At 44.8% G+C, this 72,089-nt stretch overlaps 2 protein-coding genes and 1 long non-coding RNA gene across 3 annotated transcripts; 2 read left to right on the top strand and 1 right to left on the bottom strand.

Moving 5' to 3' along the window:
• Positions 1–15,999: 15,999 nt before the first annotated feature.
• Positions 16,000–18,886, top strand: LOC146500004 (uncharacterized). The gene is made up of 3 exons (XM_085136599.1): positions 16,000–16,458; positions 17,152–18,216; positions 18,284–18,886. The coding sequence occupies exons 1-3, from the start codon at positions 16,000–16,002 to the stop codon at positions 18,884–18,886; spliced, it is 2,127 nt and encodes a 708-aa protein (XP_084992725.1).
• A 21,492-nt stretch (positions 18,887–40,378) lies between these two features.
• On the bottom strand, positions 40,379–49,731 carry LOC146500003 (uncharacterized). Its single transcript, XR_014869927.1, has 2 exons — positions 49,108–49,731; positions 40,379–42,993 (listed from the first exon to the last, which is right to left on the bottom strand). It is a non-coding gene; the product is annotated as an uncharacterized LOC146500003 (long non-coding RNA).
• A 15,088-nt stretch (positions 49,732–64,819) lies between these two features.
• LOC146500002 (trace amine-associated receptor 13c-like) lies at positions 64,820–68,206 on the top strand. The gene is made up of 2 exons (XM_085136188.1): positions 64,820–66,089; positions 67,305–68,206. The coding sequence occupies exons 1-2, from the start codon at positions 65,926–65,928 to the stop codon at positions 68,116–68,118; spliced, it is 978 nt and encodes a 325-aa protein (XP_084992314.1). The 5' UTR covers positions 64,820–65,925; the 3' UTR covers positions 68,119–68,206.
• The last annotated feature ends 3,883 nt before the right edge of the window (positions 68,207–72,089 follow it).

Genomic DNA, 72,089 nt, shown 5'->3' with positions numbered 1-72,089 from the left:
GAAGCCATTTAATATTGATTGAAAACTAAAACTTTACAACTGTTTTCTGTTGAAAAATTATTAAATAACCAATGAAAACGTGTGTGAAGTGAAAAGTGTAGTGCATATAGCTTAGGATAAGCTATATAAGCTTTATGCATATACCTTAGGATAAACTATTTGCACTACATGCAGTGTTATATGTGAGCTAAAGGTTATAGCTTAAGAATGAGGTAAGAATCCATAGAGGTTCAGTTTCTCTTTTTTTGCTGCCTGTCCCATTTGGTTCTTTAGCCATCAGAATTATTGTCTGAAGGCCAAGTGGATCATTATGGCTTTGGTGTATTGGTCCATTTGATTGACTTTTCTTATTTTAATGCATTTAGTTATTTGATTTGATTTGAAGTTATTAGAGATAAGACAGACATGACTTGGGGTCAGTGTTGGGGAGTAATGGAATACATGTACCGCCGTTACGTATTTAAAATACAAAATATGAGTAACTGTATTCCGTTACAGTTACCGTTTAAAAAGGTGGTATTTAGAATACAGTTACTTTGTTGAAATAAATGGATTACACGGCGGTACTTCCCTGTTTCATATTGTGGCGGGTCAGGACTGTTTGGGTTTTGTTTGACAGCTACGTTCTGCTGTTCCAGGCGGCAGCGTTACGGTTGCCATGGTTACAGGGTGACGCTCTCTCTCTGCGTGTTTCCTGGGTGAGAGAGGCCTTGTTGTTGTTGTTGTGCTAAGCTAATAGGCAGAATGCTACAGGTATAGCTCTAAAGAATGTAGCACCATAGGCAGTGTAGTCCGTGCTGCAGGGAGAATGGACTGCCGTACCCATTACGTGTCTGTGAGTGAGGGAGGGAGAAAAAGGAAAAGTATGAGCTGTCATCGAGCAAAAACGGGAGCTGGAAGCATGTAAATATAATAATAACCACTGCAGCCAAGAAGAGTGCCTGACGAGCCCAGTTGTAAGTAAGCTATTAAGACTCGACTGTACACCGTGTTCGTGTTTTCCACCAAAAACAATAAGTTCCGTTGGAGCAGCCTTTCAACGCCTCTCTCTGTCTCTCGCTAGCAAAGTTGACCCAGACAACAAAGTAAAGCTAGTTTTCGGCTACGAGCCCAACACAGAACCCACTGTATTAGTCAGAGGTCCCTTTCCTACGGCTCGGAGCCGCGGACCTTCAGTAACAGTAATAAATCACAGCAATAGTACATTCATGCAGTAGTAAACAGCATGATAATATATTAAGTAATCCAAAGTATTCAGAATACGTTACTCTCATTGAGTAACGTAACGGAATACGTTACAGAATACATTTTGGGGCATGTATTGTGTAATGGAATACATTTTAAAAGTAACCTTCCCAACACTGCTTGGGGTTAGGAAAGGGAGAGACAAAGAAAGGGAGGGAAAGAAAAAAAGGGGAAGAGGAACAGTGAGAGAAGACACTAAATAATTCAGCTGGATCACCTGTTGAAAGAGAAAAAAAGAAAACAAGCTCAAAGAGAGAAACACAATATGGAGATCACAGCAATAATGTAGATAAGTTTAAGTAAAAGTAAATACTAAATATCGAATGTTTTTGTGCAGCACACGAGACCAACAGCGCACAATGTGCTTTGAAGTAGCAACCAAGAAAGATATAGTTTGTGTCTCTAAGCACCTGTGTATACACCTGTCTATACACCTGTGTGCACACAGGTGTGGATGGGCGTGCTTGTATTCAAAAGGCTTCTCCATGTAATAATCTGATAAAGTTTGGGGAGAGAGAGCTATAGCCCAGTCCCCCAGGTCATGAAGCAGGCATGGAGGAGATCCAGGCCACAGACATTCAGAGGCCCCAGAGTATGAGAGCCCAAGGGTGGACCATCGGAGGGGCTACCGTGCCACCCTCCTGGAGCTGAGGAGAGCCCCAGACGAGGGGTCCCATGGAGTAGAAGCCAGAGGGGGCTGCAGTGGCGTGCCCGCGAGCTCTGCCAGCAGCCTGCTGTCCAGAGTGAACAGGAGAGAAAGAAGAGAGCTTAGATTTAAAGAGGAGTGCTCAGTGGGATTTGATAAAGTAAAAATTTAAAACTTTGTCAACATTAAAATGAATAAATAAATCATCATCATCATTTCTGTGAATGATAAAAGCCTCACTGCTTTATGATTACAGGACAGTTGAAACTGACATGTAGTGCTGAAATCGCACTTCTTTTTCTTATATTGAGACATTTCAGAGGTAAATGTGCAGGTAAACTACTTTTCACTGACAGAAACCAGGAACTGGTCTGGCCCATTTAAGATCAAAGTGGCATGTATGAGGCCAGCGATGTAAGACACAGAAGGGGAGCACAGCTGGGAGAAATCAGACATGACGAGACCCAGGGGAAGTAAAACTGAATTCACTGACATAAGACAAGGACCTTCACAATAAAACATTGTGAAGGTCCTTGGAGAGATGCAGACTGGGGAGAGAGCGAGAGAATACATGAAGGAATACATGAAGAACTAACACTACAATATACGCACAGACACACAGAGGGCGACTATACGAGGGAAACCTATATACTCAGGGAACTATACAGAATACAGGAAACCTAAACTAGCACACTATGGAATAAACTAAGATAACAAAGAGAACCTTAAACATCAGATAACAATCTCATCCAGTAGCTCAATTGTTGCCATATCATTGTGTGAGCCAGGTAATGTGCTCAGTCTCAGTCTTTTCTGGCCATCTATTTATTTTGCCTTGGATTCACAAGTTTCTGTTCAGATGTAATCAGAACCAGTAAATCTCTAGGAAACTGAGTGTTTTGTTTGTGTTTGCATCCACTGACCACCTTCAGTACTGCACTACTTTGTCTGGAAACATCACAAACACCACACTTCTGTTTTATCTACTATTTCTAAATTAACCTGTTAAACTTTTCCTGTGTTCAGTATGTGGGTTCATGACATCCACCCAACAGTATATGAGCTAGTGAAGAGCTGCTTAGTCAGAGAGTGGTCAAGCTATGGGTAGTGACTTCTAATTGTATTAGAAAAAGCTACTAGTGAGCTACTCACTAGTAGCTCAAAGACTTGGTGTTGTATTTGAACTACTAGTGAGTAGCTGGTATTCAGCCGGCAACAGAGCTGACTATTTAACTTGGTTAATCATCTGCTTTCCTTTTCTGAGGATATTTTAGGACAGGGGTGTCAAACTCCATGCCTCAAGGGCCGGTGTCCTGCAGGTTTTAGATCTCACCCTGGGTCAACACACCTGAATCAAATGATTAGTTCATTACCAGGCCTCTGGAGAACTTCATGACACGTTGAGGAGGTAATTTAGCCATTTAAATCAGCTGTCTTGTATCAAGGTTACGTCTAAAACCTGCAGGACACCGGCCCTCGAGGCCTGGAGTTCAACACCTGTGTTTTAGGGTGTGGATGATGTTTGTTTGTGTATAGGAATTTCTTTTACTTATGTATTAATCACATTATTTTATTGTATAATGTCTTGGTGCCACTGGATTTTAACAAGTCTGACACTCATACAGTAAGACAAATTGTGGGGGTCTAGTAAGGAAGTTGGGGGGAAGCAGACCACTCCACAGGATGAATCTTTTGTCTCTTTGAGGACTCTGGGAGGTGTTCGTTCCTTGGTCCGTAGAAGGCAAGGAACCTCATGGGGACGCCTCGTGTAGTAATGGGAAACTGGATCCAGTAAATGGACTGGTTCTTATATGGTAAATGGACTGGTTCTTATATAGCGCTTTTCTACTCATCTGAGCACTCAAAGCGCTTTACACAAGTTGTGCATTCACCCATTCAGACCCATTCGCACAAGCACATCTTTCTAAGTGCTTTTATAGCTAACATTCACACACATTCATACTCCGATGGATGCATCGGAGAGCAATTTGGGGTTAGTATCTTGCCCAAGGATATTTGGCATGCAGACTAGGGGAAGCCAGGAATCGAACCACCAACCTTCCAATCAGTAGATGACCTGCTCTACCACCTGAGCTACAGCCACCCCAGTGAGCCACCCAGTAAAGCGGCAGGCCTTCCACCAGGCGGCCAGAGACAAAACTCAATGCGTGACTGTATGGTAAGAACTGACTAAATGTGTGGTGTGTAAGATTGCAGAGAATGGCTGTGTGGGAAAAGTTGATGTGTGTGTAAAAACATAAAAAATAGGGTTAAAAAATATTGAAAATGGGGAACAAAAACAAGTAAGAAAAAAAAGAGAGGAGTGTAGAAATGTGTGTAAAAGTTGTTTCCAACTAGAGGGAGAGGGTGGTACTGCAGGCCACCAGCTCCCCTAGGGTGGACACACAAAAATTTATTTTTAACAGAATTGTTGATAAAAATAAACAAAAAAAATAGGAGGAGGGTTTGGTGTTTTTCAACATAGGGCAACTACAATCTCTCTGGGTTTTTAAGAAAGGGGAGTTCAGAACCAGAGAGGGGAGATGTGTTGTTTTAAGCAATGAGAAGAATGATCAAAATGTCTCAGTGTGTCACTTGCAGGTGAAGAGCAGACCGTGATCAATTTTTCACGTGCAGCAGTCGGAAGAAAATTATAGGTTAACATCATTAGAAACACTCAAGCAAAGGTTTAGCTGAATTGTTTTACAGCTTAACTTCCATGTGTTTGTCACCCTGAGAAAACAAGCTCCAAGAATCTCTCCCTGAAGACAAGAACTGCAGTTCCAGAACAACGATGGATATCGTTGGAGGGATGTTTCCCTGGAGGGCCTAACCCGGGGGATGTGGCCATGACCTGTTTAAGGGCTCTGGGGGCTCTTAGATGGTGTTTTCCTTGTGGCTGCGTACAGCGGAGATGGGGGAGGGTCTGTGCTGGCGGACGTTGGTTACTGGCCTGGTAGCCTGGCTGCCCCTGGGTGGGTCCAGGACGGGCGTGGAGGCTTGGGGGTCTGGGGGTGCTCCGCCCCCCAGTCTGGGGTGCTGGCTGGGCCTTGGGGGCTTGGGTCCTGGCTGTTGTGTCGCCGGAGCATTGGGCGGGTGGGTGCAGGGGGGCTCCTGGCTGTTTGCCCCTCCCTTTCTTCCCTCCCCATCCTCAGCTGCCTCCCTATTCCCGCTCTACCACACCCACCCATACACGCAGGGCTTGGGGTGCAGGTATGTCACCAGGGTGCAGGGGAAGCACTCCCCCTCTGTCCCCTTCTGGCCACCTGTGCCTCAATTTTATTCCGCAACCTATACATCCACATTACTCACACTCTCACATAACACATACATAAAGGGCCTTGGGGGTGGGCACGTTTTACAGCATCCAGAGGATGGTCGGTGTAATCCAACCAACCTCTGGCGCTGGTGCCCTACCCTCAATTTTAAATGCATATAGACACTAAGGGTTTACGGGAGGAGCCGGGCTGCTCTCTGAGAGGAAGCAGGAACCATGCTCTCCTGTGTTTTAAATGCACTTTAGAACAGCACACAGCAACACTACATATGAGCGGGCATAGGGAGGTTTGGGGTCTTCACTCACCCCGGTTCTGTTAGCCGTCAGGGCTGGGGGGCTGGGAGGAGGTGCTGGCCGTCAGATTTGGGTCTGGGATGCGGGGCCTCCCTGCTACTGCAGATAAGGAGGTGGTCCACTGGCCTCCACCCCAGAGAGAAGGGTTACATCTTCTGGGTTTAGGTGCGGCTTGCCCCTCTGGGGGCGGGGGTACCTGGACCTGGGATATAGAGTATGTTTGGGGAGTGCGACTGTCTGTGCAGTGTCTGTTTGTGTCTGTCTACACGTTGGGTGAGTGCCGAGTATTTGGTTGTGCATATGGGGGTGGGAATGCACGTTTGTGTCCGCGTGCGCCTGTTCGTCTGTGTCTATATGTCAGGTTGGGTCTTAGACTCAACCTCTCTGGGAACATCTCAGGCCCTCCAAAGTACGGAGGCCTATCTCCCCTCACCACACTCCCTGCCGGTGGCTGATGCCCTCAGACGTTGGTGTGTTGGTGGACCTTGTCGACTGGGGCTGGGCGCTCATGCATGTACCGGCTCACTCCTGGTGGCCGATTGGCGGGGCCTGGCGCCTGTGGCCCAGCTGGGCCCCTTCCGGGGGGTGGGGTGCCCTCAGGCCTCTGGCCTCGGGGCCTGAAGCTCGGTCCTCTCAGGCACAGCTGGCTGCCGGCAGAGCCCGCGGGCACGCCACTGCAACCCCCTCTGGCCTCTGCTCCGTAGCTGCTGGGTGACCTCTCGTTTGGGGCTCTAATCAGCTCTTCCCAGGAGGGTGGCACGGTTCCCCCCCTTTTGGTGGTCCTCCTCGGGTCCTCGTACTCTGGGGCCTCTGGATATCTGGGGCCTGGATCTCCTCCATACCTGCTTCATACCCTGGGGGACGGGGCTATGGCTCCCCACACTCCCTAGCAGATCGTTACATGGAGAAACCTTTGGAATACAAGCGTGCTGATCCACACAGGTGTGCACACAGGTGTACACACGGGTGTTCACAGACGCAGACTACACCTTTCTTGGCTGCTGCCTCAAAGCACATTGTGCGCTGTCTATCTTGCGTGCTGCACAATATCGTTTAATATTTAGTATCTACTGTTATCTACTGTTAGCTAGTTTATTGTGATGGTGCTGTATTTATTATGTTGCTCTTTTTTGTTTGCTTTCTCTTCTGTTTTTTTATCTCCATACAGGTGATCCAGGTGTTTTGTTTGTTTTTCTTTCTTCCCCCCTTTCTCATGTCTCTTCTCCCCTCTGGTTTTCTTTCTCTCCCTCTCTTTCTTTCATTCTTTCTCCCTGTCCTATCCCCCAGTCATGTCTGTCCTGTTTGTAGCAACCAAAAATAAAATAAATTCATAATTATAATAAAGGTCAATCAAATGGACCAATATGGCAAGGCCATGATGATCCACTTGGTAAAATAAATCCGCTTGGCATCTTTCTTGGCCTTAAGACAACAATTCTGATAACTAAAGATCCAAACGGGACACACAAAAAAAAAGAAAAAAGGATTCAGCGAGGTAATCCAGTCTAAATTCTTTTTCTTTTTTGAAATGGCGTCAATGCTGGCAGTAGAAACTTATTGCGTCACGAGAGGTTCTACTGTCAGCAAATAAAAAATGGGGACTGACTGGACTGACAAAAGCTTTGACTGAGTTGACACCAGTATGCAAGATTGCACCTCCACCCAGAGTGACAAAAGGGTGGATGTATGTATGTTTCTTTTTACAGGAGCAGAAAGATGACAGCAGCAGGTTGCATGAGGTTTTGGGCCGTGCTGACTTAACCTTTTATTTGCCACTTTCTGTGTCTGTGAATTTACCAGCAGTGTGTTATTCATGACCTTTTATTGTTTACAATGCAGATGTCACTGTGAGAAAGTGTGCATACAGATGCGCTGCGCTAACATCTACATCACTTTTTCCACAGCAAAGGGTTAATCGTGGGATCTAATCACATGAGTTACAGCAGGACACGTCACTGGCTAATGTTTTTTCTTACAAAAGATAGAAAAAAGTGTGCTCCTTGCAGCTGCAAGGAGCACATGGTGGATAGCATGGTCCATATCCCTTGCCTGTCTAAGAATGCTGCTGATCTTATGTTGTAGATATGAGTTGAAGATCTCCTGTACCTCTCAGTCCACCTCCACTATACATTTTGGTGTGCCAGTTCTGTCTGGCATCCCCCCCCACCATCTAATCCGACAGTCTTGTGGAGGGTATACTGGAGCCTTGATCTTTATTTCTTTTACTCAACTTTTTTGTTCAGGTTGTCTGAATCACTGTTTGTCCAGCACCGCACATATTCTTTCTCTAGTTCCAAAATCACAGTACAATTCCTTCTGACCCTTTCTACACTTCTTCAACACATTCTCAAAGCAAACACTGCATCTGTAGTGCTCTTTAATAGAATCATTATGGTTATGTCTAATATGGAAAAGCACTAGTTTAATGTTAGTTAAAATTAGTACTTATTAAATAATAAAAAAAAAGGTTTAAGGGTTTTGTGTTTTGCTTAGCAATAGATAAATGAAAAGCTGGTCCAATCACAGCAATTTGGTGTGGGGTTTTAGGTTGTTTTTTTCACTCTACTGTCCATGTCAGTATAGATGACTAATCTGAACTGACTTCATTTAGTCACATTCCTACGCGCTGTTAGCACTAACAATAAAAGTAATTCTAATTTAAGTAAGAGCAATGTGTGTTTTGAGTATGCTGTACTGGTTTCTCGCTCGTCAGGCAACACAATGTAAACACACTGTGAACATATGAAAAGAAAACAAACATTGCAAATAATATACAGTCCAATCCAGACGTATTGATAAAGCACATTTAAAAACAACAAAGCTGATCGCGTTGCTGTACGTGATACTACATGTATTTCTTGCTTCCTGTAGTATCATAGCATTATACTGTTGTATACGTTTAAGAATATAATCCACCCACTGTTATCATCTTCAATGCCCTGTACCAACACAGAGCAGAGCAGCTATCTGAACGCTACCCCAACAGAGGTCGATCATCTTCTTAATAATTTCACCTCCTCACTACGTACAACTCTGGATACTGTAGCTCCTGTGAAAACTAAGGCCTCTAATCAGAAGTACCTGACCCCGTGGTATAATTCTCAAACACGTAGCCTAAAGCAGATGACTCGTAATCTGGAGAGGAAATGGCATGTCACAAATTTAGAGGATCATCATTTAGCCTGGAGAAATAGTTTGTTGCTTTATAAGAAAGCCCTCCGCAAAGCCAGAACAGCTTACTACTCATCACTGATTGAAGAAAATAAGAACAACCCCAGGTTTCTCTTCAGCACTGTAGCCAGGCTGACAAACAGTCAAAGCTCTGTTGAGCCAACCATCCCTTTAACGTTAACTAGTAATGACTTTATGAACTTCTTCACAAATAAAATTTTAATTATTAGAGAAAAAATTACCAATAATCATCCCAGAGATGTAATATTATCTACAGCTACTCTTAGTACCATTGATGTTAAGTTAGACTCTTTTTCTCCAATTGATCTTTCTGAGTTAACTTCAATAATTACTTCCTCCAAACCATCAATGTGTCTTTTAGACCCCATTCCTACAAAACTGCTCAAAGAAGTCCTGCCATTAATTAATTATTCGATCTTAAATATGATCAACCTATCTCTAATAATCAGCTATGTACCACAGGCCTTCAAGCTGGCTGTAGTTAAACCTTTACTCAAAAAGCATCTCTAGACCCAGCAGTCTTAGCTAATTATAGGCCAATCTCCAACCTTCCTTTCATATCAAACATCCTTGAAAGAGTAGTTGTCAAACAGCTAACAGATCATCTGCAGAGGAATGGCTTATTTGAGGTTTCTTCCTGTCTAAAGGGAGTTTTTCCTTCCCACTGTCGCCAAAGTGCTGCTCATAGGAGGTCATATGATTGCTGGGTTTTTCTCTGTATTCCTTATTGTATGATCTACTGTACATTATAAAGCACCTTGAGGCGACTGTTATTGTGATTTGGCGCTATGGACCAATATTCATGAATATTGGTTTTCAGAAGTGCCACTGAATCAAGATACATACAGAGTGAGGATGTGACACTATTAATAAGATAATAAACCTCTGTGAGAGTAGAGTTTAGGTAGCTGTTCTGCACTGTGTTAGTACATGTCACTGAAGAAGATAACAGTGGACATATCCTGAAACTTAGTTATATCACTTTCAGAAAGACTTCTACTAAATGCATTTTTTCTTTCTAGAAAGAATATATACTAGAAAATATGGTGAAGCATATCTTGCTTTTGGCTTCACCTGCACAAGTGCCGAGGTAGGTCTCCCCTGCAGAATTGGATTTCCCTGCGTTGGGAACACGCACTAGGCTGTCCAAATTATGGACAAGCAGTATTAAACATTCTTGATTTTTAGTTCACAAACACTTCTTATAATGACTAACTACTTCTGAAATTTTGGAGATATTAGCTCTTTATACAATAAAGTTACCATGGGATACAAATAATATCAGGGTGATCCTGCCACAACTTGTTCCCCCGGTTCAAATCACAGACAAACGGTATCCCACAGTTGTTTCATGTTTTTGAACCCATTTTGCAAAGAGAGGCTTTTGTTGAATTGATAGCAATGTTGAATATTATTACACAGGAAAAAACAACTACATGTTAAATAATAACACTCTGATACCTCTGCCTTTCTAAATGGAGGGACAGTAACTGTGTGTAAGCGTGTAAAAACTGCAGATAGTAAGATTAACAGTAGCAGTATTTTGTCTCTGTCCGCCATTGTAGAAATTAATCTCATGTAAACAATAACATGGCGCACAGCGTGACATGAAAAAAGGCACTTTGATGTTGCGGGACGAACTCCGTATTCCCACACATAAACGCAAAACCAGAGTTTTTGAAAATCTCCAAGAGATTTTAATTCAGGTAAGATCTAAATAAGTTCATATTACTCTTTATAGCCTATAAGTTTTTTTTTTCAATGCACTCTGAGGTCATAGCAAATTAGAACAAACATCCTAATGAGTGATTTTGTAGAACTATGTTCTATTTATAGAGTTGCTAATTGTTTTTCATTATTGCAGCAAACCAGCCTATGAAATGAATAAAATAAATTCTGGCTGGGTTCCAACGCTACACATGGGGCACTACGAAATCCCTACTTCAAACCACATGCTACAATCAGATTACTTCTTCCATGTGAGGGTGAAGAGGTGACCCTTCTGGATAAGATGGTGAAGGTTTGCTGCGTCTTGGTGAACATGTGCCACAGTGTGGTAGCAAAACCAGGGAAAATGCTCTTGTTAAATACTCTTAAAAGTCTTGTGCTATATATGTAGTGATACGTTTTAAAAAGAGACAGTAAATTACAGAATGCTAGTAGAGGGTGATATTATATAAATGCTGTCATGATTTTATGTGAACATTTTGTCATTTGTAAAATATAAACCTTTACTCAAAGAGCATCTCTAGACCCAGCAGTCTTAGTTAATTATAGGCCAATCTCCAACCTTCCTTTATATCAAACATCCTTGAAAGAGTAGTTGTCAAACAGCTAACAGATCATCTGCAGAGGAATGGTTTATTTGAAGAGTTTCAGTCAGGTTTCAGAGTTCATCACAGCACAGAAACAGCTTTAGTGAAGGTTACAAATGATCTTCTTATGGCCTCTGACAATGGACTCATCTCTGTGCTTGTCCTGCTAGACCTTAGTGCAGCATTCGATACTGTTGACCATAATATTCTATTAGAGCGATTAGAGCATGCTGTAGGTGTTACAGGTACTGCACTGCAGTGGTTTGTATCATATCTATCTAATAGACTCCAATTTGTGCATGTAAATGGAGAGTCCTCTTCACACACTGAGGTTAATTATGGAGTTCCACAGGGTTCAGTGCTAGGACCAAATCTGTTTACATTATACATGCTTCCCCTAGGCAGCATCATTAGAAGACATAGCATACATTTACACTGCTATGCAGATGACACCCAGCTCTATCTGTCCATGAAGCCAGATAACACACACCAATTAGTTAAACTGCAGGAATGTCTTAAAGACATAAAGACCTGGATGGCCGCTAACTTTCTGCTTCTTAATTCAGATAAAACTGAGGTTATTGTACTCGGCCCTGAAAATCTTAGAAATATGGTATCTAAGCAGATTCTTACTCTGGATGGCATTACCTTGGCCTCCAGTAACACTGTGAGGAACCTTGGAGCCATTTTTGACCAGGACATGTCCTTCAATGCACATATTAAACAAATATGTAAGACTGCGTTCTTCCATTTGCGCAACATCTCTAAAATTAGAAATATCCTGTCTCAGAGTGACGCTGAAAAACTAGTTCATGCATTTATTACTTCCAGGCTGGACTACTGCAATTCATTATTATTAGGATGTCCAAAAAACTCACTGAAAAGCCTTCAGCTAATCCAAAATGCTGCAGCAAGAGTACTGACAGGGACTAGAAAGAGAGAACATATTTCTCCTGTTTTGGCTTCCCTTCATTGGCTTCCTGTTAAATCCAGAATTGAATTCAAAATCCTGCTCCTCACATACAAGGTCTTAAATAATCAGGCCCCATCTTATCTTAATGACCTTGTAGTACCATATCACCCTATTAGAGCACTTCGCTCTCACTCTGCAGGCCTACTTGTTGTTCCTAGAGTATTTAAAAGTAGAATGGGAGGCAGAGCCTTCAGTTTTCAGGCCCCTCTTCTGTGGAACCAGCTTCCAGTTTGGATTCGGGAGACAGACACTATCTCTACTTTTAAGATTATGCTTAAAACTTTCCTTTTTGCTAAAGCATATAGTTAGGGCTGGACCAGGTGACCCTGAATCCTCCCTTAGTTATGCTGCAATAGACGTAGGCTGCCGGGGGTTCCCATGATGCATTGAGTTTTTCCTTTCCAGTCACCTTTCTCACTCACTATGTATTACAGTTTTTCTCCATTGGTTTGGCTCATTTCTTGAAACAGAAATTACATTCTCAAAATAACATGGACAAACCTCCAAACCTCTTGGCAAATGTTCACAACAGAATGGCATTTCTCATTCATTTTATCAAATGGCAAATGCCTTAGTACATGTCTCAATTGTCTCAATGCATCTTTGCAAATGATTAAGTACAAGTAGCCTACAGTTATACAGTTAGCCCACATGTAGCACATTTTCCAAATGAATAGATCTTGTAGATCTAAACTGATTAGTTGATTCTCAGTCTAATGATCATTCTCTCCAAAACATGTCAGCATGATTTCATTGTATAAGTACTCGCATGCACAACCGTCTGTTCAATTGTCAAAATTGGTCAAGAACATAATACCATAAATACCATATATGAATTTCTTTGAATATTTGATAAATTGATGACAGTCATTGACAGTCAGGTGAAACTAGGTGTCACACACAGGTGTGTTCCATGATTGTGTGCTGCCAAACACAGATGTATAGAGCTTGACCAGAGCCAGTCCGATCTCTGAACATGGATAGACAAGGCCAAGCAAACGGACAAGGGGAAGTTCTTCCTCAAGGAAGAAGAAGAAGAAGAAGAAGAGGAGGAGGAGGAGGACTGAGAATGCGTGGTGGAGGAATAGGGGGAAGAGGAGCGCGAAGACACTGTGCAGTCCCGAATGAAATTCGGGCCACAATTATAGACCATGTCATAAACCATGGCCTCACAATGGCAGAGGCAGGTCGTCGAGTGCAGCCTAATGTGCCTTGCTCTACAGTCTCCTCCATCATCCAAACCTTTCGCAGGGAAAACAGGTATGTACTCTATGTAATCTATGATGGAATTATATGTTGTATAGGACAGGGCACTGTGCGTGAGGCAAAAAATGTATAACTTACTGTAGAGATTTTGTGTGCATCTGCCTACAGTAGTAGGTCTATACTAGCAGGTGGAGAGGACTAGTGGAATGTTTTGATACTAAATATGACAAGAAATATATTGTACAAATTACTGTAAACTATGGAATTACATAATTTATACAGTTTAGAGAAGTATTCCAGTCACTGTGCAGCGGGAGAATGAGTACAGCGACCACTGAATAAGTCCTTGTTTTTTGATTTTGTGTTCATACAATTTACTACTGTAATGTACATTTTCTTTTTACTTATGTATGAAACTTTCTTTTGCATGTGAATAAAAAATGATTATCATTTCCTTGGTAGTGTGAGTGCAATCTGTGATGTCAAACCTTGGAGGCTACTCTTTTCTGTGGTATATTGTTGGTCCTCTGCCATAGTGACAAAACATCTAAACATTTTGTATGGCAGTACTCACACAATGCCAAAGGGACGATGCATTTTGGGGGCACTGACTATTCAGATTAGAAAGAAATGTAGTTTTGACACATGAGTGAACTGTTTTAGGGGAGATATGAGCTTTTGCAGGTGGACCATGTTGTTGTGATCAACCATCCAGGTTTATTTTGACAAAAGCACCAAGAATGATGAGAATGTCCGATCTGTGTCGAGAAATGAGCCAAAGCTATTGAGAAGGATCTTTGCCATTTTGGAGACACTGACTGTTTAAATGAGAAAGGGATTTAGATTGAAGCCTGAGTGAACAGTTTTGGAAGAGATATGAGCTTTTGCAGGTGAGCTATAGTGTTGTGCTAAACTGTAAGAGTGTTTTGCCAAATGATCTTAAAGTTTTGAGAATGTAATTTCTGTTTAAAGAAATGAGCCAAACCAATGGAGAAAAACTGTAATAGACCTCTCTGCATTGAATCATATCTGTTATTAACCTCTGTCTCTCTTCCACAGCATTTCTTTTATCCTTCTCTCACCCAACCGGTCGCAGCAGATGGCCCCACCCCTCCCTGAGCCTGGTTCTGCCGGAGGTTTCTTCCTGTTAAAAGGGAGTTTTTTCTTCTCACTGTTGCCAAAGTGCTTACTTATAGGGGGTCATATGATTGTTGGGTTTTTCTCTGTATCTATGAAGCGCCTTGAGGCGACTTTTGTTGTGATTTGGCGCTATATAAATAAAATTGAATTGAATTGAATTGAATTGAATTGAGAAGTGAACGGATGCCATGAAGAATTATGCACACGACGCAGTTTGAATGTCTTAAAAGGAGCGATAGAGAACCTGGCATTCCAGTGCCACAAAGGTTCGTCAGTGCTTTGCGAAGGCAGGAAAGATGGCAGAGAAACTGGTATCTCGGTGCCGAAACAGATCGCTGCTACATCTTGAATGAAATGGAGAAACTGGCATCCTGGTGAAAGTAATGTTTTGGGTTTTTAGCAAGTGATTGACGGCGGAAGCTGCCAATCCAGTAACGGAAGGGTAAGCTGCTTAGGGAACGGAACCTAGCATCTCGGTGCAAAGAATGTTTTCTGCATTTGCAAATAAGGAATAGAGACCGAGAACCTGGCGTTTTGGTGCTGAAAGGAACATCTGCTGCTTAGGATATGACGGCTCGTGCGGAGGAGGTGGCGTCCCAGTGGTAGAAGAATTCACTACTGTTTTTGCTGTGATAAATGCAGAGAAACTGGCAACTCTATATTAGAAATCTCGCTGCTGATTTTGCAAATGAGGGATAAAGAAGAACAAGGCAACTCGGTGCCAAGGCTTGCTATTGTATTTGCATAGGAGGGATAGAGGAAGAGAACATGGCATCCTGGTGCCAAAAGCATGCTGCTGCATTTTGCATATATGGGATACTGGCAACTCGTTCGTAGAAAAGCTTGCTGGTGCGATTGGATATGAGGGAAGGACCTAGCATCCTGGTGCCACGAAAGCATGTTGCAAAATTTTGTGAAGAATTGATGGAGGGAAGGGAAACTGGCAAGGTATGGGTAGAAGGCTTGCGACTGCTTTGTAAATAAGGGATAAAGGAAAAATCTGGCAACCCAGTGTGTTTTTTTTTTTTCAATGCAGAGAAACTGACCGTTTTGCAAATGAGAAATTAGAATTTGGTATCGGGGCTAGAAGGATTCATGCTGCTTGTTGCCATGATGGATGTAGAGAAACTGGCAGTAGTAGGGTATCATGGTCCTGAGTCTGCCGACTCAGTGTTTTATGTTTCTTTATGCTTTTGTTCATTGTGAGTATGTATTCTGTTATGAATTCCCATTTGTTAGGTTTCTGTTCTGTGCCTGCCCTGGTTCCACTTCTGTGTTCTGTCTGTCTATGGTGTCACACAGATCTGAAGGTCTCTGTCTCATGTGAGTGTGTTCAGTTTACGTTTTCCCTGTCCCGTCAGCTTTGATTTCCTCCAGGTGTGTTTCCCTCCTGTTGCTCATCCCTTGATTGCTGCTATGTGTATTTATACCCTGTGTGTTCTCCTGCCTGTTGCCGGTTCGTCTGTGTTCCACGGTGTCCTGTCCTGTCTCTCTGCCTCTCCCCCATTCTGGTACCCTCTCGGGTTTGTCATTTAGCTTTCCCAGTTTAGGTCTTTAGTTTTGTCTTCCCTCTTTACCTGTTTTGCCATCTCACCACTGTGTAAATAAAACATCACTAGCGTTATCATCTACTGCCTGCGTTTTGGGTCCTTTCTCCTTTCTACACCACAAGGCTTGCCTTTGCAGCCGTGACAGTACGAACCGGCCAAACATGGACCAAGCAGCATTCGCACCTTCCGAGGAGCTTCGGGAGGAATTAATCGATTCAGTTTCAAGATGGATTAATCTGTGGCTAGATTACAGGGAGGGAGAGGAATTTCGTCATGCTCTGGAGGCCCGACTTCAGCGGCAAGTTTCCAATCACCCCTGGCTGCTGGATTCACTTCACCCACTCCTACAGGACCTCCTCCTTAACACGCTTCACCTTCACCCCCCAACTGCAACAGCTGGCCTGCCTGCCTACACGCAGCCCCCCAGTGGCCAGCTCACACCAGCCCAGGCTTTTTACAAAGCACTGGAAATCATCCTCATTCCACCCAGCCGATCCACCCCACAGCAGGAGCAGCCACTTCAGAGCTGCCCCATATCACCGTCCGCTTCCCCTGCCGCTCTCGCCCCTTCTCCCAGGCGGAAGCGACGTCCACGTGGCCGTCAGTTACCGGCAGATTCAGTGAGTCAGGAACGCAGTGGTTTTTCTGCTCCGTCTGAGCCTGCATTCATGAACACTCTGTCAGTTATTCCTGAGTCTAGTAATTCAATGCCAGTTTCCTCAGATTTATTCGATTGTGAAAAGTTTAGTTTAGAAACGGTTAATTCTTTGTCAGACACTCCTAAGTCTGTTAACACCTGCTCTGAGGATTTGAAGGACTGCGTTCATTCTGCCTCTTCCGAGTCCTGTGTTATTCAATTCAATTCAATTCAATTTTATTTATATAGTGCCAAATCACAACAAAAGTCGCCTCAAGGCACTTCATAGATACAGAGAAAAACCCAACAATCATATGACCCCCTATGAGCAAGCACTTTGGCGACAGTGGGAAGGAAAAACTCCCTTTTAACAGGAAGAAACCTCCGGCAGAACCAGGCTCAGGGAGGGGCGGCCATCTGCTGCGACCGGTTGGGGTGAGAGAAGGAAGACAGGATAAAAGACATGCTGTGGAAGAGAGACAGAGGTTAATAACAGATATGATTCAATGCAGAGAGGTCTGTTAATACATAGTGAGTGAGAAAGGTGACTGGAAAGGAAAAACTCAAAGCATCATGGGAATCCCCCGGCAGCCTACATCTATTGCAGCATAACTAAGGGAGGATTCAGGGTCACCTTATGCTAACCAGGACTTTCAATTCGAAATCTGAAAATAAGAAAGACTCTACTGGAAGCTCAGTTAGCCGCCCGGCCAGAAGCTCAGTTTGCCGCCCGGCCAGAAGCTCAGTTAGCCGCCCGGCCAGAAGCTCAGTTCAGCCTCCTGTTCAGCAGCCTCTAGTCCTGCATCCTGTGGCAGTTGCTCCACCTGTACAACAATGCAAGTCTATTCAACCCATAAAGAACTGTTCTACAACCTCTAATCCTAAGCAGAGAGACATGCCACACAATATTGTTATCAGTCCTCAAAAGCTGACCAGTTCAGAGACTGTGACGCACTCCAGGGCCCCCCCAGAGGCTGAGTTTCAGCCCTCAGCCCACTCTGGACCCCTGGAGGCTAAGAACCCAGCTGAGGACTGCACCCGGCTGTCACTGCCTGAGCAGGGTCAGTGCTCCGTGCAGCTGCAGTCAGTCATGTGTGTGCCAGGGGCCCCTGTGCCCGCTGGTTCAGTGACTGTTTCCGCTGGGGGTTCTGGAGAGCCCGGCCAGTCCGTCTTCGTCTCTGATGGAGGGCCCGAGGAGCCCGTCCGGCCTCCTGCCTCGTCAGCTGGAGGGCCCGAGGAGCCCGTCCAGTCTCTTGCCTTGTTAGCTGGGGGTCTTGGAGGACCCAGCCAGCACATCCACATGTCTGCTGACGGATCCGGGGAGACCGTTCAGCCACCACCTGCTTCACCACCTGCGGCTCCCACGCCGCCGCCTGCAGCTGCAGCTTCATCCTCACCTGGTCCAGCCTCTTCTTCATTCTCGCCTGGTCCAGCCTCTGCTTCAGCCTCGCCTGGTCTAGCTTCAGCCACGTCTGGTCCAGCCTCCGAGTCAGCTTCATCCTCGCCTGGTCCAGCTCCAGCTTCATCTTCACCCACGCCATCGCCTGGTCCAGGATCGGTTTCACCGTCGCCTGCAGTGGCCTTCTCTTCAGCTTCATCGGCTTCGTCTGGTCCAGCTTCCGCTTCAGCTTCTGCTTCGCCTGGTCCAGCTCCGGCTTCAGCGTTGCCTGGTCCAGCTCCGGCTTCAGCGTCGCCTGGTCCAGCTCCGGCTTCAGCGTCGCCTGGTACAGCCTCACGATCCGTTTCGCCTGCAGCAGCCTCATCATCCGCTTCGCCTGCAGCATTCTCATCCTTCGCTTCGCCTGCAGCATTCTCATCCTCCGCTTCGCCTGCAGCAGCCTCACGATCCGTTTCGCCTGCAGCAGCCTCACGATCCGTTTCGCCTGCATCAGCCTCACGATCCGTTTCGCCTGCATCAGCCTCATCATCCGCTTCGCCTGCAGCATTCTCATCCTCCGCTTCGCCTGCAGCAGCCTCACCATCCGCTTCGCCTGCAGCAGCCTCACGATCCGCTTTGCCTGCAGCATTCTCATCATCCGCTTCGCCTGCAGCCTCGTCTGGTCCAGCCTCTGCCTCGCCTGGTGCTGCGGGGGTCATGCCACCTTCAGGTCCCCAACTGCCGCCTCACCATCGTCGGTCATCCGCCAGGGCGCTTGTTGGGCGTTGTTGCCACTGTGGACGACATCCTGGACGCCGCCATTGCTGTCCACACGGTCAGTCCCCGGACTTGCTCTGTCGCCGCCACTGCCTACCGCGTAGTCGGCCTCCGGATCTGCTCTGTCGCCGCCACTTCCTTCCGCGTGGTCGGCCTCCGGATCTGCTCTGTCGCCGCCACTGCCTTCCGCGTGGCCGGCCTCCGGATCTGCTCTGTTGCCGCCACTGCCTTCCACGTGGTCGGCCTCCGGAGATGAACTGCTATGGACTCCTGTGTTGCCATCTTCCGGGTCAGCCTCCTGAACAGTTTTTGATCTGCTTCTTGTGCTCCACTGTTTCTGGTGGCTTTCTTGTTTTCAGACTCGGTGTGTTCAGTTTACGTTTCCCCTGTCCCATCAGCTTTGATTTCCCCCAGGTGTGTTTCCCTCCTGTTGCTCATCCCTTGATTGCTGCTATGTGTATTTATACCCTGTGTGTTCTCCTGCCTGTTGCCGGTTCGTCTGTGTTCCACGGTGTCCTGTCCTTCGTCCGTGTCTCTCTGCCTCTCCGCTATTCTGGTACCCTCTCAGGTTTGTCATTTAGCTTTCCCAGTTTAGGTCTTTAGTTTTGTCTTCCCTCTTTGCCTGTTTTGTCATCTCACCACTGTGTAAATAAAACATCACTAGCGTTATCATCTGCTGCCTGCGTTTTGGGTCCTTTCTCCCTTCTACACCACAAGGCTCGCCTTGGCAGCCATGACATAGGGAAGCTAGATGCTGCATTGCAAATGGGGGATGAAGGAAAATCTGGCAACCCGGTGCCATTTAATTAAATTAATTAATTAATTTATTTTGTCTATGCTGGGAACTGGCAACCCGATGGCAAAAAAGCTCGCTGTTGCTTTTGTGAATGAAGAATAAAGGAACCTGGCAACCCAGTGCCAAGGTTTGCTGTAGAATTTTGCGAAGGAATGATGAGTGGTTGAAAACATGTCAACTCTTTGCCGAAGTTTGCTGCAGAGTTTAGCCAAGGAGGGATGAGAGGCTGGAAACATGTCAACTCGGTGCTGGGGTTAACAGCAGAATTTGCGAAGGAGGGATGAGTGGCTGAGAGCCTGGCAACCCGGTGCCAATGTTTGCAGCAGAATTTTGCGAAGGAGGGATGAGTGGCTGAGAACCTGGCAACTTGGTGCCGAGTTTTGCTGCAGAATTTTGCGAAGCAGGGATGAGAGGCTTGGAACCCGGCAACTTTGTGCCAAAGCATGCTGCATTCACTACGGAGGGGTGGAGTACTGGCAACTTTTTTTTAAGCTATGCTGAGAACCTGGCAACCTGATGGTCAAAAAGCTCGCTGCCGCTTTTGCGAATGAGGATAAAGGAACCTGGCAACCCGGTGCCGAAGTTAGCTGCAGAATTTTGTGAAGGAGGGAAGAGGTTCGGAACCTGGCAACTATAGAACTGGCCACTCAGTACCATTTTTTTTTTTTTTTTTTTTTGCCTCTTTGCTGAGAAACTGGGAGTTCGGTGGTAGTAAGCTTGCTGCTACGTTTGCAAATGGTGGATAGGGAAGAACCAGGCATCCCAGTTCTGACTTGCTTGAGCATTTAGCGGAAGGAGGGATAGAAAACATCAGGGCGATGGAGAAACAGTTGAGCATGGAACTAGTGACAGATTTCCAGCTTGCATTAAATGGTGTTGGGAGGAAGGAGCACAAAGCTGAGCTTGTCCCTGCTACCTGGCGCCAGCAGGTGGGTGGAGCTATGAAGTACACAGTAGCTTTTGCTGTTGTAGCTGCGATTTGCTTGGAAGCGTGGGAACGGCGTGGCTTCTGGCGCTTACGTCTGTTGGCTTTCCGGCTAATTCGCCCGGCCTGTGGGCCTTTCACGTCACTATTTTCAGAGTGGCATGAAAGGAGCTGTGAGTTCGGCTGGTGGGCGGTTTTTGCTGAAGTGGCGGGCAACCGGAGTTACTTCATAACTGAATTTAGCGGAGATAAGACGACTGGATGGATCAATGTTGCAGACCACATGTCGGGTGGCGAGAAAACTGCTAGAGGGTCGTCAGCAGTCAGTCTCTGTAAAGCGCCGCTGTGGCATTTGGTGTGTTTCTTGGATTACCGGAGGAAAAGCGATGGACACAGCTCTTGAGTAGTTGTTCATCTGATGTCTTGACGGACGAGAGGATGATTGTAGCAAATGGAAGGGTTAGTAAAATTATGTTACTCCTGTGAGAAAGCTGTGCTTAAAGGTATCCGCCAAGAATGGACCCTGTTTGCACGTGTTATGGAAATTTTAACAATATCCTGCAACACACCCAGTGAACTTGATTTGAAGTGGGTTTAATAAACACATTGCAATGTGGAGAGAGCATCCCAGTGAAACACCAGGATCATCTCTGAATTGTGGCCACCGCCCTTAATACAAAGAACACTCCTCAAACTCTTTCATGTTGGCCCCTCTCACAGGGGGCTTTACCTCCTCCCGCACAGAGAGAATTATGACCTTGTTTTCTGCTTAGCCTTCACCTAAGGATTTACATCCCTGATAAGCAGAAGGAGCCTCACTATCTGTTTAATGTCTCCCATTACAACGGCCTTGCTGTTTTAACTTTCCACATGCATGTAAAGTAGTGGCAGGAGTGCTCTTACTATGGCAAAGTGAAAAGTGATATTACTATAACTAATGTGATATAATTAAATATGTGATTAATATATGAGAAAAGATATCTGCCACCACACACGTAAACGAGAATGATCAACTTACAGAACTAGGGGAACCTATATAGATGACAGTCAGAAGGCACGTGTTTGCAGGCGTGGTACTGCTCCTGAAATTCCGATACATAATCTCCAATATACACATTATTTTTGACCAATGGCAACACTTGCACTCCAACGGATGCATCAGGGGCAACGCAGGGTTCAGTGTCTCGCACAAGGATACTCCGGGAACAAGTCAGAGATCGATTGACAGACCTGATCGGTATAGTACAGCGGTCCCCAACCCCCGGGCCTCGGACCGCTACCGGTCCGTGAGTCGTTTGGTACCGGGCCATGAGAGTTGAGGCTCAGGTGTGAAATGTATGGTTTTCAGGGTTTTTATCGGTTTTCAGCGTTATTTTGTTATCGTTTTTATCGTTAACTCGGTTTTCCTGGGTCTTTTCACGTGTGTTATGAATAAATCTTCTTTTTTTTCGGTACCGGTAATTTTATTTTGTTGTATTTATCCGCGACACCTTAAAGGCCGGTCCGTGAAAATATTGTCAGGCATAAACCGGTCCGTGGAGCAAAGAAGGTTGGAGACCGCTGGTATAGTAGATCACCTGCTCTGCCACCTGAGTTACAGCCACCAAAATGCATTGCTCTCTGTTGGTTGTGAACAACTACAAGCAACTCAGGGTCACATTATCAAGTGAAAGAAAAACAAAGCAGATGGTAAATAGACATATTTCTTTTGAGATTGTTATCATTATGGCATTATCAAATCAAATCACTTTTACTGTCACATCACATGTGTCAGGGTTCCTGGGTCGGTGACCCGGTGTTTTCAGTTTTGCCACATCAATGTTTTCACTTCCTGTTTTTTCCCCGTGTCAGCTTGTCTCTCGTGTCATTAGTCAGATTATGTTCAGCTCTGTACTCACCTGTTTCCAATCATTGTCATCATTCAACCTGTGTATTTAAGTTCCTCGGTTTCACCAGTTCTTTGTCGTGTCATTGATGTCGATGTTAGTGTGATGTTGTCCTTCCCGTGTGTTCTCTCAGTTCAGTCAGCCATTCAGTCATCCAGCCAGTCAGTGTCCGTTCACCCTCTGTTCCTCCACTCCTTATAATAAACCTTCACCAGTCTTCACCTACCTGCGAGTCCTGCGTTTGGGTTCCTTCTTCCTCGCCTCCACACAATGCCTGACAGAATGACACGACCCATGCCACGAAGACACGGTTGGAACCCAGCGGACTCGGACCTCTACGAGCGGCAGGAGGCAGTGCTTTCCCGTTGGGCAGAGGAGCTCAGGGGAAAACAGCGGCTCTTCGCGGAGAGTGAGCACGTCTTCGAGGGGACTCGCCTGGCTCTGGGCGGGCCTCGGAGACGCCGTGTTCCCCCACCTGCTGCCTCACCTGCTGCCTCACCTGCCCCGGAGCATTTGCCGCGGAGAGCGGACGTTTCATGCCGCGCTTCGGCCGCTTCCTCTCTCGCCGCTCCGCTCCTCGTTCACACACCCGCCGCCTCATTCGCCGGACCTCCACCTTCACCACGGCACCGCGGCTACGCCTCCCACCTCGGCTCAATGGAGGCTACCGCGCCAGAGGCTCAGCTGTTTACCCCGGCCGCTTCCTCTTCCCAGAGAAAGCGGTGCACACGCCGCCATAATATGGACCATTTTCAGCTACTCCCGGTGGTGAGTCCCAGTGACGGTTTTCCACACCCTTCATCTGATTACTCCCTTAAAACGCACAGTACACTCACTTCTTATTCATGGGGAGTTTCTCTCCTAGAGGACGATGTGGACTGGGAAGACCTTTTCTGCTGTGCTCCCTCTGAGCGGGGACTCATTAGGGACAATCCCCGCACTTCAAAACCTCTGAAGACTGTTCTGCCATCACCAAACAGTAAATGGTGATGGCAGAAAGGCCAGAGCAATCTCCGATAAATCTGTTACAGTCCATGTGTATGTAAACCCTAGGCCTGCTCACTCTAGGACTGTTTTATCTGAGCCTGCTCCTTCGTCCACCTGTCAGCCTGTTCCAGTTTCATCAGCTCCGGCCACTGTTAATAATACTCATGCACCCGAACCTGTCGGTATCACTCACCCAGTCATTATCTCCACTCCCGTCAGTCAGCCTATGCCAGCTCCCAGGAGGAGGGCAGCTGCGACCCAGCCTACCTCCACACCCGTTCCTGTTTCTCGGGTGGGGGTGACTGGTGTCCAGCCATCTCCCGCACCTGTCCCAGCGCCCAGGCTGAGGGCGGCCAGGATCCGACCTGATCCCCCTAGAGGCTCGGCCTGGTCCAGACTCAGCTTCAGCTTCTGCTCCGCCTGGTCCAGACTCAGCTTCAGCTTCTGCTCCGCCTGGTCCAGCCTCAGCTTCCGCTTCGCCTGGGGCAGCCTCAGCCTCAGCGTCAGCCTCTGCTTCGCCTGGTCCTGCGGCTGCCGCGCCGTCGCCCCAGCCACGTTCTGGACGTCATCGCCTTCCTCGCGGCCGCCCACCGGACCTGCTCAGCGGCCGCCGCCGCCGCCTTCCTCGCGGCCGCCCACCGGACCTGCTCAGCGGCCGCCGCCGCCGCCTTCCTCGCGGCCGCCCACCGGACCTGCTCAGCGGCCGCCGCCGCCGCCGCCGCCATCCTCGCGGCCGCGCACCGGACCTGCTCAGCTGCCGCCGCCGCAGTCTTCCTCGCGGCCGCCCACCGGACCAGGTCAGCGGCCGCTGCCGCCGTCTTCCTCGCGGCCGCCCACCTGAAATGTCTCGTCTTGGCCACGGGCCACGTGGCCGCCCACATGAACTGTCTATGTGTGGACTCCGTCCCTCCGTCCTGGGCCCCCTCCGCCCACCCTGTTCTGGTCTTTTTCTCTTTTGCCGTCGGGTGCCGGCCTTTGAAGGGGGGGGGGGGGGTGTACTGTCAGGGTTCCTGGGTCGGTGACCCGGTGTTTTCAGTTTTGCCACATCAATGTTTTCACTTCCTGTTTTTTCCCCGTGTCAGCTTGTCTCTCGTGTCATTAGCCAGATTATGTTCAGCTCTGTACTCACCTGTTTCCAATCATTGTCATCATTCAACCTGTGTATTTAAGTTCCTCGGTTTCGCCAGTTCTTTGTCGTGTCATTGATGTCGATGTTAGTGTGATGTTGTCCTTCCCGTGTGTTCTCTCAGTTCAGTCAGCCATTCAGTGATCAGCCAGTCAGTGTCTGTTCACCCTCTGTTCCTCCACTCCTTATAATAAATCTTCACCAGTCTTCACCTACCTGCGAGTCCTGCGTTTGGGTTCCTTCTTCCTCGCCTCCACACAACGCCTGACAACATGTGCAGGTTAACTGGTACAGTATATGCAAGTGAAATTGTTGTGTGCGAGCTTCACAAGTAACAGAGGTGTGTAAAAATGCAATAACATAAGAACAAGCAAAATCTAAGAATGGGTAAATCTGAGAGTTATGTGAATAAATATATCTACAATATAAGAGTGTATGCGCATTACTGAATGTGTATACTAAATATGTATATCTACATGTGTGTGTGTGTGTGTGTGTGTGTGTATATATATATATATATATATATATATATATATATATATATATATATTATTATCATTATTATTATTATTAAATTTTATTCTTTGAATTCTTTTGGCGGCAAAGAAAGACTGGACCCAGGGTGGTCAAAGCTCAAAAAATTATCTTTATTTTACATTCCCGGAAAAGGAGACCTGAACACACAAAGACACAAGCTCAGGTCTGAAAGCAGCAGCAGCCAACATGGTCATATATATATTTCCGCAGCACGTCACACATGAAGTGTTCAGCAGTCTGATGGCCTGATGGCAAAAGCTGTCTCTCAGTCTGCTGGTACGGGACCGGATACTGCAGAACATCCTTCCTGATGGAAGTAGCCTGAAAATTTTTTGGCTGGGGTGACTGGAGTCCTTGATGATCCTCCCGGCTTTCCTCAGGCACCGCTTCCTGTAGATGTCTTGGAGGGAGGGAAGCTCACCTCCAATTTGCGGTTGTAAGCGGTGCTTACATCACCAGGTGGTGATGCATCCAGTGAGGATGGTCTCAATGGCACAGCGATAGAAGGTCCTCAGGATGCGGGGCTCATGCCGAATATGTTCAGTCTCCTGAGAAAGAAGAGGTGCTGCTGCGCCTTCTTCACTGTTTATGTGTCCTGACTATGTAAGATCCTCAGCCAGATGTACACCAAGGAACTGGAAGCCACACACTCTCTCAAAAGCAGCGCCGTTGATGGTGATGGGGGTGTGTACTTCTCTGCACCTCCAGAAGTCACACACAGTGGTGTGGAAGAGTGAGGAGAGGATGGATATAAAGACGACAGACACATTTTAGTTCAGTTTGCCGTTCTTCCAGCAGTGATGGAGGAAACTGAACTCTGCTTTCAACAACTCTTTAACACCTCCTGCATGAGGCCCAGGCGTCCACACTTTGAGATCATGCTTACTTATATTTTGCTGTCCTTCATTTCTCTACTTACTGTGATTCTTAACCTGTTGGTCATCATCTGAGAGTGTTTGCGGTGGCTGTGTCTCAGGCTCGTGCCATGAGGTCTCAGCTTGCAGTCACTCATCAGCGATCAGCTAAAGTTACTGCAAAGAAATCAGAGCTGAAAGCAGCCTGGACTCTTGGTATTGTTGTTGTTGTGTTTCTCATATGTATGTGTCCATATTACTGTTTGGCTCTCACAGGGCAAGACAGCTTGCCAAGTGCTTCATCACTGACATTTGTTCTATGTTTGGTCTACTTTAACTCATGTCTGAACCCCATTATATATGTCTTTTTCTACCCTTGGTTCAGAAAATCCATAAAAGTCATTGTTACTCTTCAGATACTGCAGCCTGACTCCTGCAAGGCCACTGTGCATTAGAGGACTGTTTCTCTCTCTCTCTCTCTCACACATGCACACACACACACACACACAGAGTAAAGGAATTATACACTCACAGTGTGATCCCAGTCTGCTCAAGCCTGCATGCTAAATATCCTTGGGCAAAATACTAAACCCAGGTTGCCCCCCGATGTATCAATTGCAGTGTGAATGTGTATATGTATAAATGTTAGTTAGATTGCACTAAAATCTTAGAAAAGTGAGGTGAATGAACAAGTTGTATAAAGTTCTTTGAGTGCTCAGATAGAGTAGAAAAGCGCTATATTAAAACCAGTCCATTTACCATTTGCTTTATGACAGTTCATTTATTTGAATTTACGTGTATTAGGAAATCTTCTCTTTGTTAGAACAGTACAATTTCTCACTTCGCCCAGATGTATCACAACATGACTTGAATTATGGAGACGGATATTTTTCCCTTGGTGTACCTAGTTACCACATAAAATGCTTGAAGGCCACACTACTGAGGCACACAACCTTGCTTTGAAGCCATTTAATATTGATTGAAAACTAAAACTTTACAACTGTTTTTCTGTTGAAAAATTATTAAATAACCAATGAAAACGTGTGTGAAGTGAAAAGTGTAGTGCATATAGCTTAGGATAAGCTATATAAGCTTTATGCATATACCTTAGGATAAACTATATGCACTACATGCAGTGTTATATGCAAGCTAAAGCTTATAGCTTAAGAATGAGGTAAGAATCCATAGAGTTTCAGTTTCTCTTTTTTTGCTGCCTGTCCCATTTGGTTCTTTAGCCATCAGAATTATTGTCTGAAGGCCAAGTGGATCATTATGGCTTTGGTGTATTGGTCCATTTGATTGACTTTTCTTATTTTAATGCATTTAGTTATTTGATTTGATTTGATTTTAAGTTGTTAGAGATAAGACAGACATGACTTGGGGTTAGGAAAGGGAGAGACAAAGAAAGGGAGGGAAAGAAAAAAAGGGGAAGAGGAACAGTGCGAGAAGACACTAAATAATTCAGCTGGATCACCTGTTGAAAGAGAAAAAAAAGAAAACAAGCTCAAAGAGAGAAACACAATATGGAGATCACACCAATAATGTAGATAAGTGTAAGTAACAGTAAATACTAAATATTGAATGTTTTTGTGCAGCACACGAGACCAACAGCGCACAATGTGCTTCGAAGTAGCAACCAAGAAAGATATAGTTTGTGTCTCTGAGCACCCGTGTGAACACCTGTGTATACACCTGTGTGAACACCTGTGTATACACCTGTGTGACCACCTGTGTATACACCTGTGTGCACACCTGTGGATGGGCGTGCTTGTATTCAAAAGGCTTCTCCATGTAATGATCTGATAAAGTTTGGGGAGAGAGAGCTATAGCCCAGTCCCCCAGGGCATGAAGCAGGCATGGAGGAGATCCAGGCCACAGACATTCAGAGGCCCCAGAGTATTAGATCCCAAGGGCTGACCATCGGAGGGGCTACCGTGCCACCCTCCTGGACCTGAGGAGAGCCCCAGACGAGGGGTCCCACAGAGTAGAAGCCAGAGGGGGCTGCAGTGGCATGCCCGTGAGCTCTGCCGGCAGCCTGCTGTGTGGGTGATTGTGGTGGAGCGGGAAGGGGGAGGAAACTGGAGATGGGGAGGGAAGGAAGGGAGGGGCAAGTGACCCCTCCCTGGGGCCAGCTGCCCCGCTGACCCCAGTAGGCACCCCCATACTCTGCAACCTGCCAGGGAAAGGGGGCCCAGGCCCATCCGGACCGGGGGCCCAGAACAGCAGCGCCGCCTGGCCCCACAGAGCCCAGGACAGCCCACCTGACCTCACCACAGAGAAAACTGCACCCACCCCGTCATCCACTCATCTTCCAGACTACACAAGACAATAGACGACCAGGGTGAGATCTTCATCCACCTCTCCTTTATCTCCCCCTCCTGCAGAGTGAGTTACTGAAGAGAGGAGAGCTCCTGCAAGATGTAGCAACCTCCCCCACCAGTCGAAGAGCCCCCCAGGTGGCTCGATGCACTGGCGGCACCCTGTTACACCCACCCGCCCACAACCCCAGCAACACACCAACCAGGACCCAAGCCCCCGAGGCCCAGCCAGGGCCCCAGCCCAGAGACGGAGTGCCGTGGCATGCCGGCAGCCTGCTGTCCAGAGTGAACAGGAGAGAAAGAAGAGAGGTTAGATTTAAAGAGAAGGAGTGCTCAGTGGGATTTGATAAAGTAGAAATTTAAAGCTTTGTCAACATTAAAATGAATAAATAAATCATCATCATCATTTCTGTGAATGATAAAAGCCTTACTGCTTTATGATTACAGGACAGTTGAAAATGACATGTAGTGCTGAAATCGCACTTCTTTTTCTTATATTGAGACATTTCAGAGGTAAATGTGCAGGTAAACTACTTTTCACTGACAGAAACCAGGAACTGGTCTGGCCCACTTAAGATCAAAGTGGCATGTATGAGGCCAGCGATGTGAGACACAGAAGGGGAGCACAGCTGGGAGAAATCAGACATGACGAGACCCAGGGGAAGTAAAACTGAATACACTGACAAAAGACAAGGACCTTCACAATAAAACATTGTGAAGGTCCTTGGAGAGATGCAGACTGGGGAGAGAGCGAGAGAATACATGAAGGAATACATGAAGAACTAACACTACAATATACGCACAGACACACAGAGGGCGACTATACAAGGGAAACCTATATACTCAGGGAACTATACAGAATACAGGAAACCTAAACTAGCACACTATGGAATAAACTAAGATAACAAAGAGAACCTTAAACATCAGATAACAATCTCATCCAGTAGCTCAATTGTTGCCATATCATTGTGTGAGCCAGGTAATGTGCTCAGTCTCAGTCTTTTCTGGCCATCTATTTATTTTGCCTTGGATTCACAAGTTTCTGTTCAGATGTAATCAGAACCAGTAAATCTCTAGGAAACTGAGTGTTTTGTTTGTGTTTGCATCCACTAACCACCTTCAGTACTGCACTACTTTGTCTGGAAACATCACAAACACCACACTTCTGTTTTATCTACTATTTCTAAATTAACCTGTTATACTTTTCCTGTGTTCAGTATGTGGGTTCATGACATCCACCCAACAGTATATGAGCTAGTGAAGAGGTGCTCAGTCAGAGAGTGGGCAAGCTATGGGTAGTGACTTCTAATTGTATTAGAAAAAGCTACTAGTGAGCTACTCACTAGTAGCTCAAAGACTTGGTGTTGTATTTGAACTACTAGTGAGTAGCTGGTATTCAGCCGGCAACTGAGCTGACTATTTAACTTGGTTAATCATCTGCTTTCCTTTTCTGAGGATATTTTAGGACAGGGGTGTCAAACTCCAGGCCTCAAGGGCCGGTGTCTTGCAGGTTTTAGATCTCACCCTGGGTCAACACACCTGAATCAAATGATTAGTTCATTACCAGGCCTCTGGAGAACATCATGACATGTTGAGGACGTAATTTAGCCATTTAAATCAGCTGTCTTGTATCAAGGTTACGTCTAAAACCTGCAGGACACCGGCCCTCGAGGCCTGGAGTTCAACACCTGTGTTTTAGGGTGTGGATGATGTTTGTTTGTGTATAGGAATTTCTTTTACTTATGTATTAATCACATTATTTTATTGTATAATGTCTTGGCGCCACTGGATTTTAACAAGTCTGACACTCATACAGTAAGACAAATGGTGGGGGTCTAGTAAGGAAGTTGGGGGGAGCAGACCACTCCACAGGAAGAATCTTTTGTCTCTTCGAGGACTCTGGGAGGTAGCAAGGGAGTGTGAACCTTAAGGTGTGAAACAGCTGTGTACTGCCTTTTGTTCCTGAAGAAGGTATTTAACTGAGAGCCATGCTAGGCTCAGAGAGACTCTGCTGACCGTCTGCCCCGTGGTCATGTAGGCTCTCCACAAGCTTGGTTTTCTGTTCTTTGTGTGTTTTGATTAAAGAATGTTAGCTACCGCTCACCGCTTGTCTGCAGGCTTTATTTAATGGAAAACTTCCACAACAAAATGGCGTCACGAAGAGGATGGTCCGTGTGGTTGCTGAACAACGGTTTCATGGACGGGCTGATCACCCCTGAGGAAAAAGATACCTTTGTCCTACCAGCTGTTGAAGCAAAGGAAATGGAGGAGTCACGGAGCCGTGTGTTTTAGCCACCACCGAGACAATCGACTTTGAGGGGACTCCTGCAGATGGGTGAGTTGTAGCTAACTTTGTATACAGTCATGGAGAGTTCTTGTCTGGCCGAGGGGGGGAACGCTGGCTGACTCCGGAGTTCAAGTCTCTGGAGGGAAAATATCCTGGCGGTTTGAGGCCCCAGGCTTGTGTTGGGTACGGTCCATCACAAGGACAGTGGCTCGCGCACGTTGTTGGGGAGAAGCCGGCCCAGACCTGTGTTTCGGTCCAAGTATGTCACAGGGACAGCGGTTTGGGTACACTGTCAGAGTCCATTTCTGTGTACTACAATGCACAGAGTGGCGGTCTTCGTTCCTTGGTCCGTAGAAGGCAAGGAACCTCATAGGGGACGCCTCGTGTAGTAATGGGAAACTGGATCCAGTAAAGCGGCAGGCCTTCCACCAGGCGGCCAGAGACAAAACTCAGTGCGTGACTGTATGGTAAGAACTGAGTAAATGTGTGGTGTGTAAGATTGCAGAGAATGGTTGTGTGGGAAAAGTTGATGTGTGTGTAAAAACCAGTGAAAAATGGGGTTAAAAAATATTGAAAATGGGGAACAAAAACAAGTAAGAAAAAAAGAGAGGAGTGTAGAAATGTGTGTAAAAGTTGTTTCCAACTAGAGGGAGAGGGTGGTACTGCAGGCCACCAGCTCTCTTAGGGTGGACACACAAACATTTCTTTTTAACAGAATTGTTGATAAAAATAAACAAAAAAAATAGGAGAAGGGTTTGGTGTTTTTCAACATAGGGCAACTACAATCTCTCTGGGTTTTTAAGAAAGGGGAGTTCAGAACCAGAGAGGGGAGATGTGTTGTTTTAAGCAATGAGAAGAATGATCAAAATGTCTCAGTGTGTCACTTGCAGGTGAAGAGCAGACCCGGATCAATTTTCCACGTGCAGCAGTCAGAAGAAAATTATAGGTTAACATGATTAGAAACACTCAAGCAAAGTTTTGGCTGAATTATTTTACAGCTTAACTTCCATGTGTTTGTCACCCTGAGAACACAAGCTCCAAGAATCTGTCTCTGAAGACTAGAAATGCAGTTCCAGAACAACGATGGATATCAAGAGCTCACAGCAGCATCCTGAGCAGTTAAGAAAAGGTCCAGCAGCAGCAGCTGTGCAAGACAGCGGCAGCAAGGAAAAAAATGGCATCATCATGACTGGATGGATGGATGTGCATTTCCAACGAGCTGCAACTTCACTGTGTGTGAATGGACTTTTGAAAAGACTGGACAAAGCTGAAAGACAACTGACTCTCACTGAATTGTTGCAAGGGGGGGGGGGGGGGGGTGAGATGAGACCACAGTGGAAGGAGCGGGGGAGGGGGGGAATATGGAGAAAGGCTGGTTTTAGTGTGGGAAATTAAATTTGGGTTTAGGAAACTGTGAAGAAAAAACGACTGCCTAGCGTGGAGAATTGAAAAGTGTCTGGAGCACCGCAAAGAGGAGATGTACACAAAATTACACAAACAGAAAAATGCATTAATCCTACTAACACAAACACACATGCAATGAAGCTCATGAAAATCAAACAGTATTTTTAAGCATGCATTGCTGTTACCATCATCTTGTCCGGTTCACTTAGTAGGTTAAGAAGTGATACATAGACTAGTGAACTAGTATTGTTTTGGGCAAAAATGGTTGAAGCATAGCAGGGGTGAACAGAATGCTGCAAGGGGGTCAGATGAGTGGAGACTAATAGATTATTGAGTTTCTTGTTTCTGATGTGTGGGGGAGGTCTTATCGTGACACACATCTGGTTACATGGGAAAAAACTCATCATCTAATAGAATATTGTTGTTGTGTGAGGTGTGTGACTGGTGGATAAAAGTTTTAGGGATTTACTTGGCTGATGCATTTTCTTTTGGTACCACTTTGAACCTGCCAATTAGTTGTGTTTTGGTCTGTCATTCTAAGAGAGTATGCTTAGACAACTTCTAAAAAGAGGCCTTCATATTTTTTGATTTTTAACAGTGCTTTTTGTTTGGCAATTTTCTCTTTTTCAAGCAGGCCTGCAAGATCGGAATCGAAAGTGCTACACAACATGTTGAACAATCGCAAGTGAGCTTTTCCAAAATTAAAATGGGCTCTGGAGAAAGCCACTTATTTGGGACAATCAGAAAACAAGTCCCTGTCAAAAAGGATTCAGCGAAGATTAGAGAAAATAACCCCCCTTTTAATTCATCCTGACCAAACTGGTTTCATAAAAGGTAGGCACTCATCAACAAATACACGTAGATTACTTAATTTAATAGATTACTCATGCAGTAAAAACATTGAAACCATAATATTTTCTTTAGATGCAGAAAAAGCATTTGACAGAGTTAACTGGAAATTTCTATTTGCAACTTTACACAAATTTGGTTTTGGATCCTCTTTCATAAACTGGTTAAAAATATTATAATATTATAAAATATTATATAACTCCCAAACAGCTTGTGTCAGAACAAATGATCAAACATCCTGCAGCTTCTCTCTCCTGAGGGGCACCAGACAGGGATGCCCACTCTTCCCTTCACTGTTTGCAATTTTTATTGAGCCACTAGCAGCAGCAATTAGACAGGCTACAACAATTAAGGGCATAAAATGTAAGAATGTAGAACATAAAATCAGCCTTTATGCAGATGATGTGTTACTTTTTCTCCAAAATTCACTAACCAATCTCTCTGGGGTAATTGCATTGATAAATTCTTTCTCAAGTGTCTCAGATTATTCAATTAACTGGTCAAAATCAACAGTTCTTCCGATTAATTGCTCCTTTCATAATTCTTCTCCTTCTCCACTGCAATCTGGAAATATAAAATATTTAGGTATTAATGTCTCTCCTAAACTTTCAGAATTAACTAAATTAAACCACATCCCACTTTTAAAGACAGTAGCAGGCGATCTGGCTAGATGGAAACCTTTACCCATATCACTCATGGGAAGGGTCGCTGCTATAAAAATGATGGTCTTGCCAAAAATAAACTATTTATTTTCAATGATCCCAAATAAGCCATCACAAGATTGGTTCAGATCTCTCGACTCGTATATTTCTAAATTCCTTTGGAAAGATAAACCCCCACGAATCAGCTTAAAAACACTACAAAAGATCAAGGATAAAGGAGGATTAGATCTGCCTAACTTTAATCACTATTTTTTAGCCAACAGGCTTCAGTTCATTTCTAGATGGTTTAAACACACCCCCTTAGATGAACCTTGGATAGATGTAGAACAGGCACTGTGTAATAACCTAGAGATTTCAGACCTACCATTTATCAGCTCAAACATCAAATGACATGAATGCTTTAAAAGCATCAATATCAGCTCTTCTCTGACAGCATGGTGGGAGTTTCTAAAAATGACAGAGTCTTCATTAATCCCATGCAAACATACACCTATCTGGAACAACCCTGACATATTACAAAACAATAATATGATAAACTTTCCAGATTGGAGTTGCAAAGGAATTAAATACTTGGAACATATATTGGAAGGAACAGACTTTATTTTGTTTGACAGACTAGTTACACAATATGGCGTGAGATATGTGAAGACTTATCAAAGTGTCTGAAATGTAACATTCCAGCCTCCCCTTTAGTATGCTTGCTGGGCAGCTTGGATGAGGTCACTGCAGAAATAAACACAGCCCACGTTGTTTTTACGGCCCTATGCATTGCCAAGAAAATGGTCCTCATTAACTGGAAAAATAAAAATAATCTTATTTCTAACCAATATAAAAACCATCTAATAGATCACATTAGTCTTGATACAGCCTCTGCCATCACATTTGATCAATCCCTTTCGGCTCCTTTGATCGACTTCATCACCTAGTGGGGATGGGGGGTCATGTTTTGGTCCTGTCTTCGCTATTGTGGTTGATATGGGGGTAGGTACGGCCTTAGGGCGTCTGGGGAGTCCCTAGGGATGTTTCCCTGGAGGGCCTAAACCGGGGGATGTGGCCATGACCTGGTTAAGGGCTCTGGGGGCTCTTAGATGGTGTTTTCCTTGTGGCTGCGTACAGCGGAGATGGGGGAGGGTCTGTGCTGGCGGACGTTGGTTACTGGCCTGGTAGCCTGGCTGCCCCTGGGTGGGTCCGGGAAAGGCATGGAGGCTTGGGGGTCTGGGGGTGCTCCGCCCCCCGGTCTGGGGTGCTGGCTGGGCCTTGGGGGCTTGGGTCCTGGCTGTTGTGTCGCCGGAGCTGTGGGCGGGTGGGTGCAGGGGGGCTCAGGCCCAGTGCAGGGGACCTCAAGTGCATCGGCCCAATTAGGGGGCTCTCTAACTGGTGGGGAGGTTGTTATATCTTTGCAGGTGGTCTCCTCTCTACAGGAGCTCACTCTGCAGGTGGGGGAGAGATATAGGAGAGGTAGAGAATGAACTCAACCTGGGTGTCTATTGTCTTGTGTAGTTTGGGAGATGATTGGATGATGGGGTGGGTGCAGTTTTCTCTGGGGTGGAGTCGGGTGGGCTGCCCCGGACTCTGTGGGGCTGGGCAGTGCTGCTGCTGTGGGACCCGGTCCGGATGGGCCTGGCCCCCCTTGCCCTGGTGGGTTCCAGAGTGTGGGGGTGCCTACTGGGGTCAGCGGGGGAGCTGGCCCCAGGGAGGGGCCGCTTGCCCATTCCTTTCTTCCCTCCCCATCCTCAGCTGCCTCCCTATTCCCGCTCTACCACACCCACCCACACACGCAGGGCTTGAGGTGCCGGTATGTCACCAAGGTGCAGGGGAGGCACTCCCCCTCTGTCCCCTTCTGGCCGCCTGTGCCTCAATTTTATTCTGCAACCTAGACATCCACATTACTCACACTCTCACATAACACATACATAAAGGGCCTTGGGGGTGGGCACGTTTTACAGCATCCAGAGGATGGTCGGTGTAATCCAACCCACCTCTGGCGCTGGTGCCCTACCCTCAATTTTAAATGCATATAGACACTAAGGGTTTTCGGGAGGAGCCGTGCTGCTCTCTGAGAGGAAGCAGGAACTATGCTCTCCTGTGTTTTAAATGCACTTTAGAACAGCACACAGCAACACTACATAAGAGTGGGCGTAGAGAGGTTTGGGGTCTTCACTCACCCCGGTTCTGTTAGCCGTCAGGGCTGGGGGGCTGGAAGGAGGTGCTGGCCGTCAGATTGGGGTCTGGAATGCGGGGCCTCCCTGCTACTGCAGATAAGGAGGTGGTCCGCTTGCCTCCACCCCAGAGAGAAGGGTTACATCTTCTGGGTTTAGGTGCGGCTTGCCCCTCTGGGGGCGGGGGTACCTGGACCTGGGATATAGAGTATGTTTGTCGAGTGCGACTGTCTGTGCAGTGTCTATTTGTGTCTGTCTACATGTTGGGTGAGTGCCGAGTATTTGGTTGTGCATATGGGGTGGGAATGCCTGCAGGCACGCCACTGCAACCCCCTCTGGCCTCTGCTCCGTAGCTGCTGGGTGACCTCTCGTTTGGGGCTCTACTCAGCTCTTCCCAGGAGGGTGGCACGGTTCCCCCCCTTTTGGTGGTCCTCCTCGGGTCCTCGTACTCTGGGGCCTCTGGATATCTGGGGCCTGGATCTCCTCCATACCTGCTTCATACCCTGGGGGACGGGGCTATGGCTCCCCACACTCCCTAGCAGATCATTACATGGAGAAACCTTTGGAATACAAGCGTGCTGATCCACACAGGTGTGCACACAGGTGTACACACGGGTGTTCACAGACACAAACTACACCTTTCTTGGCTTCTGCCTCAAAGCACATTGTGCGCTGTCTATCCTGTGTGCTGCACAATATCGTTTAATATTTATTATCTACTGTTATCTACTGCTAGCTAGTTTATTGTGATGGTGCTGTATTTATTATGTTGCTCTTTTTTTGTTTGTTTTCTCTTCTGTTTTTTTTTTTCTCCATACAGGTGATCCAGGTGTTTTGTTTGTTTTTCTTCCTTTCTTCCCCCCTTTCTCATTGTCTCTTCTCCCCTCTGGTTTTCTTTCTCTCCCTCTCTTTCTTTCATTCTTTCTCCCTGTCCTATCCCCCAGTCATGTCTGTCCTGTTTGTAGCAACCAAAAATAAAATAAATTCATAATTATAATAAAGGTCAATCAAATGGACCAATATGGCAAGGCCATGATGATCCACTTGGTAAAATAAATCCGCTTGGCATCTTTCTTGGCCTTAAGACAACAATTCTGATGGCTAAAGGTCCAAATGGGACACACACACACAAAAAAAAAGGATTCAGCGAGGTAATCCAGTCTAAATTCTTTTTCTTTTTTGAAATGGCGTCAATGCTAGCAGTAGAAACTTATTGTGTCACGAGAGGTTCTACTGTCAGCAAATAAAAAATGGGGACTGACTGGACTGACAGAAGCTTTGACTGAGTTGACACCAGTATGCAAGATTGCACCTCCACCCAGAGTGACAAAAGGTTGGATGTATGTATGTTTCTTTTTACAGGAGCAGAAAGATCACAGCAACAGGTTGCATGAGGTTTTGGGCCGTGCTGACTTAACCTTTTATTTGCCACTTTCTGTGTCTGTGAATTTACCAGCAGTATGTTATTCATGACCTTTTATTGTTTACAATGCAGATGTCATTGTGAGAAAGTGTGCATACAGACGCGCTGCGCTAACATCTACATCACTTTTTCCACAGCAAAGGGTTAATCGTGGGATCTAATTACATGATTTACAGCAGGACACACCACTGGCTAATGTTTTTCTTATGACAGGGCCTGGAGTGAAGCTACTCCAGGGGAGAATCCCTGGGAATTTTTAAGAGACAATGCACAACTTTATTGTGCATGTCTAATTGTGCTATGCTGACATAGGGCAAAAGAGGGTTTTCCAGGGAAGCTTTCATTTTTAAATTGCAGAGACTGTGACATGAGGGATATGGAAGGATTGACTGAGGTGCAGATGCAGATCATGACTGGGAGAGAAGGCTTCAAGAGGACCAGTGAGAAGCAGGAACAATCTCCAGGACAGCAGACAAACGACAGTGGGCTGCACCACTGGGTTTCCAAAAGATTGTCACGAGGAGATTTTGAACAGCAAAATCTTAAAATAAAATGAAAGAGTTTCTAAGTTGACATTGAGGAAGACTACAGGAGTGTACGACTTGCTCTGCTCCTAATCTACAGCCGCGTTGGAACAGAAATCGAGGGATGAAGAGAGCATGCGAAGCTCCAAGGGTGACAGCGCAGAGGGAGACCAGGGTTTGAATTATGACTCTGTAGATGGCACAGACACCAGGAGCCATGACTGTGACTGGGAATGACCACCTAATGCTGTTTCACTTTGCCATGCAAAGTACTTTGACACTCTGGAGAAGGTTTTTCCTCTGTATCATTGTTGTTGCCATTTACATGTGAGAGCTTAGATTGTGGTCCAAAGGGCCCACAGACGTTGGCCTGGCCACCTGTTCGCCTGTCCTGTTCCAGCTGAAATCACACACACCAGTTAACAGACCGCAGTATAAACATAAACCTGATGCAGAAGAGGGAATTGCAGAAACAATTGAAGGCTGTTAAATGTCGCAGTGTTAGAGCCATCTCACTCACATTGGAACACACCAATTCTACCGGTGGAGAAACCTGGGACAGGAAAGTATCGTATGGCACATGATTTGCGAGCCATTAATGCCATACTGCATACTAATACTGTGCCTGTTCCAAACCCCTACACTGCACTATCAGCTGTCACGTGTGACCAAAAGTGGTTCACCTGTATTGATCTTGCAAATGCATTCTTTTGTCTTCCACTGCATGAGTCACTCAGAGACATTTTCTCATTCACATACAGAGGTAAAAAATTCAAATACACAAGTTTACCACAAGGTTTTGCACTTTCTCCTGGGATTTTCAATCAGGTGCTTAAAGAGGCCCTGTCAACATGTAATTTGCCTGATGGATGTACATTGATTCAATATGTCGATGATCTTCTCATTGCAGCCCCGTCAGTAGCGGATTGTGCGGCAGCCTTGCGCGTCGTGTTGAATAGATTGGCAGAGTGTGGCTTCAAAGTGAGTAAAGAAAAGTTGCAATTGGTTCGACCTGAGGTAACATTTTTGGGCCGGGTAATTGCACACAAATCAGTGGGTTTAATGAACACACATAGAGACCAAATTCTGACACACCCAAAACCGCGAACAGTGAGAGAGATGCTTTCTTTCCTTGGTTTGACAGGTTACAGCAGAAAGTTCATTCCTGACTATGTAGGTAAAACTGCCCCTTTAAGGGGCCTAATGAAGCAAGTTGGCGTTCGAAATCTTAAGGCTGAATTGCCTTGGACGTCTGACACTGAAACCGCGTTTATTACATTAAAACAGGATTTGTCAAGAGCCTCTGATTTGGTTACACCTAATTATGATGAGCCATTCTATTTGGATATTTCTGAAACAAACTCCGTCGTAAACGGGGTGTTGTTTCAGAAAAAAGGGGGGAGCAGGGATGTTCTCATGTATGTCAGCATAAAACTACATCCAACAGAAGCAAGACATCCCACATGCACACAACACGCAGCAGGGGTCGCCAAAGTCATTCAGAAAACAGCACATGTAGTGAGAGGGCATCCATTAAAAATACTCACTACACACAGCATAGTGGCGTACGTGAACTCACAAGCATTTAGTATGACACCACGGGCGCAACAGAAATTGAGCAAAGTTTTGGAGGCCCCAAATTTGACATTCACACATGAAGGAACTAACATGGCAGATTTAATGGGAGCAGGGGAACCACATTATGCCGGCTTGTACACATACACGAGAGACACGAGAGTTCTTCTTTACTGATGTTTACTGTGCTTCTTTAAAGTACACAGGTACACCGTAGAACTGGTGAATACAAATGTACAAGAAAATTATATTTCAGCATGAAACATATTACAATATAAAATTCACAAAATATAAACAAACATACCACTTTGGCCTGCAAGTAGACAAACCGGTGTAATTGGAACTTAGGACTTATTTCTTCTTTCTTAGCTTGACTTTACACGGCTAGACCGTCACCATGAGCAGCTTTTCTGACCTTACTTCCCAAAACAGGAAGTAACCTCTGCCCTTACCTTATACTTACAAAATTAACCGGTTATTTTCCATGTATCAAATTAACTGTACACCAATCCGGTAGGCAAAAAAGGAAAATGTTAACATGCTCAACACAAAAATAAAACATACAAAATAAAATGCGTTAATTACATTATCATTACAAGAGCTCCGCCTAGTGGTCAAATACTAACATAACAACTGTTACACACATGACTGCGTCAAAAGAGCACAGGTTGAAGAAAAAATTTGAGACAACCTGAAGGCGGAACCTATACCTGGAGCTGAGGATTGGTTCACAGATGGATGTTGCCACAGAGATGAGGAAGGACTAAAAACAGGGTATGCGGTGGTCTGCAGAGTAGGAAGTGAGTATCAGGTCAAAGAAGCAGGAAGGATTGAGGGACAGCAGTCGGCCCAAAGAGCTGAAGTGATAGCCCTAGCTCGAGCTTTGAGGTTAGCTAAGGATATGAGAGTGAACATCTACACTGACTCAGCGTATGCATTTGGAGCAGCTCATGTGGAACTGCCTCAGTGGAAAAGAGCAGGATTCAGAACAGCAACCAACGCACCTATTTGCCACAAGAAGGAAATGGAGGAACTGGAGGAGGCCTTGGGTGATCCAAGAGAGGTGAGTATCATAAAATGCAAAGGGCACTCACAAGGAACCAGCATGGTGGCAAAAGGAAACCAGAAAGCGGATGAAGCGCAAAGGAGGCAGCAGGCTATAAAGGACGGAGACAAATGATACAGGTAATTGCAGAAGAGGAAGGGCCAATTAACCTAATGGAGGAGGTCAAACAGGCCCAGGAGGAGGCATCCCCAGAGGAAAAGGGTGTGTGGAAAAACAAGGGAGCCTGGCAGGACGGAAGCTTGTGGAGGGGGCCAGACGGCCGTCCCGTGCTAACAGCAAAAATGGCGAAACAGAAGGTGAGCGAGGCCCACGGGCTTTGTAAAGGTTCTTTTGATTTGGAAGGAAAAGTAAGCGCAGACGGAGTCCCAGGGAGTGTCCAAAAAGTGATTTATTAAACACACACGTATTATACAGTGTGGGAGCCAGTCTCTTCGCTCATCCCCAAAACAGAAAGCTTTATAGTCTTTATGACGTCAGAACAATTCCTGGACATGATCTTATCAGAACAACAACAACCCTTCCCGGACTCGAAACCAGATGTTTCCCATATATAGTCATGGAACAGAACAACTGTGTAAGACGAGTGTTCTGTTGTGTAAGATTGTTGGACCAGGCCACCAAAAGTTGAGTGTCCTTATTTGACTTACACTGAATCTAGAATGTGGTAAATGATACATGATAATAAGGATGATAACCGAATAATGATAATGATAGGTGATAGACTAATGAAGTAATGATGAAATAATGATTGTGCATGTGAATAATAACATAGTGACAGAAAAATAACATTCCTTTACGTGACAACTCCTCCTCTTGGGCTCGCTTGCGAGACCAACTTACACCAGGATTTGTCTCACTCATCCTTCCAGCTTACAATCTCCTTCAAGGGCATCATAGACTCAGGCGCCGCTGAACCCTTCGAGCCAGAGCTCAGGGCTCTCTCCAGCATCTTTACCAAAACTCGCCGGACCAGAGGGATGAGACAACATCCGATCATTAATATAGCAAGAAAAACAACAAAAGAACACATGGCAGACATAACAACACTCTTCCATTGCCCAAAGACAGACGTAAACCAGTCTCCCAGTCCAGTGTTCACACCTGATTGCTCATGCATGGTTTTAGATAACATTTTCAAACTCTCAAGCGCTCTAGTAACCGTACCGTCTGGGGCCGTATTGTTGGGAATGAAAGTACAGCACATGTCCCCAAACATGGCACACACACCACCCTTCTCAGCCAACAACATGTCAAGGGCCATTCGATTCTGGATTCCCATTAACGACGTCGGTCCCAATTGTTCCGCAAGGCCTTCTACCGCGTCCCTAGTGAGATTAGAGAGTCTCAACACATTATAATGAACATAGTTAATGCGATCAACATTTTTGTTTGGAGTTATCCATAGAAACACACTTTCAAAACCGGCCGCTATCTGATTAACTAACTTATACCCATCTGGAACTCCCCTGGGAACTCCTAGGGAGTCAATCCAGGTTGGTGAGTCCCATCTTGGGTCATATTTGTGCACACCCCTAACACTTCTCCTACGTCTGGCTGTCAACACACCAGTGTCCTGCTGTGGAACGGTCTCTACTCTATTTCCTATCAGCATCAAAGGTGCTCCTAGGCGCACCAGAGCACAGGTTCCCACACTCCCCAGTGGAACCTGCACCAAAAGGGTGTACTGCCCACAATAATAATATAGCCCACCCCTTGCCCAGGTGCCTATAATAGTACTTGGGTCACTTACATTATTGGTAGTCCTGCCGGGGATTGTCCTCTGACACCAGCTTGGATCAATTCTTCCTAACGTGTATCTCACACTGTCTGTAGAGAACTCAAAACATGTATAATTATCCTTTTTAGGTGTGAATGAACCTGGTTGTGTACGTTTATCAATTGGCGGATATAATCCTGACAAAGTGGTGCAGTTACCTGTGTTCACTGCCTCTCTAGTTAATCTCAGCATACACTCATAACCCCACTCATCCTCTGGATACAGAGGAGCGGGTTCAGTGAACAGACGAGGCCTAGCTGTAGCACAAGCAACACAATCAACCACTTCCTGCTCTTTAGCATTTTGAGCCACCCAATCTAACCAAAGATTCCTATCACTGACTTAGGGTAGCATACCATAGAGTGATAACAAATCCACACATCATATGTTCTCCAGCTGCTACCGTCTCCTGGGCATCTAATTACCTCACACAAATCGAATGTGAATGCTGTCGTGGACCCATTAACATACCCAAACTCGACTCCCCCACTGGCTTTGAGACACCCATCGTTCCCACCTGAGCCAACCTCACGCTTGAATTTTCTCGACGGCTCGATCGGTTTGGACTTTGGAGCGGATAGACCTCTGCGTCTGGGCAATTCATCTGTCTGCCAATGAACAAACAAACACGTTACAACACTTATCAACCCCAACATTCCCATTAGTTTCCAATTTTCCCACAGTTTCATGATCACTGTCCCCAGGCTCTTTTACTTTTACTTTAAACTTCGTAATACGAGTATAAGATTATGAGTATAAAAATATGCGATTAACGTACAAAACTATTACGACTGCTTTAAACTATCAATTACTTTAGACTAGAGCCCTAGCCTATCATGAGCCTGGAATGGATTGATGCTTGGCGCGTGACGCTCCTCTTCTTTCTTCGTCTCCCCAGGTAGACTGCTGGGGAGAACCGCTGCACAGGGGGAGAGGATTATTCTGCCTCTATGTTCCCCCCCGTGTTACTTTGGGTGGAGCTTATCTCGAGTAAGCTCTCGTCCGCCACTGCGCATTGAGACCAATGGAACCAGGTCTCACCCTTTCCCTTCAACCGAACCGCACTGGTGGTACGAGCAGTCACCTTGAATGGCCCCGTCCACCTTGGATCTCTCCACTTTCGCTTAATGACCTTCAGCCACACTGCCTTGGCGTCGGGGACGGACCTGTCCACCGCATTCACCCCCACTCCAACCTGTTGTGTGAAACTAGACCCAAGAGCTTTTAATTCTTTCCAACATTCAGCATGGTTTCTATTACTTTTTATACTTTCTTCCGCCGGGACTGTTGTCCAAGGACCTGGAAACTGTCGTCCTGTCAACAGCTCATATGGTGTGAAACCTGTGGATTGATTAACACAACATCTTATTATCATCAATGCAATTGGCAGGGCTGCAACCCAATTTAGCCCCGTCTGAGCAGAAATTTTAGCTATTTTATTTTTCAGGTTTAGATTCATTCTTTCCACCTTCCCCTGGGACTGAGGATGATACACCGTCCCAAATCGGTGCTGCAACCCCAGCTTCTGTTCTACTTCTGCCAAATCCTTTTTTTTTAAAATGAGTTCCATTGTCTGATTGAATTCGTTTAGGAAAACCATGCCGGGGGATGTAATGATTGATTAAACACTTAATCACACTTTTTGCATCCTCCCTTTTTGTTGGCCACGCTTCGGGCCACCCCGTCAAAGCATCCACACTCACCAGCAAATACCGGACTCCTCCTGGTCCCACATCAATCATGTCAGTGAAATCAATGACAATCTCTTCCCCTGGTCTTCCTGGAATGGGGAACTTACCTGCCTCTGGTTTAATCACTGGCTTTGGATTGTGCCTCCCACAGATCAGGCACGTCCTAGCTTTTTCCTTAATCATATCCCTCAAAAAGGGATGCCACCAATGGCACAGATGTCTCTCCATCTGGGCCACACCCACATGGCCAAGCCCATGTGCTTCTGCAATCTTCTGTTCCGCTAGGTTGGCGGTCAACACCGGTCGTCCGTCAGGTCCTCGCCAGAGACCTCCTCCTTCCCATGCTCCTCGGCTCTTCCAGACCCCCTTCTCTTCCCGGGCCGCCTCCTCTTGGGCCTTCCTGGCCTCCTCCAACCTGTTGACTCCTACTTCTTCCTCCACACTTATTTGCACGATCTGCCGTAGTGCTTTATAGCCGGCTGCCTCTTTCGCAGCTCGATCGGCTTCCTGATTTCCTCTGGCCACCATGCCAGTCCCCGAGGAGTGACCTTTACACTTTATGATACTCACCTCCTCTTGCACATGGCTTCCTCCATGTTTCAACTCCCCAATGAGACATGTACAAGAATGTTGCACCTTCTCTCTAAAACAATCTCCTGCCAACCTGTAACCTTGTGTAAAACCTGAGTCAGCAGTTACATGTTAAGCCTATTTAACTCCCCGCTCAACCTGGAGCCTGTATCCTGCAAAACAAATCTGCAAACAAACAAATCTGTTAAATCAAACTTCTTATTTACAACCAACTATAGATCATGAGAGCAATAAAGCATTCAGCATAACAGACAAGCATCATGTTCAGGTTTTCTCCAATCATTAACTCACTATTATTACCATAATTTACTCAGTGACTTTCCTTAAGCAATGTCACTCCACCCATTTATCACTAGGAGCACAAAAAGTGGCCAGCTAGTGAGCTCCATGTTGAACTATTCCATAAACACTGCATCTTTTATTTGTTTCCTCATGTCATTTGTCTGTTTTCTACCGAATCCTCCACATGCACCCTTAACAAAAGCAAAACAAACATTAGCAACACACATTGACCATCCAGGTGATCAGGCGTCATAACCTATAAACGCAGTTTCTTCACACACAAGCCCAGCAATCCTGTAGTAGAAAACCAAACGTCAATCAATTGTCCAGTGGTAAATCACATGATCAAACCACATGAAGAACTGTAATGCTGTAGAGAAGAAAATGCAAATGTTAGCGCTGCGCAGGTGTATACACTTTCTCACAGTTACCTCTGTGAGCAACACACAACACAAACCCATGAATAACACTCCCCTGGTAAATTTACAAACACAGAAAGTGGCATTTAAAAGTTAAATCGGTTGGCCACAGCTCACGCAACCTCGGATGTTGCTGTCATCTCTCTGCTCCTGTAAAATAAACACACATAAATTCATCCACCCTTTCGTCCTGTCTAGGTGGAGGTTAACTTTGAGTCGTGGTCAAGTCTTATCAGCTTTTGTCAGCTTTTACCAGTCAGTCAGTTTGTTGTATTCCCATTCATTCATCCATTCATTCTTTCTTTGCTGATAGTGGAAACCATCGTCGCATTTGATCTCCACCCTCAGCAAAATGACGTCATTTCAAAAAGAAAAAGAAGAACTTTAGATCGGATTACCTCGCTGAATCCTTCTTAGGCCGGGACTCTCATTTTCTAATTGTCCCAGATAAGTGGCTTCCCCAGAGCCCATTTTGATGTGGAGAAACTCACTTGCAACAACTTTATTGACGACGTGTAGCGCTTTTAATTCCCAACGTGCAGATCTGCTTAAAGAAAAGAAATTCACAAACAAAATCAGTGCACTGTTCAAAAATAAAAATAAAATAAAATAAAATAAAATAAAAGATAAAGCTGAAAAACAAAAGTAAATAAAAGATACCGAAGCCCGGTCTTAGGACTTGTCACTCTTATAAGTGAAAAAATACCAAATCTAAACTTGGTGCCATGGTAAAACTTTCCCCATACTTCAGAAACAAAAACAAAACAAAACAAAAAATCTGCTAGTTTCACTCATTTAAACTCTGGGTGCAGGATTCTGTTCACAAAATAATACTAATTCAATCTATGTATCACTTCTCAACCCACTCAATAAACCAGACAGGATGCTGGTAACAGTATTACCTTCTTAAAATTGTGTTTGATCCTAGTGAGCTGATCGCGTGTGTGTGTGTGTGTGTGTGTGTGTGTGTGTTTCTGTTAGTCGGGTTAATACATTTTCTATTTCTATGTATCCTTTTATGTACCTTCCCCCTTTTTTCTGAAACAAAACTCCGTTCACTCCTAAATTTGTTTCAGAAACATCCAAATGAAAAACTCTGTCATAGTCAGGCACAGCTAAACCCCAAATGTTTGCAGGTTACCATCGGCAACCACACTGTGTGGTTGTTAACCCCTTCTACAAATGCCCTCTTTTAATGTGTTTCACTTCATGTATGATTTTGTGTTATCTCTAGTGCATATCATGTGAAAGTGTGGTGTTGTCTTTTCATTTTTCTACCAGTACACTTGCATACCTCAGTACTTGTCTTCCTCCCCCTTTTGTGGTGATCTGGACACTGTGTCAATCCTCCACTCCCAGGCAGTCGTTTGTCTCCCTGGATTCCTTAACCCAATTTAATTCCCCAAACTAAAACAGCAGCCTCAGTCATCACGTGCTCCTTTTCTCTCCGCTCTTTTCTCCCACTTTTCAGTCCAATAGCAGTCAGTTCTCTTCAGCTTTGTCCCGTGTATCTCCTTGTCCCACTGTCTCTTTCATTGCCATCTCGCTCCAAACATAGCAAATGTCAAACTCAGACAGTCTTCTCAAAAGTCCTTCACACACAGTGAGGTTGCAGCTTGCTGGAAACGCATCTCCATCCATCCAATCTAGATGGTGGGTCTTCTCTTTCTGATGTCGTTTGCCCATAGCGCTGCTAGACCTCTCTGCTCAGAACTCCGGTATTGTCTCTTGGACTTCTGTCCATTGTCGATGTTCATGCTCATGCTTCTGAAACTGCACTCTGTGTCTTCAGGGAGAGATTAGCTTCCTTGGAGCTTGCTTGTTCAGGATGAGAACGGGAAACTGCAAAACAATTCAGCCAAAAATTCTGGCTGGGTGTTTCTATTTTATTTTATTTCTAATGATTTTAACCTATAATTTTCTTCCGACTGCTGCCCGTGGAGAATTGATTCAGGTCCGTTCCCCACCTGTAAACGACAGACTGAGAGACTCTCATTATACACTGTGACTCCACTCCTAAAACAACACATCTCTACTTATTTTGTTTTGAACTCTACTGACTTTAAACCCCAAATGTGAATTTTTAGTTGTTCATAACCGTAAACACAAAAAATCTTCTTGATGTTTTTATTAATTATTTTCGTCCACAACACTCCAAATTGTTTTCATTTTGTGTCCAGCAGGGGAATAAGGTGACCTCTAGCATCACTGCTTCCCCAGTTGGAGACAATTTCTCACTCACACTTCCACACTTTTATTTTCTTTGTTTATTTTAGTTCCTTTTCTTTCTTTTTTCCTTTCCTTTTTTTTACACGCACACATTAACCTGTTAACTCATTTATACAGTCAGCCATCAAATTCTCCATTCATCCTTGAGTACTTGATCACCTTTAAAGTCACTGTTACTTTTGGCAATTTTATTTATCTTTACCTTAACACTAATTCACTATTTTAGTTTCCTTTATTTATTTTCAGTTCACTTGCTCCTATTTGATCACTAGGATTTCTTGACTCTTATTATTTCACAGAAAATCAACTAATCTACTTCTCCTTCTTTTGTCATCCAAGAATTCACACACACATGCACAGGCTGGTCACTTGGCCCCCACCTTTTTTCTTTCACAGAGACACACACATTTTACTCCTCGTTCGGTCCGCCTGTGAACCCGCCCCTCGAGGCTGGCTCACACTCACTTCCTGCTTGTCGCAGTACCGTTCAAACTCTCTGTGAGACACTTCTTTCTCTGCTTATTCTGGACAACGCCCTAGACGGCACACAGAGCGGGTGCCATCCGCTCTTGTGCACCTCGCAAATTTTCAAACTGCGCCACAGACTCGATACCGCAGTTTCTCTTCCTCTAAAAAATATAAAACCAAACTCAACCCCCCAATTGACTTCAGAGTTTGATTTCTACACACCACAAACATACACTATTTTGTTTAATCCTCATACACTCAGCTTCTGTATTAAATCACTTTCACAGCACACGCAGTTATAATCAATATAAGCAATTTACACAGCCGATTTACACTTTATTTTATATACACAGGCCTGTATCAACATGAGAAACGACGCCAAATGCCAAGACAAATTATTCACCAGTTCCTTATCACTTCTTATCACTTCTGTATCGGTACACCTAACTGAGTTGAACAATCACACAAATACAGGAAAACTGTTTTTCCCCCATTTTCCTTTAATACTCGATGGGCACATGCGCTGCCCCCCTTTGTCTCTTTCTCCTCACACACACACACTGCAGGGTTCACCAAGCCCCCTCCTTTGCAGATGCTGGAGACAGAGAGGCAGAGACACTTTTCTTTTTTTCACCACACACGAAAGCAAGCCTATACATGCAAGCTTTTAAACAATATAAGCGCTTCTCCACCGGTATTTACACACTATTTACATACACGGGCCCGTATAGACATAAACACGCCGCCTGCCAGAACAGCTTATCGTGTTTTATTTCTCTTTTTATTTCTATACCACTTGTCCTAAATTTTTGACTAATTTGAAAGCTCTAAGCCCAGGCTTCACCTTGGTCCGCAGAACCAGCCTTGATGATCAATAACCCCGCGTCGGGAACGCCCTCACCGGCCGCGGTCAGATTTCTAAGCCCTAATTAATTTAAAACCGCTCCCCGCAAGTTAACAGGTCGCTCCACGTCCTGCGTCAAGGAATCAACCTCACGCGTTCAGCTTTACTTAAAGCTCACTGTCACCCACGTTAATAGTCACGGCCGGGTCTCACCCTTCAGCCAAACAGCACAGTAAAAGGTAATCCTTGATTACCTGGCCTTTAACGGGTGTCCGAAGTCCCGCGGGAGGCCACCCGAGCTACCTGAACACCGTCAGTGATGAACGCACGTCTGCGATCACCTGTCGCCGCTACACGCTGAACCCTGTGCTCTACGGGGTCTCACCCCGGTCTAGGTTAATTTATACACTGTTTAAAAGCGTCCCTGGGGACTCTCAGCCCCTCAGTTTTTATTTACCTGACGCCCGAAACCGCGTTTCTACCACCCAATGAGTCCAAATTCCCCTAACCTTAAAGAGTGCCTGGCATCTAACTCCACACTCTCACTTAAGGCACACAAACCAAGCCTCTTAGCTTTAACACCACAAAAAACCTCACAAAAAACACAGAAAACCCCCTAAAATAAACAGCAATAACTTTTGAGAGAATTTTATCAAACTTTTACCACTAATTATCCTAATTAAATAAAATCACTACGGACAGAACCCAGCAGAAGGCCCCCCTGAGTGAACATTCAATTTAGTTTTAACTTCGCATTTAGTACCTTTGGATAAAAACTATTCAACAGGTGGTACTGACCTTTTATGTCCCGGGTTTTTGTCACTCAGTAGTGGGCCCCCCCCCTGGATCCCCCCGTCTTTGGCACCCCCGAGGAGCTCCGCTCCCTCGCAGCGCGTCTTCTTTCCCCCCAAACCGGGTTTTCGGCACCAAAATGTAAAGGTTCTTTTGATTTGGAAGGAAAAGTAAGCGCAGACGGAGTCCCAGGGAGTGTCCAAAAAGTGATTTATTAAACACACACGTATTATACAGTGTGGGAGCCAGTCTCTTCGCTCATCCCCAAAACAGAAAGCTTTATAGTCTTTATGACGTCAGAACAATTCCTGGACATGATCTTATCAGAACAACAACAACCCTTCCCGGACTCGAAACCAGATGTTTCCCATATATAGTCATGGAACAGAACAACTGTGTAAGACGAGTGTTCTGTTGTGTAAGATTGTTGGACCAGGCCACCAAAAGTTGAGTGTCCTTATTTGACTTACACTGAATCTAGAATGTGGTAAATGATACATGATAATAAGGATGATAACCGAATAATGATAATGATAGGTGATAGACTAATGAAGTAATGATGAAATAATGATTGTGCATGTGAATAATAACATAGTGACAGAAAAATAACATTCCTTTACGTGACAGCTTGGACACGTGGGGATAGCACAGATGGAGAGAAATCTGTGTCATTGGTGGCACCCTAAGCTCAGAGAAATGATAAGGGAGAAGGCCAGAATGTGTTTAATCTGCGGAGCACACAATCCCAAGCCAGTGATCAAACCAGAATTGGGTAAGTTCCGGATGCCTGAGAGGCCGGGAGAGGAGATTGTCATTGATTTCACTGATATGATTGATTCAGGCCCTGGTGGTCTTCGATATTTGTTGGTGTGTGTAGATGTACCGACTGGCTGGCCAGAGGAATGGGCAACTAAAAAGGAAGATGCGAGGACCGTGATCAAATGTTTAATCAATCATTACATTCCTCGACATGGGTTCCCCAAAAGAATTAGATCAGATAATGGAACCCATTTTAAAAATCAAGATTTGGCAAAGGTGGAAAAAATGTTGGGAGTTCAGCACAAATTTGGGACAGTGTATCATCCTCAATCCCAAGGGAAAGTAAAAAGGATGAATCTAAATTTGAAAAATAAATTAGTTAAAATCTGCGCGCAAACAGGGCTCAATTGGGTCGCGGCCCTGCCGATTGCTTTGATGACCATAAGATGTTCTGTTAATCAGTCCACAGGTTTTACGCCCTATGAGCTGCAAACTGGGAGACAGTTTCCAGCACCTTGGACGGTGGGCCCGGTGGAACAGGGCACGAGAGGGAATAGGTCTCACGCAGACTATTGGAACGAGTTAAAGGCGCTTGTGTCCAGCTTCACAAAACAGGTGGCTTGTGAAAGACACCCAGGAGAAGGAGAGGTCCCAGACGCGAGAGTGGTGTGGCTGAAGGTCATCAAACGCAAGTGGAAGGAACCTCGTTGGACTGGCCCGTATGAGGTGTCTGCCTGGACGGCTAAAGCGGTTCAACTGAAAGGGAAAGGCGACAACTGGTATCACTGGTCGCAGTGTGCACCGGCACACAACAGCTGGGTGGAAAAAATTGCATCTCCACCCATCACAGGTGAAAAACAGAGGCAGAATAAACCCTCACACCTGTGCAACGGGCCGAATGATAGTCTACCTGGGAGGCCGAAGAAAGAAGAGCAGCCTAGGAGGAAGTCGCCGCGCCAGCAGAAAGGAGCGGTATCAAATTGAATATTTACCACAAAGGCTTTAACAAGAAGAACTTTGAACTTGTATGTAAAAAAAAAAAAAGAAAAAGAAAAAGAAAAAATAATAATTCACACATAACACAATGCCATCACAACAATCAGAAACCTGTGATGAGAGAAAGTTTCAAAAACTATCAAAATGTTATTTCGTTTGATGTTGACTATGTTATTAATCACCGCTATATGTTTTTTGGTTTATTTGTTGCAAACCGGCCCACGCAGACTATCTGAGCATGGAAGCCATCCCAGCCCAGCGCCCTTCGATATATCACTCAGTGAAATCAAGCCGCGGGTGAGAATGAAGTGCGAAATCTCTGGTAAAACGGATGAGTGTCTCAGCACTTATTGTCATGGTCCTGAGTCTGAGGACTCGGTGTTTTGTTTCTTTCTATTATTCTTTGTTCTCGGTTATTCTGTTTTGTCTTTTGTTTAGGTTTGCTATGTGTTAGTGTTTTTGTTTCATGCCTGTCTGTGTTCTCTCTGTCTGTCCATGGTGTTATTGTGTCTGCTCATGAGTCTGCCTGTCAAGTTCAGTGTCCGGTCTGGTTCTGTGTGTCTGTTAGTTTCCTGTTTTATTCTGAAAGTTCATGTCTCATGTCAGTGTGTTCAGTTTTACCTCTCCCCTGTCTCGTTAGCCTAATTGCTCCCAGCTGTGTCTCCCTCCTGTGGCCCATTCCCTGATTACTCCCCGTGTATTTAAGCCCTGTGTTTTCCTGTGCTCTCTGTCGCGTCGTCTGATTAATTCCATGTCAGTCTGCATTATTCTATGTTACCTGGTACTCATTCTGCGTCTCTCTGCCATCTCTCTTTGTGCATTTTGTTCCTCCTCCCGTGAGTGTCTGGTTTAAGTTTTGTTCGTTAGTTTTCCCAGTTTAGGTTTGTTTACTCCCTGCTCTGCTCTTCTTGTTTTGTCACCTTCTCACCGCTGTAAATAAACACTCACTCGCACCCCAGCCAGTACCTGCATTTTGGATCCTTTTTCAATACACCACACGACTGCCCCCCCAGCCGTGACGCTTATGGTGGATTAGAATTAGATTATGTTAACGGCTCCACAACCTCTTTTACGTTTGATCTGTGTGATGTTTTTAACTGTAAGGGCGCAAGCAGTACCTGGAGGGGATATAATGTGTGGATCTGCTGGGACTACTCAGTGAGTACACACTGCGAAAGGGGAAATCGGCCTTATGACGGGTGGTGTAGGAATTGGAATCAGGTAAAGGGTTACACTGGGGAAAATTGGGAACCGTCAGAACTAGGACCAGGAAATGAGCTTAAACTTCAAAGAGATTACAGTCCATCTAAAAATCTGTTGACTTTGCCATTGGGGAATTGGCAGCGGGAAAAACCTGTATATTTAGTTGTGGGTGTGGAAACTGCAGGAGTTGATCCAAAAAGGTTAATTAAAGTTAATTTCTTAGAAAAGCATAACCCCGTACAGTCAGTTAGAGAAGAAACGGCAACACACGTGACTTCCAGTTCAATGAACTCTGTTACTTCTTTTACAGGGCAGAAGGGAAGCGGGTCGTCGGAGGCGGTACCAGAGGAGCAAGAACCAAATGATAGACTGGTCCTGTCAGTGGACTACAGGACATTAAAACCTCGAGATTTGATTGAACGCGCCACCGGGTTCAGTGACAGCAACATCTGGCTGGACTGGATGGCTCAAAATGCTAGAGAACAAAAATTGTCTAATTGTGTAGCTTGTGCTTCCGCTAGACCGCGTTTGTTTACAGAGCCTGCGCCACTGCATCCAGAGGATCAGTGGGGCTATAATTGCATGTTGCGAATGACGAGAGAAGTAGTGAACAGTGGGAATTGCACTGTTTTGTCCAGTTTATTTCCCCCTATTGACAAATACACCCAAGTAGGACCGTTTATGCCCAGAAAAGATAATTATACGTGTTTTAAGTTTTCCACGGATAAAGTAAAGTATAATTTGGGAGAAATTGATCCAAGTTGGTGTTCTGTTACACACCTGGGGAGGACCACAAATAATGTAAGTGATGCGACTACACTAATTGGAACCTGGGCCAGGAGCGGGCTGTATTATTATTGCGTCCACAAGACTCTTTTGGTTCGTGTTCCTCTGGGAAGCGTGGGGACGTGCGCGATGGTGAGACTAGGAGCGCCACTTATGCTAATTGGAAATCAGGTAAAAGCGATCCCACAGCGCAACACACGCACATTGGCAGCCAGACGCAAGAGACACATTTTGGTAAAAAGACAAATTGATGGAACACATGTTTATGACCCTAGAATGAATTCACCAACCTGGATCGACTCCATTGGAGTGCCCAGGGGGGTTCCAAATGAATATAAACTTGTTGATCAAATAGCAGCCGGCTTTGAAAATCTTCCAATAATCTCTGCTTTCTTTCCAGTGACCCTGAACAAGAATGTAGACAGGATTAATTATGTTCATTATAATGTGCTGAGACTCTCTAACCTGACCAGAGATGGGATGGAGGGGTTAGCGGAGCAGGTGGGTCCGACCTCATTAATGGGTGTGCAAAATAGGATGGCCCTTGATATGTTACCAGCAGAAAAAGGGGGCGTCTGTGCCATGTTTGGAGATCAGTGCTGCACCTTCATTCCAAATAACACCGCTCCGGATGGCTCAGTGACTCGGGCTCTCGAGGGCCTAAAGAGCCTGTCTGAAACTATGCATGATCACTCAGGAGTTGACAATCCGCTGGAGGGCTGGATGACCTCGGTGTTCAGACGGTGGAAAGGGCTTGTGCTTTCGGTCATGCTTTCTTTATCTGTTTTGGTGGGTATTTTTGTTACCTGTGGATGTTGTCTCATTCGTTGTGCCAGAGCATTGTTAGAAAAAGTGATTACAAGGGCATTGGACCCTAGAGTTGTGACTCCGATGTCCATGATGCCACTAATGCATGTAGAACTGGCTGTATAGGTCAAGGAGTGACACAACATTCGGTGTGGTGACCTCTGGATTCTCCTAGAGGTCAACAGAGGGAATTGTCGGGTGAGAAGGGGTGTTTTACTGTTATTTTAGCATCAGCATCAATATTATATCAGAATCATTTAACAAGCATTGCATTAAACATTGATTGAAGCTATTGATATTACATTAACATTTGTATTACAGTGATTGCTATAACCTGGTGTTAATCTTCTACTTACAGGTGTCAGAATAATCATATGATCTCTCATTGCAGGTGTAAACATGATCACCTTATACACATTGCAGTTTGTTGCTCATTATAGAGTTGTGCCCGAGTTAATAAAGGTCAAAAACTTCAGTCGGCGTTATGACTGGCTGATCCATGGTGTGGGATGACTTTGGGCCCAGGAGGTTGCACGCGCTTACATAACACTGATATCATGTGATTCTTTGGGATTTTTTATCTAGTTATATCTTTTCATTAAGTTTTTAAGTAGTGGTAGTTAATTAAACCAACATTCATTTAGTATTGCATGCCTGATTCAGCGTATTATACACAGGTCAACTTGATAATTTGCAAAACCTTGCAGCTGTAATGTCGTGTCTCCGTAAGGGACAGTTGGCTCTAAGGAGATGAGTGGGAGCCAGTGTCTGTCCTCGAGACGAAGAGAATGTTCCTTTGCTGTGTCTAAAGTTGTCAATATTGACTGTATTGTACCACCTGTACGCATGAGGGGGCGTTCTAATAGCCTGATTTTCATAAAACAATGGTTGTGTGGTGTCTGAAGCGAGATCTGATGCTGTCTACTGTATGGTGTCCATCTCCCACGCGTGTATTCATTAAATCATTGTTTGACTTGACCCGGCCGGACCAATGTGGTTATTTTTGGTTTTCCTCTTGTATCCATCCCCAATATTTGAATCCGTAACCCAAATAATATGCAGTCCAATCCAGACGTATTGATGAAGCACATTTAAAAACAACAAAGCTGATCGCGTTGCTGTACGTGATACTACATGTATTCCTTGCTTCCTGTAGTATCATAACATTATACTGTTGTATAAGTTTAAGAATACAATCCACCCACTGTTATCATCTTCAATGCCCTGTACCAACACAGAGCAGAGCAGCTATCTGAACGCTACTCCAACAGAGGTCGATTATCTTGTTAATAATTTCACCTCCTCACTACGTACGACTCTGGATACTGTAGCTCAAGTGAAAACTAAGGTCTCTAATCAGAAGTACCTGACTCTGTGGTATAATTCTCAAACACGTAGCCTAAAGCAGATGACTCGTAAGCTGGAGAGGAAATGGTGTGTCAAGAATTTAGAGGATCATCATTTAGCCTGGAGAAATAGTTTGTTGCTTTATAAGAAAGCCCTCCGCAAAGCCAGAACATCTTACTATTCGTCACTGATTGAAGAAAATAAGAACAACCCCAGGTTTCTCTTCAGCACTGTAGCCAGGCTGACAAACAGTCAGAGCTCTGTTGAGCCAACCATCCCTTTAACGTTAACTAGTAATGACTTCATGAACTTCTTCACAAATAAAATTTTTATCATTAGAGAAAAATTACCAATAATCATCCCACAGATGTAATATTATCTACAGCTACTCTTAGTACCATTGATGTTAAGTTAGACTCTTTATCTCCAATTGATCTTTCTGAGTTAACTTCAATAATTACTTCCTCCAAACCATCAACGTGTCTTTTAGACCCCATTCCTACAAAACTGCTCAAAGAAGTCCTGCCATTAATTAATTCTTCCATCTTAAATATGATCAACCTATCTCTAATAATCGGCTATGTACCACAGGCCTTCAAGCTGGCTGTAGTTAAACCTTTACTCAAAAAGCCATCTCTAGACCCAGCAGTCCTAGCTAATTATAGGCCAATCTCCAACCTTCCTTTCATATCAAACATCCTTGAAAGAGTAGTTGTCAAACAGCTAACAGATCATCTGCAGAGCAATGGTTTATTGGAAGAGTTTCAGTCAGGTTTCAGAGTTCATCACAGCACAGAAACAGCTTTAGTGAAGGTTACAAATGATATTCTTATAGCCTCTGACAGTGGACTCATCTCTGTGCTTGTCCTGCTAGACCTCAGTGCAGCGTTCGATACTGTCCACCATAATATCCTATTAGAGCTATTAGAACATGCTGTAGGTATTACAGGTACTGTGCTGCAGTGGTTTGTATGATATCTATCTAATAGACTCCAATTTGTGCATGTAAATGGAGAGTCCTCTTCACACACTGAGGTTAATTATGGAGTTCTACAGGGTTCAGTGCTAGGACCAATTCTGTTTACATTATACATGCTTCCCCTAGGCAGCATCATTAGAAGACATAGCATACATTTTCACTGCTATGCAGATGACACCCAGCTCTATCTGTCCATGAAGCCAGATAACACACACCAATTAGTTAAACTGCAGGAATGTCTTAAAGACATAAAGACTTGGATGGCCACTAACTTTCTGCTTCTTAACTCAGATAAAACTGAGGTCATTGTACTCGGCGCTGAAAAGCTTAGAAATATGGTATCTAACCAGATTCTTACTCTGGATGGCATTACCTTGGCCTCCAGTAACACTGTGAGGAACCTTGGAGTCATTTTTGACCAGGATATGTCCTTCAACGCACATATTAAACAAATATGTAAGACTGCGTTCTTCCATTTGCGCAACATCTCTAAAATTAGAAATATCCTGTCTCAGAGTGACGCTGAAAAACTAGTTCATGCATTTATTACTTCCAGGCTAGACTACTGCAATTCATTATTATCAGGATGTCCAAAAAACTCACTGAAAAGCCTTCAGTTAATCCAAAATGCTGCAGCAAGAGTACTGACAGGGACTAGAAAGAGAGAGCACATTTCTCCTGTTTTGGCTTCCCTTCATTGGCTTCCTGTTAAATCCAGAATTGAATTCAAAATCCTGCTCCTCACATACAAGGTCTTAAATAATCAGGCCCCATCTTATCTTAATGACCTTGTAGTACCATATCACCCTATTAGAGCACTTCGCTCTCGCTCTGCAGGCCTACTTGTTGTTCCTAGAGTATTTAAAAGTAGAATGGGAGGGAGAGCCTTCAGTTTTCAGGCCCCTCTTCTGTGGAACCAGCTTCCAGTTTGGATTCAGGAGACAGACACTATCTCTACTTTTAAGATTAGGCTTAAAACCTTCCTTTTTGCTAAAGCATATAGTTAGGGCTGGACCAGGTGACCCTGAATCCTCCCTTAGTTATGCTGCAATAGATGTAGGCTGCCGGGGGATTCCCATGATGCATTGAGTTTTTCCTTTCCAGTCACCTTTCTCACTCACTATGTATTAACAGACCTCTCTGTATTGAATCGTATCTGTTATTAATCTCTGTCTCTCTTCCACAGCATGTCTTTATCCTGTCTTCCTTCTCTCACCCCAACCGGTCGCAGCAGATGGCCGCCCCTCCCTGAGCCTGGTTCTGCCGGAGGTTTCTTCCTGTTAAAAGGGAGTTTTTCCTTCCCACTGTCGCCAAAGTGCTTGCTCATAGGGGGTCATATGATTGTTGGGCTTTTCTCTGTATCTATGAAGCGCCTTGAGGCGACATTTGTTGTGATTTGGCGCTATATAAATAAAATTGAATTGAATTGAATTGAATTATAATATTGCAGTTAATAGGTGTAAGAATACAAAATACAAAATAGGCCTGGGATGGGGACAAAGAACTGAGGTGCAGGGCAGAAGGACAATCAACCTCCACCCCCAGGGCATGAAGCAAGAGTTACTGAGGCTGAGGAGCAGACAAAGGGCAAATGGACACTACCTTAAAAGGAGGTGGGGGTCAGGGTGTCAGCACCCTTGGCCACTGTACTAGTGTATTTCCATTGTGGGGGTGTTTACTGTAGGGGGGAGGAGACCAGAGGTTATAACTGTAACTGTTGTGTGGAGTTCTTTAGATCAGCCTTTAGCATAGGACTGCATAGGAATGCAGTGTGCTGACCTCCAGATGCATCTGTAAGAATAATGGGTAATAAAAGGATTGTGTAAAACATGGAAACATCTCAGCGTGATCTCTACCAGGACCAAAAGAATCACGGAGACCGGCGTTGTCTCAACAGACCCTAGAACTGAAGAAGCTTCTCAGATGAGAGGTGAAACATCTTCAAGCAACCTAAAGAAGTCCAGACGCTTTTCTTTCCAAGCTCCTTAGACGATGACCTGGATGACTGAGAACCTTCACAGACATAAAGGATTTAGTCATTCTCTATGGTTAAAGAAATTGCACTAATGAATTCATATTTATTATAAATAATCCTAATTATACATCTTGCTTACGTGTTTATGTCCTGTGTCACTAAAAATACATTCTATTTTGGTTTTATACATTGATCAATGACCTGCAGAATCTCCTTATCATATTAAGTGATTCATACAAGTCGAACTTTATGCTTTCTCCCTCTTGAAAGTGATTACATCCTTGCATTACATACTTTAAGTTCATTTTTTTGCTGGCAGATTAAAAAAAAAACAAAAAAACAGGCAGATTCAGAATATAACATGCAGCGTTCTATAGATGGATACATAAAAAGAAAAAAATAACATGTATGTGCTAACTTTCTAAACACTTTATTTGTTACATTTATGATGAATGGATTTGAAAGTATGTCTGTGAAGGTTCTCAGTCATCCAGGTTATCGTAGTCTAAGGAGCTTGGAGAGAAAAGCGTCTGGACTTCTTTACGTTGCTTGAAGACGTTTCACCTCTCATCCGAGAAGCTTCTTCAGTTCTAAGGTCAAATGGTGGAGAGTCCCAGATTTAAACTTAGTGGGAGTACCCACCCACAGAGGGACAAAAGGACCCCCTAATCGCCTGAGCCAAGGTGTGAAACTTGGTGTGGGTCCCAATCAGCCAGTGTTTCGGGTGAGCTCATTGTGAAACCTGCCCCCACCTTATCATGCGAATTCCTGAGGTCAGGATTTGAAAGTGGAGTAAACACATGTGTGTTGGCCTTGGCTCATTAAAGTTCTTGTCTTTACATGAACTTTGTCTGTGTGTGTTTCAGGTACTGCACTTGTGGTCATAAATTTTGAAGCCATCCTGATAACCTTCTCCCACCAAGGATGTGGAGATCAAACCTCTTTAGATCCAATTAAAATCAAGACACTCAAAAAGATGCTCTGGAAAAGAGTAGAATTCTTGGAACAGAGTTTAATACACTGAATCATATGAACAGCAGGAAAAATACATACAGACATTTAGCAAGAGAATTACATAGCAGAAAGCAAGCAAAGCAAAACCCTGGGATGTACAGCCTTAAGCACAGACAGTAGAGCAACAGCAGAGGGGGAAAAAGTGCTGGGGGTGTCCTCTGGTCCCCTAATATATAGGGATCAGAATCCCTGCCCCCTGCTGCTGGGTAACTTTCCCACCCGTCCAAACACAGCTGCAGGGGTCAGGTACAGGTCAGGTACAGGCCAGGGTACGGGCAGGGCTCTGGCTGAGGGCCCTGCCCAAAGGGACACCCTTAGGTCAACCCTTTGCTTTGCCTTCTGACAATAGGTCACAACATGGTCAAAGGTCACACATTAATCCTAATTATTAAATCTTACACAGCAAGTGGCACAATCTTATAACTACATCAGTGTAGGTTCAAAGTATGTGTGTGTGTGTGTGTGTGTGTATATGTGTGTTTGCGTGTGTGTGCGTGTGCGTATGATTATATTGTCGTATGATATTTTATCGTGATGTGTTCAGGATCTCTGTTACAATGTTACTGTTTTGGTTGTGCTGCATGAAAGACGTTGAGTGTGTATTGGAGGAGGTTAGTTACCGGAGAGTAAATTATTCAGGAGAACTCTCAGCAGCATTAACTGCCCTGTTACTGTAAAACCTTAATAAACCTCGGTGAAGCAAAATGTCTTGTGCTTAAGACTCTACATTAAAGTTGAAATATATCTGTTCAGTGCACATAGATATATAGTGTATATAGTTACACAGTTATACATATCAAACAAAAGTCCACCACACACTCTTAAAGACTGAATGAACCAGCATTGCAGCCATGGGTCACTGTGAGCATCACAGGGAAGGTTGAAGCCGCCCGCTGCACCTGTATAGCTGGAGTCACAGAGACCTGCTGCTATGTCGCTCCTCTGCTGTTTAAAGTAGAAGTAACAGTGTTGATCTGTGGCACAAGGATTGTTACAGATGAACCTGCATACTGGGTTTTGCTGGGTAATATGACCAAGATACAGTCAGAGGTTGGCCATAAGATGGACTTCTCCTCTTCAGCTGCCCAAAAAAAGGCTCTTAATCAAAACATAAACAGACCATCCGTAGTGACAGGTAAAAGAAGCCATCCTCAGAAAAGAAAAATTCCACCTGCTACTGTGGAGGAGTTGTCTAAACTGATGGGAGAATATTTCTCCAAGCATAGTTCTGTTCTGAATAACCCATAATGTTTTATTTAGGGTGTCTATATTTATGCCTGAAGTGAATTGCCATGTAAATAATTTGCATTTACTGAATATGTGCTTACTAAGTAACACTGTTCAAAAGTTGAATAAAGAAACAAACTTATTTTTGGCTTTTTTTTTTTATTAAAACCACTTTGTAGAACATCACATCAGTAACAATGTAGAATCCATGTGGTTTATAGTTTACAAATGACAAAATGTTCACATAAAATCATGACAGCATTTATATAATATCACCCTCTACTAGCATTCTGTAGTTTACTGTCTCTTTTAAAAACATATCACTACATATACAGCACAAGACTTTTAAGAGTATTTAACAAGAGTATTTTCCCTGGTTTTGCTACCACACTGTGGCACATGTTCACCAAGACGCAGCAAACCTTCACCATCTTATCCAGAAGGGTCACCTCTTCACCCTCACATGGAAGAAGTAATCTGATTGGCATGTAGCATGTAGTTTGAAGCAGGGATTTCGTAGTGCCCCATGTGTAGCGTTGGAACCCAGCCAGAATTTCTTTTATCCATTTCATAGGCTGGTTTGCTGCAATAATGAAAAACAATTAGCAACTCTATAAATAGAACATAGTTCTACAAAATCACTCATTAGGATGTTTGTTCTAATTTGCTATGACCTCAGAGCGCATTGAAAAAAACCCCCAAACTTATAGGCTATAAAGAGTAATATGAACTTATTTAGATCTTACCTGAATTAAAATCTCTTGGAGATTTTCAAAAACTCTGGTTTTGCGTTTATGTGTGGGAATACGGAGTTCGTCCCGCAACATCAAAGTGCCTTTTTTCATGTCACGCTGTGCACCATGTTATTGTTTACACGAGATTAATTTCTACAGTGGCGGACAGAGACCAAAATACTGCTACTGTTAATCTTACTATCTGCAGTTTTTACACGCTTACACACAGTTACTGTCCCTCCATTTAGAAAGTCAGAGGTATCAGAGTGTTATTATTTAACATGTAGTTGTTTTTTCCTGTGTAATAATATTCAACATTGCTATCAATACTTCTTTCAACAAATGCCTCTCTGTGCAAAATGGGTTCAAAAACATGAAACAACTGTGGGATACTGTTTGTCTGTGATTTGTGGCAGGATCACCCTGATATTATTTGTATCCTATGGTAACTTTATTTTAATTAATGATATATTTTTATGTGGTTCAGCCACAACTCTACTAAAACCTCAGCCAGTAATAGGTAGGCCAACTTTTGGACCGTCCAGTTGTCTGTATGACTGCCGCAGTACGTACATCACATTTGCACACTATCAGTGCCAAACAGCCCTGGTGGAGAGAGGAGCTGTAAAGAGAAGCAGATGCTCTGTTTCTATTCTAAAAGTGTTTTAAGCTTGTTTCAAAGATTCTGTACTGCAGCTTTAAATGTTTTCCAAAAGCACACAGACACTTATCAGTGTTTCTCAAACTTTTTACAGTGTGGACCACCTGATAAAAATGTCAAGCTCTCCTAAGGACCACTATGAAAGAATGAAACTCATAAATCTTACAACACAAAATTATTATTATTAAATTAGTAAAATTAGTATCTGCAGTAAAGATTTTTTCATGCATGGTATACATTCTACCACAGGCAGAGTTGCCTCCTGTCATGGTCGGACGGTCCTTCCCGGGAGCGACCTGCCTGTGTGTGTGTTTCTCTCTCTCTCTCTCCTCCTCCCCTACCCAGTGGCTGACACACCTGCACCTAATTTGCCACCCAGCTGTCACTGATCATCCTTCGTTGTGGGCTGAGGTATTTAACTGTGTGTCCAGATGGCAGTCGACGCTGGATTGTACTGGAAGCTTGGTAGTGAAGTGTTTGTTGACTGATAGCTTAGCCTTAGCCGGCTAGCTCCCTCACTTGGTGTTTTTGCTCATTTATAGGAGGAAAAGATACAGAGCTGGAGGTTGAAGAGAAGGAGCCCGCGGGGTTAAGCTATTGGAGGAGAACACACACTTGGATGTCACTTTGGGAACTCACCTGCGCACCACTGGGAGTTTGGAGAAGATCACCGTTGGACTTTGCACTTCACTTTGTGTTTTGAGACTGTTTTTTGGGCACTGTAAATAAACGCACTGTGTACTTTGCACCCAGAGCTCCGCGACTGAGTCTGCATTTTTCCATTATCCGTGACAGCCTCCATTTTTATAGTTTTATTGTGGCAGGAATAAGGCACGGCGGGTCCAGGGATCAGTGTTTTCGGACATTTTATTCACGACACCTCACACCACACACCACACACACCTGAGTCCCCGTGTTTTAACGTGGCGGGCGTGATTGCGGATGCCGTGCAGGTGCGTCCGCCCTCCCTGCACACCACCGCAGACCACGCCCCACCACACACCCCCATCGCCCGATTGAGGCCGGGGAGTCATCCGGCCGAACCTACTCGGGGTGGCTGTAGCTCAGGTGGTAGAGCAGGTCATCTACTGATTGGAAGGTTGGTGGTTCGATTCCTGGCTTCCCCTAGTCTGCATGCCAAATATCCTTGGGCAAGGTACTAACCGATGCATCCATCGGAGTATGAATGTGTGTGAATGTTAGCTATAAAAGCACTTAGAAAGATGTGCTTGTGCGAATGGGTCTGAATGGGTGAATGCACAAGTTGTGTAAAGCGCTTTGAGTGCTCAGATGAGTAGAAAAGCGCTATATAAGAACCAGTCCATTTACCATTTACTCCCCACCGGTTCCCGACCTTGGAACAGAGCAAAGTCCGTTGCGGAGGCCGCCCACACCTCCAATGGCGGCGAGCCTTGTCCGGGGGTCGGCCACACCTCCAGCAGCAGCGGCGAAACCGGTCCGGAGGCCGGCTACCCGGCAAGCCGGCACGACCCCGCCGCCCCCGGGAGGGGCTCACTACCCGGCGCATCTGAGGCTCCGGGGCAGCTCGATCCTCGACCTCGGGCACAGGTCGAGCAGGCTCCCCTGGCACGGGGACCGCTATCTCCCCTCCCGGTTTCTCCACCTCTTCCGGCTGGAGCGGCTCGTCCGCCGCTGGCTGGGGCGCTGGCGGGAGCGGCTCGTCCGCCGCTGGCTGGGGCGCTGGCGGGAGCGGCTCCGGCAGCCCCTCCCGCGACTCCTCTTCCTCCAGCAGGTGCAGACCCTCGCGCGCCTCGTCTGCCGCCTCCGGTCGGAGCGGCTCGTCCACCGCTCCCGGCAGGAGCAGCCCTTCACCCGGCTGTTCCCCCTCCTCCGGCAGGCGCAGATCCCCGCGCGCCTCGTTTGCCACCTCCGGCTGCTCAGGTGCCCCACGCGGCTCCTCCACCGCTTCGCTGTCCTCGGTACACACCTGTGGGGGTGGCGCCCAGGCCCAGAGCAGCGCCGCCAGCTCCCCAATCCGTTGCAGGTGGCGCTCGGACTGGTCCTGTATTTCTGCCTGCTGGCGACGCACCTCCGCCGCCTGCTCCCGCTGGGCGGCCGCCATTTCGGCCACCCTCTGGGCCAGCTCCCCCACTCCCTGGCTCCGATAAGGACCCGCCGTGCCGCCTCCTGGGTTTCGGCACCACTGTGGCAGGAATAAGGCACGGCGGGTCCAGGGATCAGTGTTTTCGGACATTTTATTCACGACACCTCACACCACACACCACACACACCTGAGAATGTATTATATTATACATACACATTAAAAGTGAATCTCTGTCCAAAAAATGCACTCAGTTTACTTTTTACTCACTATGAGCATCATTCATTATTCTCCCAGTAATTAAGGTTAGGATATGTATTTTTTTATTCCAATCCATTCTTCTTTTGCAGCAATTAAATAACCTTGATCAGATTTGATGGTTTTGTTACAGACTTTTCAAAAAAGTGTTTTTCTTTTCTTTCACAAATGTGGGATTAAATTGTGTTAAAATGTACAAAACAGCGATGTCATGTTTTGTGACGAGGACTCAGGCACAGAGAGACTTGATGAATTTAAGAATCTTATGATTTAATAAAGAAATTTGCAGACTTGCACAGAGATGGTAAAATTATGATGACTGATAACGGAGACAAAGACAACAAACAATGAGGACAGGGAGGAACCGGTTTAAATGCACCAAAGTGACTGTCAGAGAGAACTCGGGACAACATTTAAGGATGCAGGGACTGACAGAGACAGGTTTATCTTGCCCGGCTGGGCAGCTCTCTGAGTGCTCAGCACCCCCAAAGCTCTGATCCTAGAATCGCCCCTGGGGCAAGATACTAACCCCCACTTGCTCTGCGATGCATCCATCTGAGTATGAATGTATGTTAGTTAGAAAGCAGTGAGAACGCAGAGACATCAGTGCTTGTGTGAATGCGGTGTGTTGTATAGAGCGCTTTGAGTACTCTAGGAGAGTAGAAAAGCGCTATGTAAGAATCAGTCCATTTACCAAAGGTCTAGTGATGGATAAGAGTTCTGGAATTTGGGTTGCTCTTTCAGTTGGTGCTTGGGAGGGTAGAATCAATAAATATCCAGTTCATGATCTTTGTGCCAATTACAGTACAATATAAGTTTAAAATGTAAATTAATCATGTGCTTAAATCTTTCAAATTTTCACTTTCATCTACTAAACTAAGAAGATGGAAAGAAAAGGGGCTCGCCACCATTTGGTTTAGAATTGAAGAAACATCTTGGATGAGAGGCGAAACATCTTCAAGAAACTTAAATCAAAAAAATTGTTATTACTGTTCAAAAATAGGTCAGCTGTTCAAGAGTCTGATGGCAGTGGGGAAGAAGGAGTTGTTGAGTCTGGATTTCACACTTCTGAACCTCCGTCCCGAGGGCAGAAGTGTGAACAGTCCATGTTGGGGGTGTGTGGGGTCTTTGAGGGTGGAGGCAGCTCTCCTCTGGACTCTGCAATGGTAGATGCTCTGCAGAGAGGGCAGCGTACTTCTGGTGATCTTCTCTGCAGTTGTTATCACTCTCTGCAGGCGTTTGCGGTCAATGTCAGTAGTGCTGCCGTATCATGCAGTGATGCAGCTGGTCAGGGTGGGCTCCACAATGCAGCTGTAGAACCTGCTGAGGATTTTGGTCCACATGCCAAATGTCCTCTGCCTCCTCACGTATTACAGCCGCTGCTGAGCCTTCTTGACTTTCAAGATAAAGACCCTATAACGATACACATAAGCCCCACCAATCACACAAACACCTATGTGCCTACAATGGGGAAAAAAAACTCCATTTAACTGGAAAAAACCTCCAGTAGAACTAGGCTCGGGGAGTGGCGGCCGTATTGTAAACTCCTGAATCTCCTCTGAACCCTCAGAAAGCAAACAGAGTGGCAGCACATTATAACTTCTTAGCCAGTTTTAGGGCTTTGTTACCCTGGTTGCAGTGACCTTCCAGCTCTCAGAGGACCTTCAGAGCAGGTCAAGGGAGCCGATTAGGTCCAACTGTCAAGCCTTAACCACTCAGCCTTCCCTTTCAGGATAAATGACAGTTTACCATCATCCACTCAATGGTACTCACCTAACATTCATATCACTGGACTATGGAAGTAAGTAAGAACACATGGGGGGGGAAAGCACCACAGAAAAGCCCCAGTGGACCAGAAATTGAGAACTGTTTTACTATGAGGAGACAGTATGCTGTCACACAATATATTAGAAAAACCACACCAGCAACAACAACAGAGGTGTGGAAGAAGGAGGAGAGGATGGATATAAAGACGACAGACACATTTTAGTTCAGTTTGCCGTTCTTCCAGCAGTGATGGAGGAAACTGAACTCTGCTTTCAACAACTCTTTAACACCTCCTGCATGAGGCCCAGGCATCCACACTTTGAGATCATGCTGACTTATATTTTGCTGTCCTTCATTTCTCTACTTACTGTGATTCTTAACCTGTTGGTCATCATCTCTGTCTCACATTTCAGGTAGAAAGATATCAAACTGAATTGATCTCAAGCAGTAAGAAAGACATTTTTTTTCACAGATAGTATTTCTTTACTTTTTAAGCCTCTGCACTATATACTTAAATTTGAATAACACTTGATAGAGAAAACTAAATATAAAATATTGTGTTTTCTAGGGATGGGTATCGTTTAGGTTTTATCTGATACCGGTGCCAAACCGGTACTTTTGAAACGGTGCCGGTGCTTAAACGGTGCTCAAACCGGTGCTTAAAGAATGGAGAACACAAAATTGGTCCAAAAACCTCTCATGTTCAGCTGTTTTTTTTGTAAAAAGATAACAATGTTAGCCTTTTCTGCAGCTATAGGGCATATATGGTATCACTCTTGGCTGGAAGCAGTGCTTAAACAATGGAAAAAACAAAAACTTTGTCCAAAAACCTCTCATGTTTAACTGTTTCCCACTTTTTATTTGGTCATTTTAGCCTTTTTGGCCAGGGTGAAGGGAGTATCTGCCATCAAACAAGAAGACAGCCGCATGTAGCTATGATGATGTTTGCTAGTTCACCTTACATGCATTAATGTAATAACGTGGTTAGCCTACTCAACGTAAATTACACACGAACAACATTAAGCTACTCACGCAGAGAAGAACGGCTGCTGCTGCATCATCATCCTCATCATTTCTGCTACACTGGCAGGGCTAGGGGCCAGGACTCTACTCTTCAGCTTTTTGGGGGATGTTGCTAACTCTTCGTCCGATAACAGGCACCACACCTGCAGTAGATGCGCTCGGTGTGAGGTCTCGCAGCAAGCTATCAAATACGGCGCATTTTTCGGCTTTTAAAAAAAACGCTATGCGTCGCCAGGTGTTTCATCGGATTTCAGGTGTTACCTCCTTTCCACAGTATCACCTTAAAGCACTTGTTGCAGGCTGCTGAGTTTGCATCTTTTGCTGTGAAGTACAGCAAGACTTTTGACCGCTTCGCCTTGGGCATTTTTAACCTGTAGCTCTGCTCTAAAAGAACGTACGTACCTGGACCCGCCTACTATCCCCGGAAACGTAAAATGATTGGCTAGAATTCAAAGTGTATCACATCTCAGGAAAAAAAAGCACCGAAATAAAGCACCGAAATGTGCGCTGCTTTTCGGTCTGGTTACTACCGTTTATATCAGAACCGGTGCCATCATGGCACCGGATACCGGTACCCATCCCTAGTGTTTTCTCTCCCTATTCAGGCAGCTCCACACCCCCACCAACCTCCTGCTCCTTTCTCTGGCTGTCGCTGATTTCTGTGTGGGCCTCCTCTTGTTCTTCCAAATTGTGCTCATAGATGGCTGCTGGTTCCTCGGTGACATCATGTGCACTCTGTATCAATACCTAGCATATGTCATCACCTCGGCCTCAGTAGGAACCATGGTGATGATATCTGTTGATCGATATTTGGCTATTTGTTACCCTCTGCATTACTCCACCAAGATCACACAACAAAGAGTTAAAATTGTTGTCTGTTTGTGTTGGATCTGTTCTGTCATCTTTCAAAGTCTAATTCTGATGGATAACCTGAAGCAAACAGGCAAGTATAACTCTTGCATTGGAGAGTGTGTCTTTGTCATTAATTACATCGCAGGACTTGTTGATGTTACTTTTTCCTTTATTGTTCCCTTTACTGTGATTGTAGTTTTATATCTGAGAGTTTTTGTGGTGGCTGTGTCTCAGGCTCGTGCCATGAGGTCTCAGCTTGCAGTCACTCATCAGCGATCAGCTAAAGTTACTGCAAAGAAATCTGAGCTGAAAGCAGCCTGGACTCTTGGTATTGTTGTCGTTGTGTTTCTTATATGTATGTGTCCATATTACTGTGTGGCTCTCACAGGCCAAGACAGCTTGCCAAGTGCTTCATCACTGACATTTGTTCTATGTTTAGCCTACTTTAACTCATGCCTGAACCCCATTATATATGTCTTTTTCTACCCCTGGTTCAGAAAATCTATAAAAGTCATTGTTACTCTTCAGATACTGGAGCCTGACTCTTCTAAAGCCACCATGCGTTAGACCAAGATTTTGAAACTCTTCATCACACACAGACACACACACACACACACACACAAATAAATAAACTACTCACAACTAATAAAGTACTCATTGGTTTTCTTATATATTTTTTAAAAGACCCAAAGCCGAAGTCCTTTACAATGACAGCTTCTTTTTTTCTTGTTGATGATTCTTTAAATAACAGATGAAGTAATGTGAACGGAGTGGAAAAAAGCCTTTGTAGTGCATATGTAGTATGTCTTTACATTTTTATGTTAGCCTAACAAACATAGGGTGCTGTTCATTTTCACTTGTTTGCCCAAAGCACAAAATGTTTAATTAATGTGTAGTTAACACATTTTTACTGTTTTACTTTGCACTACTTTTTGTAGTCACCATAGAAAAAAATGTATGCACATATAAGTAGTGGGTTCCTGCATTGTGTCTGACAGTGAAAGATAGAACTCCAAGCAAATAACTTGCCCACTCCAGCTCCCATAACCAAATATAAACCGGTGGGAAAAGAGTTAGCTCAGCCCACTACAACTTCCAAGCAAGCAGGACTTATCTGTTCATGCTAACATTAGCAGTGTCTATACACATCCGTGGAAGACATTCAATTCAGGTTGATTTATATAGCACCAAATCACAACAGCAGTCGCCTCGAGACACTTTATATTGTACAGTAGACCCTACAATAATAGATACAGAGAAAAACCCAACAATCATATGACGCCCTATGAGCAAGCACTTTGAAAAACTCCCTTTTAACAGGAAGAAATTTCCAGCAGAACCAGGCTCAGGGAGGGGTGGGGCCATCTGCTGTGTTTGGTTATGGAGAGAGAAGGAAAACAGGATAAAGACATGTTGTGGAAGAAAGACAGAGGTTAATAACAGATATGATTCAATGCAGAGAAGTCTGTTAACACATAGTGAGTGAGAAAGGTGACTGGAAAGGAAAAACTCAATGCGTCATGGGAATCCCCGGCAGCCTATGTCTATTTAAATACTCTAGGAACAACAAGTAGGCCTGCAGTGCGAGAGCGAAGTGCTCTAATAGGGTGATATGGTACTACAAGGTCATTAAGATAAGATGGGGCCTGATTATTTAAGACCTTGTATGTGAGGAGCAGGATTTTGAATTCAATTCTGGATTTAACAGGAAGCCAATGAAGGGAAGCCAAAACAGGAGAAATCTGCTTTCTCTTTCTAGTCCCTGTCAGGACTCTTGTTGCAGCATTTTGGATTAACTGAAGGCTTTTCAGGGAGTTTTTAGGACTTCCTGATAATAATGAATTACAGTCGTCCAGCCTGGAAGTAATAAATGCATGAACTAGTTTTTCAGCGTCACTCTGAGACAGGATATTTCTAACTTTAGAGATGTTGCACAAATGGAAGAAAGCAGTCTTACATATTTGTTTAATATGTGCGTTGAAGGACATGTCCTGGTCAAAAATGACTCCAAGGTTCCTCACAGTGTTACTGAAGGCCAAGGTAATGCCATCCAGAGTAAGAATCTGGTTAGATACCATATTTCTAAGATTTTCAGGGCCGAGTACAATAACCTCAGTTTGATCTGAATTAAGAAGCAGAAAGTTAGCGGCCATCCAGGTCTTTATGTCTTTAAGACATTCCTGCAGTTTAACTCATTGGTGTGTGTTATCTGGCTTCATGGACAGATAGAGCTGGGTGTCATCTGCATAGCAGTGAAAATTTATGCTATGTCTTCTAATGATGCTACCTAAGCGAAGCATGTATAATGTAAACAGAATTGGTCCTAGCAAGATGATTAATAATTTAACTGTTGTACATTTGTGACTGATGATGATGATGATAATTCATGATTCGTATTGTTGCATAGACTTGCAGAAAAATGTATTTGTTTACCGGTAAACTGAATTGAACTTGATGTGCTAATGCAGCGGTCCCCAACCCCCGGGCCTCGGACCGGTACCGGTCCGTGAGTCGTTTGGTACCGGGCCGCGAGAGTTGAGGCTCAGGTCTGAAGTGTATGGTTTTCAGGGGTTTTATCGGTTTTCAGTGTTATTTTGTGATAAGAGACAATATTATCAAGTAATCAGGTATAATGAAATAACACTCAGACACTTGTAACAGTTCAACGTGCACGGGTGGGAGCTCAAGTGAGGCCCACACCCTGCAGCAATTCTCTGCCTTTATTTATACACAGCATGAAACATACAAGAAAGGAAGTAACATTCCCTAGCCAAACAGGCAGGTGTGAGATCTCGGAACTTATGTTCAAAAAAGGTTATGTTCTTACAAGGTCATTTCTTACTCTTTGGGTGGCGGTTTCCTGTGAGATAATGTGAGAGCAAAACAAGTCTTTTTAAGGCAAAGTGTAGACAGTTGTGCAAGTGGTTAAGTAAAAACAGAAATATGAACACTCTTAGCTTTAGTATATCAGCAATAATGATTAATAAAATGTCTTAATAATAAAAATCTTCTGACATCCCCTCCTGTTGTTCAAATTTCTGTAATAACAGCATTGCTATTGGTTCAATTCATAACCTCTTGCCTAAACATTTTCGGTCAGAACGTCATTGAGCAATCCTGGGTTCAATTAGACTTCAACATCATCACATGAATCCTTTTCCAAAACATCTTCCATTTGAGGCAGTGTTACATAAGCATTGATAGAGGTCATCACTATGTTTGATACCATTTTCTTCAGACAGGGTATTACACATGTTGTGAAAACACATAAAAGTAAAAGTAAAATTCCAACAAAAACAAGTCCTTTAATCAGTAGGGACTTCCAAGAACCACTTAGCAACCATGTGAGCCAATCTTCAGTGCTTGTGACATAGTCTTGTTGCTGAGCGTCCTTAATCTTTCTCAAAGCGTTCAGAGCGTCAGTCATGTTTTTGTTGTGGTTGATACTTTACGTGAGTGAAGTCAGTTGCTTGGCTCTTCTGGTTTTACAGGTTAGATTGATCTCCTGTTTTTCTACCGGGCAGGTGGGGCCAGGTGGCTGTTTTCGCTGTGTCTTCAGTGGAGACCAGGAACACCCGGGCTTCCGGTGAGATGACTAAGAGCGAGAAGGTCAAGGGCGGGCGGGTTAGGCCCAATCAGCCCTTCCTCCACTCCTAGATCACCTTGGCCTGGGGGAACCGGCGTCTAGTCAGTTGGTGCGTTCTGCACTTTCTTTGTGTGGCTCTGATGAATCCACGAGGGTCGTTCTGCTATTTTGCATGCAGTTGGGGTCGTCAGCAGCACCTGATAGGGGCCCTCCCACCTCGGTGAACTCCAATTTTTCCTGTGGAGTACTTTAATCAGGATCCAATCGCCTGGTTTCAACCTGGAAGAGACTGGAGAAGAATCACTCGGCAGTTGGTTGTTTAGCACAATCTCTTTGTTTTCAAGCAGTTTAGTCATCCATTCAGCTAGGGTGGTTTCCCTTACTGATTTGTCTATTGGCTCGCTTGTGATCGGCAGTGGAAATGGTCTGCCATGAATGATTTCAAAAGGTGTGAGCTTCTGAGAGCCTTGCGTCAGTCTCATCCACATTTTTACTAGGCCTACACACTCGGGCCATGGCCTTCCTGTTTCTTCCATGCATTTTCTTAATCTTTGTTTTATTGTACCGTTAGTTCTTTCCACTAGTCCGGCACTTTGTGGATGGTATGCACAGTGATGTTTGATGCTAAATCCTAAGGCTTCAGAGACCTTGCTAATTATGTCATTTACAAAATGTGTTCCATTGTCACTCCGTATCAGGCTAGGGATGCCATATGTGGGTATGAAATGATTGCATAAGCATTTTGCTACTGAAATTGCATCTGCTCTTTTTACTGGATAGATTTCTGGCCATTTTGAAAATACATCTATAATTACTAGAGCATATTTCGAATTTTGGCATTCATTCAATTCGATAAAGTCCATGTGGATTGTATGGAATGGGTGAGGTGGTGTGGGAAAATGACCTCTTTTGGGTCTGAGATTTCCCTGTGCATTGTGTTTTTGGCAAATCA

Source organism: Neolamprologus multifasciatus, chromosome 16, assembly GCF_963576455.1.
Source record: "Neolamprologus multifasciatus chromosome 16, fNeoMul1.2, whole genome shotgun sequence".
NCBI classification, from domain to species: Eukaryota; Metazoa; Chordata; class Actinopteri; order Cichliformes; family Cichlidae; genus Neolamprologus; species Neolamprologus multifasciatus.
The sequence above is the reverse complement of the archived record's forward strand: the minus strand, read 5'-3'. Positions and strand labels throughout refer to the sequence as shown.

What these genes read in the sequence shown, in the direction of transcription:
- LOC146500004 (XM_085136599.1), top strand. Translation starts at nt 16,000, where the DNA reads ATGGACCAAGCAGCATTCGCACCTTCCGAGGAGCTTCGGGAGGAATTA. An exon ending in GTCAGTTACCGGCAGATTCA is followed by an intron (nt 16,459 to 17,151) that starts GTGAGTCAGGAA and finishes TCTGAAAATAAG; the next exon opens with AAAGACTCTACTGGAAGCTC. An exon ending in CTGGTACAGCCTCACGATCC is followed by an intron (nt 18,217 to 18,283) that starts GTTTCGCCTGCA and finishes CTTCGCCTGCAG; the next exon opens with CATTCTCATCCTCCGCTTCG.
- LOC146500002 (XM_085136188.1), top strand. Translation starts at nt 65,926, where the DNA reads ATGGAGGAAACTGAACTCTGCTTTCAACAACTCTTTAACACCTCCTGC. An exon ending in ATCTCTGTCTCACATTTCAG is followed by an intron (nt 66,090 to 67,304) that starts GTAGAAAGATAT and finishes CTCCCTATTCAG; the next exon opens with GCAGCTCCACACCCCCACCA.